Source organism: Neomonachus schauinslandi, chromosome 2 (assembly GCF_002201575.2).
Source record: "Neomonachus schauinslandi chromosome 2, ASM220157v2, whole genome shotgun sequence".
NCBI lineage: Eukaryota > Metazoa > Chordata > Mammalia > Carnivora > Phocidae > Neomonachus > Neomonachus schauinslandi.
This window is the reverse complement of record NC_058404.1, coordinates 51,547,355-51,619,443: the sequence shown is the minus strand read 5'-3', so window position 1 is coordinate 51,619,443 and position 72,089 is coordinate 51,547,355. Positions and strand designations below refer to the sequence as shown.

General features: G+C 40.4%; 1 protein-coding gene across 1 annotated transcript; it reads right to left on the bottom strand.

Annotated features, from left to right (window-relative positions):
* Positions 1-15,456: 15,456 nt before the first annotated feature.
* Positions 15,457-39,171, bottom strand: PRSS55 (serine protease 55). Its single transcript, XM_021698752.1, has 5 exons — positions 39,009-39,171; positions 30,996-31,188; positions 29,402-29,652; positions 27,865-28,007; positions 15,457-15,774 (listed from the first exon to the last, which is right to left on the bottom strand). Exons 1-5 carry the CDS (start codon positions 39,169-39,171, stop codon positions 15,457-15,459), a joined length of 1,068 nt encoding a protein of 355 aa, XP_021554427.1.
* Between the last annotated feature and the right edge of the window lie 32,918 nt (positions 39,172-72,089).

The following is a 72,089-nucleotide window of genomic DNA, read 5'->3' as shown; positions in this document are numbered from 1 at the left end:
TTAAGCTGGCATTATTCTACCACAGATTTGATACAATACCACCAAAAATCTCAGATGCCTTTTCTGCAGAAATTAGCAAACTAATCCTAAAATTCATATGGAATGTAAGGTACTCAGCCAAAACAGTCTTGGAAAGGAAGAACAAAGTTGAAAGACTTACACTTCCTGATTTCAAAATATATTGCAAAGCTATAGTAATCAGTACAGTATAATCCTGGCATAAAGATAGATATATAAATCAATGGAATAAAACTGAGAGCCTAGAGGGACACTGGGTGGCTCAGTTGGCTATGCAATCAACTCTTGACTTCAACTCAGGTCATGATTTTAGGGTTCTGGAATTGAGCCCCACATTGGGCTCCATGCTCAGCAGGGAGTCTGCTTGAGGATTCTCTCTCCTTCTGCCCCTCCCCCAGCTTGTGTGCATGCATGCACACAAGCTCTCTCTCTCTCTAATAAATCTTTAAAACTGAGAGCCTAGAAATAAACCCTTACATTTGTGTTGAATTGATTTTTGACAAGGGTGCCAAGACAATTCAATAGGAAAAGGACAGTGTTTCCAACAGATGGTTCTGGGACAACAGAAAAGAATGGAGTTAGACTCTTTCCTTATACCATACATAAAAAGCAACTCAAACCAGTATATCTACATATAGGAGCTAAACTAACCAAACTCCTAAAAAGAAAATGAGAGTAAATCTTTTTGAATTGGGATTCAGCAATGATTTCTTAGATATAGCACATGGTTTCTTAGACACAAAAGTGACTAAAGAAAAAAAAACAGATAAATTGAACTCCTTTAAAATGAAAAGGTTTTGTGCTGAAAGTGATGCCATCAAGAAAGTGAAAAGACAACTTACAGAATGGTAGAAAATATTTTCAAATCAAGCATCTTATAAGAAACTGGTAGAATATATAAAGAACTCTTACATCTCAGTAAGAGAAAAATACATAGCCCAACTTAAAAATGAGCAAAGGATCTGAAAAGGCATTTCTCCAAATAAATAAACACAATAAACACATGGAAAAATGCTCAACATTATTTAGTTGCCAGGGAAATGAAAATCAAAACCATAGTGAGATACCACTTACACACTAGGATGTAAGATCAAGAAAATGAGCAATAACTGTGTTGATGAAGATGTGTGAGAATTAGAACTCTAATACATTGCTGGTAACAATGCAAAATGGTTCAGTCACTTTGGAAAATAGTTTGGAATTTCCTCAAAAAATTAAACATAGACTTGCTATATGACTCAGCAACTCCTCTCTTGGGTATATACCCAAAAGAAATGAAAACATATTCATACACAAATCTGCCTATGAATGTTCATAGTAGTAGTATTTGCAATAGCCAAAATGTAGAAACAACCCAAATATTCATCAACTGATGAATGGATAAACAAAATGTGGTATATCATACAATGGAATATTATTCCACAATAAAAAGGAATAAAGCTCTGATAGATGCTATAACATCATTAAATCTTGAAAATATTATGCTGAGTGAAAGAAGCCAGTCCCAAAACAACATATATTGTATGATTACATTTAAATGAAATGCCAGAATAGGGAAAACCTGTGGAGACAGAAAGATCCCATTTAATCATTGCCTAGGGCTGAAAAGGGAAGGTGGCTGGGAGAAATGGGGTGTGACTGTGATTGGGCATGTGGGTTCTTTTTAAGGTGACAAAAATGTTCTAAAATTGGATTGTCATGATGGTTGCACAACTGTGTGGTTATATTAAAAATCATTGACTTGTATACTTTAAAAAGGTGAACTGTATGGTATGTAAATATATCTTAATAAAGACACTTAAAAAAATCCCTCTGGTGTGTAGCAAATGAGAGGCAAGAGAGGGGGAAAAAAACAACCGCCTTCCCTCAAACCCAGAATGATCCAGGCAAGAAATAATGGCTTAACAGGTTGGTGGTGGAGGTGGAGAGGAAAGGAAGAATTTATTTTGGAAGAAATACCTAAAAAATATGAAGATGGGTTTCACATGGGGGATGAGACATTCAAGAATGTTTTCCAAGTTTCTGGCTTGAGCAGTTGGGTGAATGATAGTGGTGTCAGTTACTTATCTTGAGGATACTGGAGGAAGAAACACATTTGGTGTGAAGTAATCAAGTGTTCTATTTTAGTGTAGAATTTGAGATACTAGTTAGGCACTTAGGTTTATACACCTGGCCTTCTGAGCCTTGCTGAAAAAACTCACATAGACTCATTGGAATGGAACCACCCTACGCACAGTTTCCTACTTCAGCTGAATGGTCAAATGGTGCCTAGAATTTCTGCCCTCATCTGCCAGTCAGTTTTCTATTCCAATCTCTGCAGTAACTTTTTCAAAACTTCCCATTCTCCTAAAACTTCCTATCCCACTCCCTTTCCCTTCCCTCTTAAAGCTGAATCTTGACTCTTATTTCACCAAAGATTAGCAGCCTGTAGATGAGAATTCTGTCAACTTCTGGACACACTAGCTACCAATTTCTCTCCCCAGGTGCTCTTGAATCCTACCTCTACAAGACCCAGCAGTGTGCTGGGGCCAGCTCTTACTGGCCTGTGAAAGTCATTTGTAAAATACCCAGGGATTTTGAGAGCTGGTTGTCTCCCCAACGATTGCTTGAAAATTAGCCAAGGTGGTAGTATTTACATAACAGAAATCAGCATATGCAACAAATCATGCTTTTTCTTTTGTTCAGAGGGACCATTTATTAGAATGCCACCTGCACTCGTGTTCCACCCATTATACCCATTCTGATACCTTCAACCTCTTTCGTACTGACACATTTACATGAGCATTTAAACATATTCCTCCAAAGGGGAAAATTCTCTTCAGTCTAAAATCTATCTCTGACATTACCCTGTTTCTTTCCTACCTTTTTCAGTCAAGGTTCTTGAGTTGCCCACCAACTTTGTCTCCAGTTGTTCAACTTACAGTCACTCCTCAATATAATCTAGCTCTGCTCCCAAGGTCATGAGTGACCTCCTTATTAAGTCCAAGGGACATTTTCCAGTCCTTATCTTCTGTGACTTCTCAACCACACTGGAAGGAGTTGATGACACCCTCCATCGAGCTGCTGGGACAAGCACATTTTCCTGGCTCTCCTCCCAACTCTCTGGAGGCCACTTCTCAGTCCCCTTTACCAAGTTTTCTGCTGCTCGTCCTTCATATGTTAATTTTTCTTAAGAACTCTGCCCTCGTTTTTATTTCTTTTCATTTATACTCTCCCTTGGCAATATCTTTCACTCTGTTAGATAGAATCTGGAATCCAGTCTTCCCTTTACTGTGGGGATACCCCGGGAAAGAAGAATGCTCATGTCAAATCCCATTGTAAACAGTAATGCCAGACCTCTTGGAAAATATACTAATGATATTTTCTAGTGGGATATTTTCTACTGAATGCATTTGATAGGATGTACCTGGTCTATCTAGTATTACTTATAGTAAATAAACCTAGAATCTATAGGCATGATGCTCTGGAAAATATCATGTCAATCATGTACTTAGCTGAATAGAAAATGGAGAAATTTCTTAATGAAATAGTTCTTTGCTGTAAATGATGTTCCCACAGCCATTATTGAGAGATCTCATATGTTAAATCCAAGCTAGAGCTTATCTCATGGCAGCCAAAAAAGATCTGGCAAGCAGCCTCAGATTGCCATGCTTTGCCTGTGCCCTTCAATTATTTGTATGCTTGAAAATTATTAGTAAAACTTGTAACTTGTTACTGGGTAAAAGATCTGATTCATGAATCTGATTTGACAATCTGCCCCTTGTCATGGTTTCAATTAACATTTTATGTGAGTGACTATAAAATTTATTTTCTCCTGCTCCGTCTTCTCACCTGAACTCCAAACCATATACCCAAATGCCTATTAAACATCTCTACTGGAGGTCCAACTGAGAGTTTAAATTCAACATATCAAAATATGAACTCCACATTTCATCTCCTCCCCCCCTTTCCCCTTCCTGTCCTTCCCACTCACCTTCAGTCAGTGGAAGGGGAACTTCAGTTACCCCAGATGCTCAAACAATAGCCTGACACAGAGCCAGCAAAGGGCCTGGGGCTGAAGATGCCACTGATCAGATTTAAAGTGTTAAAGGCTCTACATCTTGCCAGGCTGGTTTGTCACTATTTCTACACTCAAATGGCCCTGGGACTGTCCTATCTTATCTGACCCTGGAGTTCAGTGTCATGGGAAAATCCTTTGAGTTTAAAGTGCGCAGATTGGAAGAATTAATATTGTTAAAATGTCCATTCTACTCAAAGTGATCTATAGGTTTGATGCAATCTATCAAGATTCCAATGGCACTTTTCACAGAAATAAGAAAACCAACCATAAAATTCATATGGAACCAGGAAAAAAAACCCAGAAAATAGCTAAATCAACCTTGAACAAGAACACAGCTGAAGGTATCACAATTTCTGACTTCAAGCTATATTACAAAGCTATAATAATCAAAACAGTATGGTGTTGACATAAAAATAGACACAGAGACCAATGGAACAGAAGAGAGAGCCCAAAACAAACCCATGCATATATGGCCAACAAATTTTTGACAAAGGTGGCAAAAATATATAATGGGGAAAGGATAGTCTTTTCAATAAATGGTGTTGGGAATACTGGATATCCACATACAAAAGAATAAAATTAGACCCTTATCTTATATCATACACAAAAATCAACTCAAAATGGATTAAAGACTTACTCATAAGACTAATATTATAAAACTTCTAGAACATTTAAGGGGAAAGCAAAAATAAGCCAATAGGACTACATCAAACTAAAAACTTCTGCAAAGCAAAGGAAACAACAAAATGAAAAAGCAACCTACAAAAAGGAAGAGAATATTTCCAAAGCATATATGCAATAAAAGGCTAATATCCAAAAGAAATAAGGAACTCATACAACTCAATAGCAAGAAACCAAAAAAAAAAAAAAATTAAAAATGGGCTAAAGAACTGAATAGACATCTTTCTAAGGAAGACCTACAAATGGCTCACAGATTTATGAAAAGAAGCTTAACTGGTCATTGAATCATCAGGAAAATGCAAATCAAAACCACAATGAGATATCACCTCACACTTGTTAGGAGGGATATTATCAAAAAGTCTAAAGATAACAAGTGTTGGCAAGAATGTTGAGAAAAGGGAACCCTTGTGCACTCTTGGTAAGAATGTAAATTGGTACAATCACTGTGGAAAATAGTATGGAGGCTCCTTAAAAAATTAAAAATGACCCAGCAATCCAATTCTGGGTATGTATCCAAAGGAAATAAAAAACTATTTCAAAGAGATAGTTTCATTCCCATGTTCACTGCAACATTTTTCACAATAGCCAAATTATGGAAACAACCTAAGTGTCTACTGACAGATAAATTAATTAAGAAAATGTGGTATATGCAGTGGAATATTACTCAATCTTTAAAAGGAAGGATATCTTGCTATTTGCAACAACATAGATGAACTTAGAGGACATTATGTTAAGTGAAATAAGCCAGATATAGGAAAATATCACATGATCTCACTTATATGTGAAATCTAAAAAAAAAAAAAATTAAGTCAAACTCTTGGAAACAGAGTAGAATGGTAATTACCAGAGGCTGGGGGGTGGGGGAAAGGAGAGATATTTATCAAAGAACACAGATTTTCAGTTATAAGATGAATAAGTTGTGAGACCTAATATACAGCATGGTAACTATGGTTAATAATTATATATTGTACCCTTGAAATTTGCCAAGAGTGGATCTCAAGTATTCTCAACACACACACACACACACACACACACAAAGGTAACTATGGGAAGTGATGGCTATGTTAATTAGTTTGATTTTGGTGATCATTTCACAATATGCACTATATCAAAATATCACCTTGTACACCTTAAATATATAGAATTTTTATTTATCTAAAATAAATAAATAAATAAATTTTAAAAATAAAGTGTGAAATAGTGAGGCTGGTCCCCTTTGTATCAGTCAGAACTCATCTAGTTGCAAGACACAGAAATCAAACTTTAACAAAAAGAATTTTGTGGGTTCATAATTAAAAATCTGAGCTTCCTTTTAGCATCTTGCAGTGCCAGAAAGTAAGGAAATGCTTAAAACACACACACACACACACACACACACACACATTGATAAAGGTATGTCAAAGGGACACAGAAACCAACAGAGTTCCCAATGACCACAGCTGGAAAATTTGAGCAATAAAATAAAAAAATAGTTTTGGATTAAACCCAAAGTAAAAAGTGAATCCATATTGATACATGTAAATGACTAAATAAAGTAGTAAATGGGGTACAAAAGACAAATTTCCCGTACAGAAAAATTCCAAATAAATATACTCCGCATTAAAGGAGGTGGAATATAACTCCCCACTCCTTCAGAGTGGGCTGTGCATTTTGACTTCCTTCCAAAGAGTACAGGATGGAAAGGAGGGGAAAAAGAGTAACTTTACAGTAGAGAGACCTGACACACATTGCCTTAGCCTGGTGATCAAAGTCAAGATTAACAGTCAAAAATCATGGGGATAGTATGAACTCTTGTTATGATGTGATAAAAATACACTTAACCTCTGTGATCTTCCTCCCCCAAATCCATAGCTCCAGTCTAATCATAAGAAAAAGATAAGATAAATTCCAATAGAGTGGCATTCAACAATATACTTAACTAGCTCTTCTAAAAACTATCAAGTTCATAAAAAAACAAGGAAAGTCTGAGAACCTTGTCACAGCCAACATGCACAATATTCCTAAAACAGCCTACACTTTAAATACAAAATATTAATATAGCACTGCATCAGAGGTTCCCAAACTTCCTTAGTTCATGGGTCCTTGGTGTCTTAGTAGTTTTTTTTCACAGCACTCCTAGGCCAAAAGAAATACCTAATGACTGCATTTATTAAGTAGTTAGGTCCAAATAACTTAAGAGCAGTAGCCCACTCAATGTTTGACAGTTGTTGCTGCTTCCCTCTATGTCAGACAGATGTCTCTGTGCTTCCATTGAATCCCTACAAGTTTGTAGTAGTGCCCTGGGGCACCTCAGAGCAGTTTAGGAATTACAGCTCTAGGTATTAAAATTCTGATGGGACATACATGACAATCATGTCACACAACTAATCTTAAGTCAACTGACTGGATAACATTTAAACTTATAGTTTCCATATGCTTCCGGAAAGCATTACATTGGTTAGTTAAATGTTAAATAGCAACATTGCTTCCACCTCATGATCTTAGCAGCCCCCTTCACTATACTGATGATATTCCTCACTGTATTATTTAGGGTCCTCCAGAGAAACAGAAACAAAAGGAAGTGCATATATATAGAGAGAGAAAGAAAGATTTATTGTAAGGAAATGGTTCCTCTGACTATGGAGACAGGCACGTTCAAATCTACAGTGGGGGTTGGCAGGCTTAAGGCTCAGGACAGCTGATGGTGCCGATGAAGTCCAAAGGCAGTCTGCTGTGAATCTCCTTTTGATCAGAGAGGCCAGTTTTTTTGTTCTATTCAGGCCTTCAACTGATTAGATGAGGCTCACCCACATTATGGAGGGAAATCCACTTACTCAAAGTACATTGATTTAAATGTTAATTTTATCCAAATACCCTCCAAATTGGCACATTAAATTAATCATCACAAGTCCACCCTTTGTCACCCACACACATCTCCTTAAATCATAATCTCCAAATAAAGGCAACAACAAGGTCACACTTTACCTAACATGATACAACAATTCTATATACAATGGAAAATCCACTAACCCTTTCTCCAGAGGAGGATGCAATGTCTTTGTGATGTTTAGTTTTCTCTTGATCTCTTGTAACTTAAGTACTATTTCATATAAAGTTCCATATAAAATTAATAATACTTAAATACTATGATATAAAGTCAACACATCTTATGTTACATAATAAGGAGATAAGAGGGAAGAAAACAAAGATATTTGCTCAATATATACATACACATTCATAACAAAATAAAGGAAAAATATGACAATTACAGTTTTTATTTCTATGACTAGTCACATGGTCATATCTGGTATTTATAACTACCTTCTTCCACTACCCATTCTGTATTTCCTTTGCCCTCAGCAAGCAGTTCAGCTGGTGATGGCTCTTTACACAGTGGGGTGACCTAAATCCTAATCTTGAAAGGTCTGGGCCATTAGTAGCCTTGTCCGGATTGGGTTGTTATAGTTTTCCATTAACCTTAATTTCAGAGATTGCTGGGGTTCCAGACATACTCCTCCTGACAATTATGGAGTAGTAATCCAATTTCCCTGGTAATCAGGATTCATTACCTCAGGAAGCACAGTAAGGCCCTTATTTGCCTGTTGTTGATTCAGAGGCATGAGGAGTCCAAAATGGCCAGGTGGTAGTCTTCCAGTTCAATGAAATCATTGTTATGTCTCCTGGTGGAAACATTCCTCTAGTTAGAACTAAAACCTCTAAGTATAAGTTGTGGGGACAGGAAGCAAAAATTTTACTAGCAGGTGAATAGAGCTACTCCTATTTCTAGCCCTAGATTCCTAGACCTGTGAATCCCAGCTTTAGAAGAAACAGCATCATGTATTGATTGATTCAGAGCATATACAACCTCCTACAAAGCCTTTTCCTAGTCCTACAAAGCATTTCTATCTGCCTGGCACTGAAATTAAATCCTCAAAAGGCTATTCCACTGTTTTATAAAGCCAGATGCTTCAGGATTGTAGGAAACAAGGTAAGACCAGTGAATTCCATAAGCATGAACCCATCAATGCACTTCATTTGCGTTAAGTTAGTTCCTTGATCAGAAACAATGTTTTGTGGGATACTGTCAATAATACATTCTGTAGCGGGGCACCTGGGTGGCTCAGTCGTTAGGCGTCTGCCTTCAGCTCGGGTCATGATCCCGGGGTCCTGGGATCGAGCCCCACATCAGGCTCCCTGCTCTGCGGGAGGCCTGCTTCTCACTCTCCCACTCCCCCTGCTTGTGTTCCCTCTCTCGCTGTCTCTCTCTCTCTCTCAAATAAAATCTTTAAAAAAAAAAAATAATAATACATTCTGTAGGTACATGAATGATAATTTTGGTAGAGGCATTGCATACAGAAAAAGCAAATCTATATCCAGAATAAGTGTCTATTCCAGTAAGAACAAAATTCAGCCCTTTCCATGATAGAAGTGGTCCAATGTAATCAACCTGACACAAGTAGCTGGCTCTCACTTTGGGGAATGGTGCCATATTGGGAATTTATTGTCGGTCTCTGCTGTTGGTAGTTTGGGCACTCAGCAGTGGCCATGGCCAGGTTGGCCTTGGTGACTAAGAGTCCAAGTTGCTGACCCCATGCATAATCTCTATCCCTGCTTCCATGGCTGCTTTGTTCAGGAAGTGATTGGGAGATGACAGGGGTGGCTGGGAAAAGAAGCTGACTGGTAGTCACAGAATAAGTCATCCTATATACTGCATTATTAAAATCCTCCTCTGTTGAGATCTCCTTTTGGTGGGCATTGACATGAAACACAAGTATCTTCACTTTTTCACTCATTCAGAGAAGTTTATCCACATATTTCTTCTCCAGACTTCCTTATCACCAATTTTCCAATCATGTTCCTTCCAAGTCCCTGACCCACCAGCCAAACCATTGCCCACGGCCATGAATCAGTATATAATTGTACATGTGGCCATTTCTCCTTCTAAGCAAAATGAACAAACAGGTGCACTGCTTAAAGTTCTGGGAGAATTTCTCTTCCTCACTCTCCTTCAAGGATACCCCAAGAAGGAACTATAGTGCTACCTCTGTCTACTTTCAGATAATGCCTGCATATGATACAGAAGCACCTATAAATCAGGGCTGAGTTTCCTCTTCCTTGGTCAGCTGATTGTAAAGAACTCCTCATGAGTCCATAGGTGCAAACCGGGAGAGAGAAGGTAGTGTGGCTGGGTTGGAGTGAACCAAGGGCATTGGGACACTTTGTGTAACTTGTTTCTTCAGGGCCTGCTTGAGCCCAATCTCATATATACTAATGTCCATAGGATGATGGAGTGCTGCTGTATGTACATGCCCAACTTTATGGCTTGGAATATCAGATAACACTCAGTTAATGATGGGCAGCTCAGGTCATATGGTAACTTGGTGGCCCACGGTTAAGTGCTCAGTATCTACAAGTTCTAGTATCAGGCCAAAAGCTGCTTCTCAAAAGGAAGGTAGTTCTCTACCAAGGATGGCAGTACTTTTCTCCAAAACCCTAAGGGCCTATGCTATAATTTACCTTTAAGGGCCTGCCACAGTCTCCCAACAGCATCCTATCTGCCACTGATGCTTCAACCACCATTGGACCTGTTGGATCATAGGCCCAAGTGGCAGCGCAGCTTGTATGGCAAGCTGGACCTGTTGCAGAACCTTCTGTTCTGGGCTTCATGTAGCAGCTTTTTGGGTCACTTAGTAAATGGGCCAGAGTAGCACACTTAAATGAGGAATATGTTGCCTCCAAAATCCAATGAGGTCCACTAAGTTATACCTCTTTTTTGGTTGTAAGAAGGGATAGATGCAACAATTCACGCTTTACCTTAGAAGGGATACCTCAACATGTCTGACCCACTGAATCCCTAGAAATTTCACCAAGGTTGGAGGCCCCTGAAATTGGTTAGATTTTTTTCTCACCACCTAGCTTATAAACATCTTACCAATAAGTCTAGAGTAATTGATTTCTCTTGCTCACAAGGTCTAATCAGCACAATGTCATCAATGTAAAGGACTAGTGTGATATCTTGTGGAGGGGAAAGGGATCTTTCCCCTCCACAAGATCAAGATCCCCATGAGTTAAATTATGACATAGGCCTGGAGAGTTGATATACCCCTGAGGTAGGCTAGAGAACAAGCTGCTTCTGGTAGACCTTATGAATAGGGATGGAGAAAAAGGCATTTTCCAGATCAATAGCTGCATAGCAGATACCAGGCAATATGTTAATTTGTTCAAGAAATTAAAGTACATCTGGTAGAGTCACTGCAATTGGAGTCACCATCTTGTTAAGCTTACAATAATCCTCTGTCATTCTCAGAGAACTGTCAGTGTTCTGTCCAGGCCAGATAGAATAGTTGAATGGGGATGTGGTGAGAATCACCACCCTGCATTCTTTGTCTTTGATGGAGACACTAATCTCTGCAGTCCTTCCAGGAATGCAGGATTGTGTTCGGTTTACTATTTTCCTAGGTAAAGGCAGTGCCTCTTGGACTTTTCCACCATAATACATTACCCTTACTCCATAGATCAGGGAACCAGTATGAGATTCTGCCAGTTTCTCAGTATGTCTGTTCCAGTTGTACATTCCAGAACTGGGAAAACAACCACAGGGTGGATTCAGGGACCCATCTCCTGTGAGATGTACTTCAGTTAAAACCCCATTGATCACCGGACCTCCATAAGCCCCTACTCTGACTAGAGGACCATAGTGGTATTTGGGTCTCCTGGAATCAGTGTCCTTCAGAGCCAGTGTCTAGCAGTCCCCCAAAGGGCTGATTATTTCCTTTTCCCCAGTGTACAGTTATCCTGGTAAAAAGCTATAGGTCCCTTTGGGGAAAGCTGGGAAGATTAACAGTAAAAATATTTGGTGTATACTGGGGTCCATCTTCAAGGGTACCAAGCTTCCCTTTTATTTAAGTCATTCTGGGCTTGTAAACAGCTGAAGTCTGAGGAGAAGCCATGACTGTTTTTATAATTCAGATTAGACTTTTGTTCTCTTGACCTAGAACTTCTCTGCTTATCCAGAACAAGTAAGAATTTAGTAGGCTTCCTATCTATTTCACTTCTAAGCACACTATAACCAACTAGCCCACCCCATGGGTCGGTGCATGTCAGCCTATCCCCATCACTGCATTGACTCTGCTATTATGGTATCCATGCTCTCCTTGCCTTAGGCAGTTGAGTGCCACCATTAGGTATCTGCCACCCCAGGACCCAATTACTCTAATTGTGGTTAGGTTTCCCAGTTCAGAGACTGCAGTTCTCCCTGCAAGGTCTGGCCTACAAAGAATGATCATAGAGCTCTTCAAGGATTCTAAGACTCTCCTCACAAATTTATTTCTCACAGTCATGGTGAAAGGCATGTCTTCTGGACCTTCCCAGGGTGGGTGAGTGGGTCTGAGATGACAAACCCACTCCAACATCCCACCTTCCCTGTCTTTGAATCCCTTTCTTTACATGAAATCAAGGCAGATCCAGCACTTCTCTCTCACTCACTGTGGGTCACCTTTTGGCCCATGCCTCAGCCAGCCAACCAAACAAACTGTTAGACCCTTTCTAACTCCTCAAGATGCAACATTACATAGAAAATCTCTGCTTAGTTAGCCCCTATCAATAAATTCTGCATGATCCAACATTATGTTTCTTTCACCATTATCCCACCCTTTTAGTATCCATTACCACAAATACTTCCCAGATTTCTATCTGCAAGAATTAGAAAACTCAGGTAATTCTTTTGGAATAGAGCACACCACCTCATGGGTCATACTTTGTACCTCACCTTTAGGGTCCTGCTGAGAACTGAGTCTAGTTATAGGTCTAGAAGCAAAGAGGGGTGGTGGAGGTGGGTCCTCAGGAGCATCAGCATTGTCTTTCTTGGCAATGGGGGAGGCCACTGCCCTCTCCTCAGGCAGTGCAGGCTTCAGACAGGAGTTAAGTGGTCACTTTTACTGGGGGTAGAGAAACTGCTTCCACTGTCAAAGATGACTCATCAGAATTCAGGGGTCCAGTGTTCCCAGCTCCATCAGGGTCTTCCCACATATCCTCATTCCAACTTTCAGGATTCCATTCCTTCCCAGTTAATGCCTTTAACAGTAGACACCCTGTAAGGTTAGGAGTTCAACTCACATCGTATTTCAGCTAGATTCAGGATGAGATTGTGAGTTTGATTTTTAGCAATCTCAGCCTTGTGGCCATAGGAAAAAGGGTATCCTTCAGGAAAAATTAAGATTTCAAGTCATTTCTGGGACTCTTGAGCTGAGAATTTGAATTGTGAGCTCATCTTTTTCTTTCCCCACTTTATCTAACAACATTAGGAGCAACCAGCCAATCTCATTGTACTTATTGGTTTGACAAAAATGTTTGAACGTATCATATACGTGGTCACCCAGATCTTAGTTTCTTGTAAGTTTAGTGTCTTTAAATCTAATCAGATTAGAGAGCCAATTCCAGAAATCCCAGAATGAATTCAGAAAATTATTCCTTAAAATTTTGTTCTTCTACTCAGTTGGTTAAGCATCTGCGTCGGCCCAGGTCATGATCCCAGAGCCCTGGGACTGAGTCCCGCATCAAGCTCCCTGTTCAGTGGGGAGCCTGCTTCTCCCTTTGCCCCTACCCCCTGCTCATGCGCTCTCTCTTTCATGCTCTCTCTCTCAAATAAATAAAATCTTAAAAAAAAAAAAAAGAATTACAAACACTCTCAGTACCAAAATCTGTACTAGTCAGAATTCCCCAGAGAAAAGTGTATGTGTATGTGCATGTGTGTATGTGTTATAAGAAATTGCCTCACATGATCATGGAGACTGGTAATCCTAATCTGCTGTTTATCTATCAGGCTCAAGTCACAGAAAGGCTGATGGTGATAAACTCTGAAGGCTACCCAGGAAAGGTGATAGTGCAGATGAAATCCAAAAGGGGTGTATTGGAGAAACTCCCTCTTTTTTGTGGAGGCTAGTCTCTTTGTTCTATTCAGACCTTCAACTAATTGGATGAAGCCCACCACCTTATGGAGAGCAATCTGCTTACTCAAAGTTCACTTATTCAAATGCTAATCTCATCCAAAAACCATCATACTCTCCAAGTTGAGATACAAAATTAACTGTTGTAGTCTCCCAGGTGTCTTTCACATGATATTTTGTTTTCTCCATATGTTAGAACTAATAACGTGCCATACTTATCCTTACTTTGAGGACAACTCATTTTTACCTCTTTCTTGAGCAACATTAATTTTTTTCTCAGGACCCCCTACTTAAAAATCATATTTTCATTTTCTACCTTAGAACTCTTCTCTTTGGGGGCAGAAGGTTCTGTTCTCTTTCTCCTTGCTTTCAGCTTGTTACCAATTTTCACTTCCAGTTTATTCTTTAGTCAAACTGATGATGCTCATCTCCAACTAGTCCTTCATTTGCTCTCTTTTCCACACTTGGAAAAACCTCACTTCTACAGCAGTCCTTCAGCAGATTCTCCTCCATGTTTCAGTCTCTCTGAGGAGACTTCTGGGTCCTGCCAGCCCATGAAGATGGCCCCCTCTGTACTCTGCAGGATTCCTGGGTCCCACCCCCTCTAGCGCTCAATTGGAAGGGTCAGGTGTGGGACATATCACTGTTCGCCAAGAAACTTCTTGAGGATGGGATCCTGCCTTCTGCTAAATCCTCCAGCATCTGACACTGTGAGCTGTCAATATAAGACCAAATTACTGAGTGTTGCCATGTACCTCTTTTCTCCAGCTTCAGTCTCCATTGGATTTCCTGGGCCACACTAAAGATGCAGTGGCAATTTAGGAAATGTAAAACTTTAAATGGAAGCTTGGACTTTTCCCATGACCTACAGCATGGCTGATATGTCTTCAGAAAGAGATTGTGAGACAAAATATTTCCTAGGTCTCTTTTCCCTTTGGAGAAGGGAAAGAGACTCTACCCTTGCTCCCCCTGTGGTCCTGAAGCAGCAATTTCTGGACATACTTTCTTCAGAAGTTCCTGGGAGCCTGGGATTTGGCTACCTTGGAGGCCAGCCAACCAGAATGTCCACCATCAAAGGACATCTTCAGTACACAGTCCCCTTTTCCTGTTCACAGCACTTTTATTTCTGTGTGGGGCACTACCTGCACCCACTATCAGTACACATAGTTTTAAATGGCTGGCCCTTTGCTGGCTCCTGGAGTGGACTTGTAATTCGAACCTCACCTAGAAGAATGCCACAGTGATTGGAGCAGCAATGGGCTGTGAGCTTACGAGTCATGAGAATTAGACCACAGACTTTTGTTGGAATTACCAAGAAGAAGGCTCTCTCTTTTTACCAAGGCTATTAAACTGGTAGGATGCAAACTGGAGGTACTGGTAGTCATTATGGCCACCACTTGGAAGCCCTTTTTGAGGGTGATAGCTATATAAAAATAGTCCCTGTCAACATTTGTTGAGCCCCTAGATTCAGCCATGCCCGAAGCCAAATACCACTCCTAGTGTCTTTCTGTTATGTACATCTACATCTATAAATAACTGGTTTGGGCTTTACATGGTTTGAGATAGATAACTCACTTGCAATGGAAAGAGTCCTGACTAATGGAGGGACCCAAAGCCTAGTCCCCAAGCCAGGGCTTCAGCCTGCCTTTCTGGTCCTACTATCTATTGTCACCTTCAGTTCCTGGCCCTTAGATCTGATTTGTAGCCAGTCTCTCTGCTGGCAGTACATTTTCACACACCTTCATTGGTTAAGAAATAGCATCTGCTTTATTATCAGGAGAAAATGGCCCCGAATAGCATGACGGACAGAAGCGAAATCAGTATCCAGAATCTGGGGCTTCCTGGCTCTGGAAATTCTGCAGCATGGGACCTCACTTGTTTCCTATTGGGAGGAGCTCTCATTTCCTCAGCATTAAAGGGCCTTCCCTCTACCTCAGTCACATTCTTAATCCAGAGGCTGTAATTTTCTAACAAGGTGTATATTCCTGGCATGTTCTTCTGTCCACAGCTCTTGCCCCAGCTGATGATGCCCACCTGGTACCAGGTCTTGTCAGATTCTGTGGTGCAGACCAGAGGCCCTCCACTGTCACCCTGTGGGCAGATAACACAGTTCAATAGTGAGTCCTATCCCAGACTGTTCATTTGAGGCAAAGCATAGCTCACTAATTGAGACAAGGCACTGATCTCCCCTGCTCCAGTCTGCCAAAGGAGATGTTGTCATTGCTGAGCAATGCCCACCCCTCTCCTGGGTCTACAGGAGCAGTGTGCCACTGTCAGGCTGGCTCTGGGAGTTATAGACAGTGGAGAAGATGAAACTGAAGAGGGAGGAGAGAGAGAGAGAATTGGTGAGAAAATCACTGCATGTAGCACAGTGAGAGAGGAGCTGGAGGTTGGAGTAAATGCTGCATAGACCAAGAGAAGTGGGAGCTAGTTTTGTGGGCCTTATCAAATCAGAAGCTCTGGGAAGGGCTGTAAAAGAAAAGAATGAAAGCAGGATATGAGAAATATTGTTATAGTTGTGGATATGCTTTGAGTCTCCTTTCATGTTCTTCCAGAGGGATGAAGGAGAATGATATTCCTTTTTAATTCTTTGGTGTGGGTGTCTGCAGGACACAGCGAGCTAAAGCTTTTCTGAATGCATGACCCATCTGGGGTGGAATCACATGGACCTATGACTCACATGGTTCTATATATAGAAAATGTATACCAAGTTCCTACCGTGTACCACACATATATATGACTTCCTTCTACCCATTTTAATACATGTAAAATGAGGCTTAAGGAGGCTTAAAAGTTGATCAGGGCTACACAGTAGCCCAGCCAAAGCTGGAACCAGGACTTTCTGATGCCAAAGCACACATTCTTTCTACCTTGCTACTTGCCTTTCACGGAAGTTGCTGAGTGGCTACAATCATTCAGGAGGCCTTTCTGCAATGGAAAGATAGTCTCTTTTTCCAAGATCATAAATAGGTGGCTGGAATGAATGGAATCTTACAACAAGCTCTAACAGGAGGAGGTGGAGGATTAACATTTCCTGGACATGATACGTGAGGCACATTGCTAGCCCCTGGACTTTTGTTTCTCATCAATCACACTACCTCACATGAGGTAGGTCTTTTTTTTTTTTAATTTTATTATGTTACGTTAGTCACCATACAATACATCATTAGTTTTTGATGTGGTGATCCATGATCCATTGTTTTTGTATAACACCCAGTGCTCCATGCAGTACGTGCCCTCTTTAATACCCAACACTGGGCTAACCAATCCCCCCTCCCCTCTAAAACCCTGTTTGTTTATCAGAGTCCATAGTCTCTCATGGTTCATCTCTCCCTCCGATTTCCCTCCCTTCATTTTTCCCTTCCTTCTCCTAATGTCCTCCATGCTATTCCTTATATTCCACAAATAAGTGAAACCATATGATAATTGACTTTCTCTACTTAACTTATTTCACTTAGCATAATCTCCTCCAGTCCCATCCATGTTGATGTAAAAGTTGAGCATTCATCCTTTCTGATGGCTGAGTAATATTCCATTGTATGTAGGGACCACATCTTCTTTATCCATTCATCTGTTGAAGGGCACCTCGGCTCTTTCCACAGTTTGGCTATGAGGTAGGTCTTTTGATTCCCATTTTATAATTCCAAAATTGAAAGTCAGAGAGGTTTGATCACTCCCATTTAACAAATATTCACTGAGGAAAAACTAATTGTCAGGTCTTTGGGATACAAGACTTTATGCTCTAGTGGAAGAGATAAAAATGTAAACAAAAAGGATCAACTGTGTTTGATCATACTTCTGTATGAACACAATAAGGGAGGAGTACAAAGCAGGGAATAAATTGATTCTATTGAGGGAAAGGTCTGTCAGGGTATACTTCAAAACATTTAGTTTGAAGGGTAAATAGGAATTTGACAGGAAGAGTGTGTGGGGCGGGGGACTGATTGGAGGGGAATCAGACAGGAAGTAGAGGGACTAAGATGAGGACATAAAAATGATGAAGATCTGAACCAGGGATGACTTTGGATATAAATGATGAGGACTAGTTCCAAGGTCATAGGGTGTGGGTAACAGAGATAAAGTGTAAGGGGGAGATAATGAATAAATGTGTTCAAGTGGAGTTTGGGTTGACTGAGGGATGCATCACCAAGCAGAGGGATATACAGAGCAGAATTACAAAGAGGTCACAGCTCAAGGACACCCAGTAAATGTGGGCCAAAAACAAAATTGCCCTTTCCAGTATAAAATGTTGCCTCTAACACTTGTTTGGATTTGTGGGTGTTTTTCTTTTTTTTTTTTTTTTTTAAGATTTATTTATTCATTTGAGAGAGCGAGAATGAGAGAGAGTACATGAGAGGGGGGAGGGTCAGAGGGAGAAGCAGGCTCCTCACCGAGCAGGGAGCCCGATGCGGGACTCGATCCCGGGACTCCAGGATCACGACCTGAGCCGAAGGCAGTCGCCTAACCAACTGAGCCACCCAGGCGCCCTGTGGGTGTTTTTCTTTGTACTAGTTTTGCTTCAGTCATTGCGCAAGAACCAAATCAACAGGATTACCACTTCAATAACTCCTTCCATAATTTTATTTTTATAACTTTCTTCATTTTATGAAGGGATAAATGTTATTAAAAATCTTATTAATCTGTTGCCTTGACTATTTGTTATTTTCTTATACAACAGGGAGAGAACCGTCGTCCCTGGGCAAGTACCGCTTCTAAGCTTCAGTTTCCACATAGTTCAAATGGAAATAATACCAAGTACTTGCCAAGACTGTTGGCAGGTGAAATTTTAAGAGTATATAAATAACTCAGCCCAGAGTAAATGCTATGTAGTAAATGCCCTGGAAATGTATTAATACTGTTATTTAACCCTTATGTATTACAAACATTGTTTGTATATTTAGGAAATAGAGATTCCCCTCATGGACTGCTGGGACCAAGAAGGACATCTGTAAATACATGTCCTTTTATGCATAAACTTAATTTTTTTTTCTTCCTGTTGGAAAGAAAAAGCAAACATTGCCTCAAAGGAGGGTCTAGCCTCAGACAGTTAAGGACCCAGGGCTGATGACAGCATGCCTAAGGGGGACTCTCTTCCAAGGATGAAGCCTGGTAGCCAACTATGTATCTGATTAGAAACATACTGACCACTAGAGCCTCTCAAGTTCACCACTGTGAGATATTTGTACCATGTGATTACTCCTGTCTGTTTTGGGGTAGAAGCAGATGACATGGCTTCCAGCCTGGCCCACTACCACCTGGACTTCAGGCAAATCGCTTAAATTCTAATCCTTGTTTTCTCATCTGTTAAACAGGGTGAGTGAGAGCTGCCCAGCCCATTGTACAGGGTAGTGGAGAAAACGAAATTATTGAATATGTGTAAAAGAGCTATGAAGTTATTACACTGCTTTGGATCCATTCAGATGGTGAAGGGAATGATTGATGATTAAAATAACCATTTTCTCACCTGTGAAACAGAGTCTCAATTAAATATTTCTATATATTTCTTCCCAGCTCTAAAATGTCTGTGATTCTAGGGGCGCCTGGCTGGCTCAGTCTGTAGAGCATGTGACTCTTGATCTCGGGGCTGTAAGTTCGAGCCTCATGCTGGGTGTAGAGATTACTTAAAAATAAAATTAAAAAATAAATAAATAAAAGTAAAAAGTCTGTGATTCTAAAAGTCAAAGATTCTATGGAGTGAAATAAGACTTCTATGAAAGGTCAGGGGTGATGAGCTCAAGTTAACACAGGGCAGTGAAACTACTGTGTTTGATACTATAATGATGGGTATGTGTAATTTATACTTTTGTCCTAACTTATAAGATGCAAAACACCGTAAATGAACACTAAAGTAAACTACGAACTTTGGGTGATAGTGATGTGTCCGTGTAGGTCCATGAATTGTAATAAATGTACCTCTCTGGTGGGGGATGTCGATAGTGCAAGAGGTTAGGCATATGGGAACAGTGGTAAATGGGAAATCCCAATATCTCCCTCTCAATTTTGTTGTGAACCTAAAACTGCTCTAAAAAAAATAAAGTCATTAAAGGTCTAAATCAAGTCAGCTTGGCAGTCCATAACCAGACTTGCCAGCAGCCCAGCGGGATGCCAGTTCTTAACCTGCAGACTCTTAGCTTCTTTGAGGACCTCTCTCAGGTGTCCCCTCCCCTAAGACTTCTTTACGGACAGATAATTGCTGGCTCCCTTGGAAGGTTCATCTATTTGACAAACATTTGTTGAGCATTTTTCATGTGCCAAGCACTGTGCTAGGCAGTGGGAATTTACACACGCATAAGGCAACTTTTGTGCTGGAACTGAGAAGACAGATAAGAAAACAGTCAGTTCAGGGCGCCTGGGTGGCTCAGTTGGTTAAGCGACTGCCTTCGGCTCAGGTCATGATCCTGGAGTCCCTGGATCGAGTCCCGCATCGGGCTCCCTGCTCGGCAGGGAGTCTGCTTCTCCCTCTGACCCTCCTCCCTCTAATGCTCTCTGTCTCTCATTCTCTCTCTCTCAAATAAATAAATAAAATCTTTAAAAAATAAAATAAAAAAAAAATAAAAGAAAACAGTCAGTTCATTGTAATGATTGTTGCTCTGGAAAATTGATAGTCCTTCACAAAAGTGCTACATTACTAGCCGGGAATATGTTTGATTTTATATTTTGTTTGACTATGCCATTTAAAAATTATTTTTTAATAGAACTTTTTATTCTTCATAGTATAACGGTAGTAAGGGTATTACAAGGAGGAAAAGTGTTGGGAAGAGTAAATAAAAAATCCGATTGTTTTCCATTGTTAACTTTTAATTTTAATTTGTACTTTAAGTATAGCATCATCTTATTGCTATTATTTTGAACATATTTAAATGTTTTTGTTATAAAATTGTCGTTTCTCTGAATTATGTCATTGATGACATGGTTTTTAAAAGTTTGCTGAATTTAAAAGTATGATTTTATTTTTAAACCCTAGGGGACTGTCTGCCTAGTTTATCTGTTTTAAAGTGATGATAATATTGTATAATTTCAGAAAAATTTCCTTGACTGCATCACTGTCGACTTATTGTTAACAACAAAAAGCTGTCTAAGCAGAGGGCAAAGCTTTTCACTTCACAATTATAAAAACAAGGCCTAAAATGATAGACACACATTCATTTATAATACTCTTAAGTAATAGATGATTAATTTTAGAAGCCTTCACTAAAGTACATTTTGATGGGAGAGGTATTAAAGCAAAACTCCTAGACTCTAGATGGTAGATCCAGCCACTGAAGCAAGGGGTACAGAAAATGTCATCAAAGATGACACTTGATTATTTTGTATTTTGCCATAGTTGGCTTTGGCCATTTGAATCTGGGATGGTGTTAAATCAAAGAGACTGAAATGGTCCAGTGGGAGTGCCCATGGGGCCTGATTCTTATGTTGGGTGAGCGGTAGGAGTGGCAGCCTGGGATGACAGCAAGTCTTCCATGCCTGGCACACAACCTCCCTAGGTGATCTTGCTCTGTCCACCTCTCCAGCCTCATTTCTTATTACTTCTGGCTTCTGAGATACTGGAAATTCCCTGAGCCCATGATGCAGTTTCAAGCCTTCGTGATTTTTCTCACATTCTCTCCAACTGCCCTCTTTTCCCAATCTTATCTATTAAATGTTGTTTCCCCTTTTCTATTGATATTGGAGGCCTTTGCCTCCTGCTTCAGTATGAAATGGTTGCTCCCTGAGTCTGTGGTATGGCTAGGATCTGAGATCTTTCTGTAACTGCTATTATTGGGAAGCTCATCTTCTCTTCCTTATTTCATTTTGATATAACTGTAGTTGTACAATGCAGTTACTATAATGTAGTTGTATAATGCAGTTGTAAGAAGTATATGTTATAATGTTATAAGGCAGTTGTAAGAAGTAATACAAAGAGATCCCATGTTTCTTCCAATAATAACATCTTGCAAAACTATCGTACAATAGCACAACCAGGATGTTGGCATGGATACAGGGATCCCTCATGTTGCCCTTTTTGTCCTGCCTCTACTTCCCTCCTCCCTGCAACCCTTCCTTAATCCCTGGCAACCACGAATCTATTCTCCATGTCTATAATTTTGTCATTTCTAGAATGTTATGTAAATGGAATCGTTCAGTGTGGGACCACTGGGGATCGGCTTGTTTCACACAGTGTAAGTCTCAGGAGAGCCATCCACATTGGTGCATGTATCAGTTTGTTTTTGTCACAGCTGAGTGGTATTGCATGGCCTTGATGTACCATAGTTTAACCATCCACATCTTCAAAGACATTTATTTTCAATTTTTGGCTATTATGAATGATATAAACACTCCTGGACAGATTTTAATGTGAACACGAGCCTTCATTTATCTCGGCTAAGTGCCTAAGAATGGCATTTGCTGGGTTGTATGGCAGGAGTGCATTCCGTTTTTTAAGAAACTGCCAAACTGTTTTCCAGAGTGGTTGGATTATTTTATTTTATTTTATTATTATTTTTTAACTTCAAATGATATTTCAGTCTTCATTTTCATTTCACTTTTTAAAAAAAATTTTATTGTTATGTTAATCACCATACATTATATCATTAGTTTTTGATGTAGTGTTCCATGATTCATTGTTTGTGCATAACACCCAGTGCTCCATGCAGAACGTGCCCTCTTTAACCCATCACCAGGCTAACCCATCCCCCCACCCCCCTCCCCTCTAGAACCCTCAGTTTGTTTTTCAGAGTCCATAGTCTCTCATGGTTTGTCTCCCCCTCCGATTCCCCCCCTTCATTCTTCCCCTCCTGCTATCTTCTTCTTCTTTTTTTTTCTTAACATATATTGCATTATTTGTTTCAGAGGTACAGATCTGTGATTCAACAGTCTTACACAATTCACAGAGCTCACCATAGCACATACCCTCCCCAATGTCTATCACCCAGCCACTCCATCCCTCCCACCCCCGCCCCGACTCCAGCAACCCTCAGTTTGTTTCCTGAGATTAAGAATTCCTCATATCAGTGAGGTCATATGATATATGTCTTTCTCTGATTGACTTATTTCGCTCAGCATAACACCCTCCAGTTCCATCCACATTGTTGCAAATGGCGAGATTTCATTCCTTTTGATGGCTGCATAATATTCCATTGTATATATATACCACTTCTTCTTTATCCATTCATCTGTCGATGGACATTTTGGCTCTTTCCACAGTTTGGCTATTGTGGACATTGCTGCTATAAACATCGGGGTGCACGTACCCCTTCGGATCACTACATTTGTATCTTTGGGGTAAATACCCAGTAGTGCAATTGATGGATCATATGGTAGCTCTATTTTCAACTTTTTGAGGAACCTCCATACTGTTTTCCAGAGTGGTTGCACCAGCTTGCATTCCCACCAACAGTGTAGGAGGGTTTCCCTTTCTCCATATCCCCGCCAACATCTGTCTTTTCCTGACTTGTTAATTTTAGCCATTCTGACTGGTGTGAGGTGGTATCTCATTGAGGTTTTGATTTGGATTTCCCTGATGCCGAGCAATGTTGAGCACTTTTTCATGTGTCTGTTGGCCATTTGGATGTCTTCTTTGCAGAAATGTCTGTTCATGTCTTCTGCCCATTTCTTGATTGGATCATTTGTTCTTTGAGTGTTGAGTTTAGTAAGTTCTTTATAGATTTTGGATACTAGCCCTTTATCTGATATGTCATTTGCAAATATCTTCTCCCATTCTGTCAGTTGTCTTTTGGTTTTGTTGACTGTTTCTTTGGCTGGGCAAAAGCTTTTTATCTTGATGAAGTCCCAATAGTTCATTTTTGCCCTTGCTTCCCTTGCCTTTGGTGATGTTTCTAGAAAGAAGTTGCTGTGGCTGAGGTCAAAGAGGTTGCTGCCTGTGTTCTCCTTTAGGATTTTGATAGACTCCTGTCTCACATTTAGGTCTTTCAACCCTTTTGAGTCTATTTTTGTGTGTGGTGTAAGGAAATGGTCCAGTTTCATTCTTCTGCATGTGGCTGTCCAATTTTCCCAACACCGGAGTGGTTGGATTATTTTAAATTTACACCAGCAATGCATGAGGGCTCCAGTTCCTCTGCATTTTTGTCAGCATTTAGTGGTGTCACTATTTTTTCTTTTTCTTTTTTTTTTTTTTTAGCCATTCTGAGAGGTATGGAGTGATAGCTCATTGTAGTTTTAATTTGCATTTGCTTAATGGCCAATGATGTTGAACTTCTTTTCATGTTATTTGCCATCTGTATATCTTGTTTAGTGAAATGTCTGTCCATGTCTTTTGCCCATTTTCTAACTGGATAGTTTTTTTCTACTGTTGAGTTTGAGAGTTCTCTATATATTCTAAGTAATTCCTTTGTTGGATATCATCTCCCAATCTGTAGCTTTGTTTTCATCCTCTTGTAACAACACTCCCACCAGCCTTAAGGGCTGACTTGCTCCAAGTTAACACACTCCTTGCTTGCTGACCTAAGTCCCCTGATCTATAACAGAATAAATTTACTTTCTTTGAGATTTGCAGACCATGCACCTTGAGGAGTGAAGGACCAGAAATTTCCTAGGCCACAGAAGCCAGCAAATCTCTCTGAAACCTCTTCAGCTTTCTGATTAGCTAACAATTTTTTTAGCAAAATGGTTATTTTGTTTAGTTTTTTTTTTAGGACACACAAATGATTTTGCTGTCCTCCCTCCCTTCAGGCATATGTAGACTTGGCCCTCCTTTGCAGAAAGAACAGCATACTCCCAGTACCAGATCCCTTTGCATTAGAATAATGCTTATAGCCAGCATCATCAAATCTGCATGTAATCAAGAAACGTGGCTGCCACTGCACTTCCTTTGCTGATTAACCACCCTAAACCCCTTAAAAAACCCCTGGGCCAGGAAGAAAACTCAGAGTTGGCTTTTGGTCAAAAGTCCATCTTCTCCCTGGGTTGCTGGCCTCCTGACTAGAGCTCAAATTTCTTTCCAATCAAAAACTCATCTCTTTTTTTCTTTTTTCTTTATGTGGTATATATCTATACATATATATATATATATATATATATATGTATGTATGTATACAATGGAATATTATGCAGCCATCAAAAGGAATGAAATCTCGCCATTTGCAACAACGTGGATAGAACTGGAGGGTATTATGCTGAACGAAATAAGTCAATCAGAGAAAGACATGTATCATATGACCTCACTGATATGAGGAATTCTTAATCTTAGGAAACAAACTTAGGGTTGATGGAGTGGTGGGGGGTGGGAGGGATGGGGTGGCTGGGTGATGGACACTGGGGAGGGTATGTGCTATGGTGAGCTCTGTGAATTGTGTAAGACTGTTGAATCACAGACCTGTACCCCTGAAACAAATAACACATTATATGTCAAAAAAAAAAGAAGAAGAAGATAGCAGGAAGGGAAGAATGAAGGGGGGGCAATTGGAGGGGGAGACGAACCATGAGAGACTATGGACTCTGAAAAACAAACTGAGGGTTCTAGAGGGGAGGAGGGTGGAGGGATGGGTTAGCCTGGTGATGGGTATTAAAGAGGGACATACTGAATGGAGCACTGGGTGTTACACGCAAACAATGAATCATGGAACACTACATCAAAAACTAATGATATAATGTATGGTGATTAACATAACATAATAAAAAAATAAGAAAAAATAAAGTGCTAAAATAGAAAAAAAAGTAAAAATTTGAAAAATAAAATAAAATCTTTTATTAAAAAAAACCTCATCTCTTGAGTGATGGCCTTTCAAGTGACTGGGCAGCTGAACTTGGATTTGGTAACACTCTTAATGGGGTCTTTCACAAGGCAAAAGTGTTTAATTTTGATGAGGTCCAGTTTATCAATTTTTCCTTTTATGAATTGTGTCTTTGATGTTACTCTATGTGTCAAGGATTTCCTGTGTTTTTTACTAAAATTTCTATGGTTTTTCATTTAAGTTCATGATACATTTTGCGTTGTTTTTTCTTTAAAGATTTTATTTATTTGAGAGAGAGAAAGCATGAGCAGGGGGGAGGGACAGAGGGAGAAGGAGAAGCAGACTCCCCACTGAGTGGGGAGCCCATTGCAGTGCTCCATCCCAGGACCCTGAGATCATGACCTGAGCCAAAGTCAGATGCTTAACCGACTGAGCCACCCAGGCACCACTTAAGTTTTAATTGAACTTATTCTAGGAATTAATGGTTCTCAATTTAAAAAAAAAAGATTCCTTACTCTGATTTTTGGCTTTATTTTTCCTTATTTTCCTTATCCTATGTTTATCAATAAATTAAATCCAACTCTCTATTCTAGCTATGACAGATCCTGCCTGGAGTATTGCCTTGAGTATTAGGTTGCAAGACTGGTTCTCATTTAAATCTTCAATTTTAACAGGTTTCTTTGAAATTGGAGTGGGGGGTGGGAGATAGCAACTCTTTACCTTTGGACTGGGGTGGAAGCCCTGATTCTCCACTCAGGCCAGTGATGACTAGGGGAAGAGCAGGCGTGCTCAGTTATACCTGGGTGGCATACCTGGGTGGGGTGGAAGCCCAAGTTCCTCAAGTGGCTTCCAGTGACATAAAGGGGGGCAGAGGATGGCTGGTTACTACTAGACTGTAGTTAAAGTCCTGGTTCTCCATATAACTTCTTCTGTAACCACTATGGCGGGCAGTGGAAGGAAGTCGAGGTTGTCCACTTGACCTTGATTGATGGGGTAGGAGGGCCATCAATTTTTTTAGAGGGCCAACAATGTTTAATGTTTATTGTCAAAAAGTTTCTTCCTTCCTAGGTTGCTCCTTTCCTAGTCCAAAGAGAGGGAAGTGTTTCTTGTTTTGTTAGTTTTCGTCTGTGCTCATTGGCATTCTGGGTTGCAGGCTTGTCTAGCAACCAGTCTGGGATATAAAAAACAACAACAACAACAACCCAAGGAACTCACTGCTGGGTCCTTTCTTTGCATTGGAATATCCAGTCAGTCCATCTCTACCTTTCAGAACCTTTATTTTTGTTTTACAATATAATGTATAGTACTTTTAGCTGTACTTAGTGGGAGGGATTGGGGGAACTATGTTTACTCCATCCTGTCTAGAACCAGAAGTTCAAATTCTCTTTTTTGTTTTGTAATGTTTTAAATGGTCCAAAATGTGAAGAAAACACAAGGTTAATGTGACACTTGATATTATCTCTCTTTTTCACCTCACAATATTCACCACATGAGAGACTACTTCTAGACAGTGTCATTGCTACAAGAGTCCATTCTTTCTTACCTCAGAACCCTTTCTCCATTCTCTTCTCCCTCATTCCCTCAACCCCTATCCCAACAACTCTCTTCTAAGACCTTATCTCACAGCCTAGCAGGGAAAACTACCATCTCCTAACATTAAACAATAATAGATAATTCTGTAGATAGATACTTTCCCCTTCCATGAGACAGCTTTTTCATTACTCTACAGGATATTTAACATCTGCATCCGTAGTTTTATACCAGTGACCAGATCCATTGCCCAGCAAATGAGTAGGACTAAGTGGACTCATCAAGGTGATGATGAACAGAGCATCTCCCAAGACAAAGAGAGCATTCTTAGGCTTTAAAGACAACAGCCATCATTCATCCTTAGAGCCACAGGAAGCTAATTTCTGAGGGTTTTTTTTCCTATTTTTTTCTAGCATCAATCAAAAATGTTTTTCTTTTTAAATTGTTGTGTTCATTTTATTAAAAACTAAGATTCCAGTCTTTAGTTCAGTGAAATCCACATGTATTTTCCAAAATAGTAAGTCTTTATTCAGCTGTCTGCCCAGGAGATTGTGGACTCCTTTAGGTGAGAAACTATGTTTCATTCATGGTTGGATTCCCCAGGGCTTAATGTGCTCACAGTAAATTAATGAAATAAAATGATTCCTTGTATGAATCTCAAATCCTGCTTGGCTTTTTGTTTTTTAAGAAGTCCGAGAAATGGAAAAGACTTGGAGCCCTATTTATGTAGTATATCTAGAGAAGAGTAGAAATATTTATGCCGAATTGCTGCATACTGACTCATGGGCATGCACTGACATTCCAAGGACCTGACAATGAGTAGTCCCCAATTCATGTCCCCATTCCCATGGTGGAGCCCTGAATCCCACACATTTTCCAGACTCTTACTGTCTATTCTCAGTGAAGAGAAGATACCCTTGCATTTGGCAGCCCTGAGGTGATAGGAGCTTATAGGGTGAGGGTGGGGATACCCCTCAGTTACCTGGCAAGCATCAAAACTCTCATTCTCATATCCAGCACACAGCATATTCTTGGTAAGTTTTGGAAATGCCTTTGAACATTTCTCCCAATCCATGATGATCATTGGCACTTTCATCAGATCAGTTTTCATAGAGTTTTTGTCATCTAGTCCACAGAGAAAGCACATTAGAAAAGTCACTAGATAGCAGTCTCAGTGCTGATAATGCAACTAGATCACACTGTGTATCCCTGCGTCCCACCAGCCATTTGTCTACCTTTCTTCATATCCTCCACTTTCCCCTTCCTTCCAGTAATCCCATGCTATTCACTCATTCTACCATCCCAGTCTTTTCTAAGCAATTCCCCACCTACTTGAATTATTCCTCTTATTCAAAATCATAATCCTGCTTCCAAGTAGGCTTCCTGTTTAACTCCAACCAACCCTACAGAATTGACTTCTTGGAACTGGCTATTGATCACTCATTTCTCAACATAAGCTTGCCTCTTCAGCATGTATACCTATTGCTACTTTTTAGTGAGTATGACTCTTCCCCAACACAGGGCTGCCGAGAGTAGGTTGGTGCTCCTAGGGAAAAAGCTTTCAGGTCCTCCAGGCAAGGGTAGGTTGGCTAAAAGTCTTTATAGGGGATTTGCCAAGGCCCTTCTGGACTGCCAGCTTCCAGGAATTTGTCTGGACTTCTTTTTATCTCATTAACTCAGACCACACAGATTTCCAAATTCTTCTCCTTATTGAGTAGTTTTAATCTTATAAGTACCCATCTGCCTCTTCCTCACTTCTAACTATCCAGTAGTAGCCCAGAAAGTGTTACTCTAGTTGTCCTCTAGTTACTAAACTCCTGAAATACCTACCATCTTCCAGACCCCAGCTGGTTGCAAAGATCCCCATGGACCCAGAGTCTTGTTCAGGCCTGAGACAGTGCTGTGCTGTTCCCATCCCTTCCCCTACCTATTTTCTTTGGGGATAGTCCAATGGGCCTTTCATAATCCCTTTTTGCCCTAGTACAGCTCCTCCTTTCTTGGCCAAGTAGCAATGTAGCAACAAGTAATAACATATTCATTTCTAAGAGTGGCTGGGCAACATTCCAGGACCATCAAAATTCTAGGCTGGGACAGGCATTTTGAATGCCTGTAGGAACCAGGTGGGAAACATCAATGTGTGAATCAAAGGAGACGCAAGAGAATAAAGAGTATGGGGGCCCCTGGCAAACTGGAGAGTTTAAATTCAGTTAAACAAACAAGACTGCTCTGTGCTGGCTGAATATGACCACACCTGGCAACTGGCTTGGTGACTGGCATCTCAACTTGGGGCCTTGAGGAGATGCTTCCTTGGCACTGGGAAGGGACTGAGATTTGGCCTCTGTGAGCCTCAGGAATGCAGGGATTTGTTCCAATGCAAGTCTTTTTCTCCTTCCTCCTTCCTTTGCCCTCTCTCCTTTCATGCTCCTGCCCACATCTTAAGATTTACTGGCCCATCCTCAGATGCCTGTGATGTGGCTCCTCCCCCAGTAGCTCTCAGGAGATGCTGAGCAGTCACGTACCACTGCTGGTCTGACCCCATCCTGCCACCCAGCAGTTGTGCCACACGGAGGGGCTGGGCTTTCTGGGCATGCAGATGGGCTCTGTCAGTCCGTTGAATGTGATGGGTGAGTCCAACAGCAGCAAGGCGATATCATTGTCCATGTTGTGTCTTTGAAAGTCCTTGTGAAGAACTATGCTAGTAACACCCTTTATCTCCACAGCTGAGCTTCTTAAGTCATTGCTTCCCAGCACAACACTCAAGTCCGTTGGACTGGTGGCATAGAAACAGAGAGGGGGAAGTGGGAGGGGAAGAGGAGTCATGAAGCACACAGAATTTAATTTGCCCAAAAAACAAATCCCATAGAGTTCTCGGGGCCTTTAGGACTTGTCCTACTGGGGCTGTTGCTCAGGAGATGTAAGAATTTGAAAAAGGTAGAGGGAAGTGAAACAATAGGTGTGGCAGACTACAGCCACATTGCTGCTCCAGCACAGCCCTAGAGATATGAGATACTCCTGTCTAATGTTACAGAGAAAGTACTTAGCTTTGGGGACTCCAAAGAATACACAGGAGACCACCTGGCATAGATCAAACTTGCTTCAGATAATAAGGTGTTATCCCATTGATTTGTCTACAAACAACTTAGAGACCCAGGCTCAGTATTTAATCTAAACCTACCACTGATTAAGCAGAAAGAATCTTTAGTAATAATTTAGGCATTCTCTCTAGGCTGAATGGCCAGAAACTTCCCAATAGCCAATCCTTAAGTATATCATGGAAGCATATGCAACAAGTTTCCTTCGTTATGCCATGGTGAAACTTCCCCTGTTTTTTATTAACTTTTAAAAATCAGCCTTTCTGTGTATCTTCAAACTTTCTTGCAGTGGTGTAGCAGGTATAGCAGGAAGCATAAGCACTGGAGCCAGGATTTAAATCCTGTTTCTGTTTACTATGTGTGCACTGTGGGTGAGTCACCCAGCCTTACTGGGCCTGTTTCCCTTTCTATAAAAATAAGGTTGTTCATTCTACCTGTCTCAGGGGGTTATTGTAAGATAGAATGAGTTAAAACGGGGTTATGCATCTACCTTCTTCAGGGTTGATGTCTGAATGAATAAGTTAATGCAGGTAATTTCTTAGCAGGTAACCAATTCATGATTAGTAACCAGTAAATTCTAGATTTACAACCAGTCTCCTGGCGTGCAGACAAAACTCTCCAAGGAGCAAGTAAATAGGGTGTCAGAAAGCCCAGGATCCCAGACTTCCAGAATTAGCAGAATTTCCTTCTAGAAGGACTTACATGTCCTAGAAGAGGTGCGTGGACCAAGGCTTTTGCTCCACCAAACCATGAATATTCCTGAAAAGGACAGTGTGTAACCTCAGGGAAACCACAGTTATTGGTCCTGGGTAACAATGAGGAGGGTACAGCAGATGCCATCTTCAGGTTCACTGCCTCCTCCTCCCTGGGGCTGGAAGGGTTGTGTGGTAGTCATTCCTGTCTGACTCAGGACTGACCAGGTCTAGGATTTCCCTTAGCAATCAAGTTTTGCTGAGTGTGGGGCGGTGCCCTGGGGATGAACACTGTCAGAAGCAACAGGGATGGGCTCTTGGATACTTACAGTAGCTCTTCAAAAACTACACAGTGAAGAGCAGTGACAATCCACCACTTGTTGATGATTGAGCCGCCACAGAAATGTTCATTTCTTGCCTGAATACTCACCTGCCATGGGAACTCACCCACCTCAGCCTCCATCCCCCCTATGATTCTGGAATACTGAGCTCTTCCATCAAAAATTGGTCTTTTACCACATTCTGGTAGAATGAAAGAGAAAAAAATGGGAAAAGATGCAACACTTAGTCAATATCCATGGAGGCTTATAAGTAGTTATCATTATACCCATTCTAGAGATGAGGAAATTGAGGCTGGTCCAGTGAAGCCCCTCTAGGAATATGATTAAGGCAACAGTTGCTTTATTTTGTTGCACAGAGTCTGGGACATGGGTCAGAAGTGTTGGCTCTGTCCCCTCTCCAGCGTTGTGATCTCAAACAAGTCACTTCACTGAGCTTGTTTCCTGCTCTACTCTAAGAGAAATCAGAGGAAAATATGTGTCCAGAGCCATCTCTGGAGTGTTAGGCAGAATAATGCCCCCTCCCCCAATAGATGTCCATGTCCTAATGGACCATGCCCTGGAACTTATAACTATGTTACCTTTCAGGGAAAGGGGGACTTGAGAGATGGAATTAAATTTGCTAATCTGCTGACTTTAAAATGGGGAGATTATCCTGAATAATGTGAGTGGGCCCAATGTAGTTACAAGGGTCCTTAACATGGTGAAAGGAAGCAGGAGAGAGATATGACTATGGAAGAAAGGTATGCAGAGGTGCATCCTGCTGGCTTTGAAGATGGTGGGGCTAGCAGCCAAGCAATACAGATGACCTGTAGAAGCTAGAAAAGGCAAGGCAAAAGATTCTCCCCTAAAGCCTCAGATCAGGAACAAAGTCCTGCTGATAGCTTGATCTTTGCTCAGTGAGACCTGTGCTGATTTTATCCTACAGAAATGTAAGATGAGAAATGGGTGTTGTTTAAGCTTGTGGTGGTTTGTTACAGCAGCTATAGGAAACACACATGCAGGGAACCAAAAAGGTGGCCCAGAAAGGGCATGGACCTCCTGCAAGCCCTGAGCCTGAGCCCTTCTAGGTTAGAACATTCTGTTCCAGGCAGAGCCGCTCCATGCCCTGAGACACTGAGAGCAAAGGTTGTGGCTGCTCGTGCAGAGAAGAGAAATTCGCCTCTGGATAGAGTACAGGTCCAGCGCCTTGCCTCCGGGAGGAGGAGCCACTCCATTTATGGTGGTTGACTTGACTGTCGCCTTGTGTTCCCGAACAAGGAATGAGTGTGACTCTAAAGAACCTAAGGTCTTCTCTCGTCTCTTTTCTTGATGCCACTTGTCCAACTTTTCACTTAATAAAGGTTTTGAGTATTTTGTAGTGTAGGTTGGAGTGACCCAGTAGTGGACATGTTTTGCTTAAAAAAAAAATACAACTATAGTGAAAATTTAGCAATTTGTGTCAAAGGCCTTCAGCTGTCAGTAATCTATAAAGACTCTTTTCAGAACTTTCGGATCTGCACTTCCTCTTTTATTTACCAAACACAGAGTGCTTACTATGTGTCATGCATTGTTACAAACATTCTACAAAGACCAATTTACTTAATTTTCATAATAATGCTATGAGGTCAGGATAAAAAATCATATATGAATGTATGGTTTCAATCATGTTAACAAGCTGGCCTGATGCGTGTGGGAGGAAATGTGTCATGATACTAAGAGTGATAATGAGCTTGAAGCTTGATCAAATGATGGATGACTGCTATGGGTACCAATAGTGTGACATCTCTGAGAAGCAGAATATGGCATTTGCTAAGAGGGTGGGCTCTGGGGTCCCACAGCCCAAATCCGAATCCTGGCTCTGTTGCTTACTGACTGAATGATTTCAGTAAGCATTGGGGAAAACCACTTATCCTTGCTTACCCTCCCTTTCTTCATTCCTAAAATGGACCTACCCTAAAAAACAGATGTTTTACAGGGCGCCTGGGTGGCTCAGTTGGTTAAGCAACTGCCTTCGGCTCAGGTCATGATCCTGGAGTCCCTGGATCGAGTCCCGCATCGGGCTCCCTGCTCGGCAGGGAGCCTGCTTCTGCCTCTGACCCTCCCCCCTCTCATGTGTTCTCTCTCTTTCATTCTCTCTGTCTCAAATAAATAAATAAAATAAAAAAAAAATCTTAAAAAAAAAACAGATGTTTTACAGATTAAATGAGATAATGGGCATTGAGGTGTCCAACACAGTGCTTGGCACAGAGTAAATCCTCAAGCCACATTAGCTGTCAGAATTTCTCATATCATCTTGCACCAAAGGCTTCATGGGGCTGTCAGCTGGGCACCATTCTCCTTTGTCCTGAGAACACCAGTGTAGAATCGTGTGGACTTGTCAATTAATACTAGAGCACAAAACCCCTGAGCAGTGATGGAGGCAATGCTGAAATGGGTGAGAATCTACAGCAATTGTAAACACTGGAGAGGGGCACATTCTGCTGATTCTCTCCTGACACCACACACCACCCCTGACTCACATTTCAGCCAACGCCCAGGCCAGAGGGAGGGAGGCCAGGTGAATAGGCTGTGTTCTTTTCATGGGGTAGTGTGTGGAAAGGGAAATGCAGGCCCTGGAGTCAGATGGATGCAAAATCCCAGCTCTTCCGCTTCCCTGCTGTGTGACTTGGGACAAATCTTCGACCTTCATAAGGCTCAGAGCTCCTCACGCATGCATGGGGCTGAGAGCGGAGACCCCACTGTGGTAGGATGGAAATTAAATGTGGGGAATTACCTGACCCATGAGAGCAGCTAAGTAACCCAGCTTCCCTGTAACCTCAGCCACCCCTTAGAGAGAGAACCCATCAGGGAACCAACCTTGAGGAGCTGCCCATTGAGAACAGAAGGCCCTGGACTTCCGCCTCTGTGCACACATGTGCTTGTGCCCAGCTAGGCTTCTGCTCTGCACCTGCAGTTCCCCGGAGCTCTGTCATGCTCCTGACCCCCACGCTTTTCTTCCCCTGATTTGGAGGTCTGATGTTCAGCTCATTCTGGGCACTTGCTTCTAGGCACTCCATTACTCATTCAGAGATAAAGTTTAGGATTTCAAAACTGAAACTTAAGGTCAGACTGGTTGAACTTTAGACTGGGGAAGACAGGAGAAGAAAGGGAAGTATTTTTGAGGGGGGTATGTGGGGAAACCTGAAGCTACTGCTCTTGTGTTCTTGTGAGCCAGCCTCTTACTGACCACTTAGCTAATTAATGAGCTCAGTAACCACATCTCTCCCTTAGCCCTTAATGCTAACCACCGACTGGATGAAAGTGATGTGAGCAGGGCCATTGTCATGCCCAGCCCCACCTGGGAGAGCTGCTCTGGCCACTGGGAGAGGAGCCTACATACCAACATGTACGCCCTTGGCTTGGGACGTGAGCAGCAGAATTGATAACAGGAGCATGGCCCTTGGCTTTGCTGTTGGCCTAGGAGGTGATGGAGGCCAAGGCTGAGGGAAATGATGCTGACTGAGCCTCCCTTCTTATAGCCAGTCCCTGGCTGATGATGTCACAATGGGCTGTGGGTTTGAAAACTTAGGTCATACAGGCTTCTCTTCTTGCCATTTTGTTTCTAAGATGGTTGCTCAGAGGGATCGCATCCTTGAAGGTATCTGGTCTTAACTTCCCCTCCCACTGATCTGGGCAGGACGCATCCCTCACCGAGTCCTTGATGGGCACCTTGCTTTTGGCCCCTGTCACTCCCACGTATTTTAAGGCTCAAATGCCTCCTCTTTCACAAGGCCTGTCATGTCAGGGGTTCTCTGTGAATTTGTGCATAAGGCCTAAGGGAAGGGTTGCCAGGCTGGACCTATAGACTGGGGAGGAGATCCAGGAGGCCCAGAGGCCTCTCCTAGCACTACCACCCTACCCAGTACATTTGCCCTCATAGTTTTATGCTCAGGCCTCTGATCTTGGGCTGCTGCATGAACCTCCCAGGCTGGATTCAGAGACCCTGGTTTCCCCTCATGCACAGCCCAGCAGGTGACAATCCTTGCAGCCACCACTTTCTGGGTTGATTATACATGGCCCCCAAATCTCCAGATAGGCCCCTGTCCATTCATAGATGGGAAGATCAGACTCAAAGGTGGAAATGCCTGTCCATGGCTTCTCCTTATGTCAGCAGCTCAGTCATGAGATTTGGACCTTACTATTTTTTCCCATACTTTAAGCACACTGACTTGGGTGGACTTTACCCAAGCATCCTCAGTACTGCCTTCGTGGCCACTGGCCAGGCCCAGTGGTTGGAAGTGAATCACACTCTTTTCAGTTCCCAAAGTGACCACAGTTAATTTTCCAGACCAGAGTGTCTATTCTGCCCAGCCTAGCTCCCAGGGTTTTCTTACTTGCAGAAAAGGAATAATAAGGTCCACCAGTAAAATCGTTGTGAAGCTCAAAACAAGATTATGTTACTCAGGTGATGGCCCCTCTTTACTATACCAATGGTGTGGCTCCAGCTACTTCTTGAGAGGAGAAATTCCAGGACAGGTGACTTACTCCTTCTCTTATCCCATGGACCCCTGCAAATAGCTGCTCCTCAGCACCCTGGGGTCCACTATGAAGGTTGGGCCAGGGCCTGTTATGTGGTCATGGGACGGCGCGATCCCCACCTCTTCTGAATAATATGTAATCTGCCTCCTCCAGAGGAGGACTGATGAAGGGCTAACCCTTTTTTTCTTTACTGGAATATGGGTAAAAATACCAAAGCATACTGGGTCACCGAGCGCTAGTCTTACCACCAGAGAGCTCCGGGCTTTCCTTCTGCTCTTCCTTTAGACTCAGCTCTCTCCTCCCCTGGACCTGCTACTCTCACCGCTGCTGAATGCTGGTCGCTTTGCCCTTTGCTCAGGTTCTGGGGGGGTGGGGTGTGGCGGGGAGGAGGAGCCTGGGCCCTAGGTCTGATTGGGAGAAAGGAGGATGCCCGCTAATCTCACTTGTGGGGAGGCAGAGATAATGGGCAAACCCCCACACTAAACTGCTGCTCATTTTCTACAGAAGTATCTGGACAAAAGCACAGCTCTCCTCTAGGAAGATCCATTTCCTTCTGGGTCTATTATCCCTTCTGTTAACACAACTGGGCCCTATGTCCTGTGAAATACTCATTCACTGCCCAGCATTATTATTTTTTTTATTTTTATTTATTTATTTATTTTGTGTGCCAAGCTTCTTTACAATAACGGCAGATTGCAAAATGCCTGAACCAATGGAGGGGAGAGATGGATAGGGACAGAGCTACTGTGCACAGCCACATCTCCAGAGGGCACCAGTCCCATAGACTACAGCAGGACTCCCTCCCCCTGGAATTGGGCAAACATGGGGGCTCAGGTGTGAAGAGAAACTTCAGTGCTCTATAAGGAATCTAGAGAAATCCAAAAAGGAAAGAAGGCACATGATTACATAGGTTGCCCAGGGACTGCTGCCTGACTGATGCTTCAGAGGCCCCCAGGGTGGCATTATTATGGTGACTTTATTTACCACAGTCCTGACCAATAGATCTCTAACTTTGCTGTGCAGCCTGGGGAGCTTGTTCAGTGCAGATTAAGGTTGCCAGATTTATCAAAGAAAAATACAGGATGCCCACTTAATTTTGAATTTCAGGTAAAGAACCACTATATTTCTAATATGTGTGTACCCCTTGCAATGTTTGGAACATACATACACCAAAAATATATATATATATTCATTTTTTATCTGAATCCTAATGTATCTGGAGGTCTGTATTTTCTCTGGTAACCAGGGGGTGATTTCCAGGCTTCTCCCTTCAGATGCTGATCCAGTGGATTGGAGGGGAGGAGAGCCAGATCTAAGCATTTTAACAGCTGCTTCCAGATGATTCCAGTGGAGAGCATCCTGGACCACTTTGAGAAATGTCAGTCAGGCTTAGGATAGAGAGCTTCCTGGGGTCCCTGGGAAGCTGGGGCTGGAGTCTGACTCTATCTGGGAAATCTGGAGAGCAAGAGAGTGTCTGGCCAACCACTTAGGGTCTGGGACAGTACTGTGGAGGGACTGCTGACCCCCCAGTTTCTGCAGTGTGGGCTGCACAGAGGAGAGAACCAGTCAGGGGTGTCTGAGGATCCATCCATAGGGCTTCCCAGAGCGGGCAAGAGGACCCAAGAGGAAAGAGGCTGGGGATGTGCTACCAGGCTTGGGAGCTGCAGGAGAAAGGAGGCCAGCAGGGAACCACAGAAGAGTCCATGAAAACAGCACCCTAAAAGTCAGCAGAAAATGACTTCTAGGCCCAGAGGTCAGGAAGCTGATGTTTGGGCTACCTCACTTTTATCTGCACCCTCTCCCCAACTTTGATCTCTGCCAGGAGTGAAAGGGCAGCTCAAGGTGGGGGAAGATGAACAGAACCAGAGGTGAGAAAAGGCCCCTGTCCCTGAATAGACCCAGACTGGGAAAGGGAGATTTAACAGAGTCAGATTTCAGCCTCTGGAGTATGACAAGAGTTTAGATATTCTAATGCCTACATGGAAACTGGGTTTGGGACTCAAGTGCCTGTAGGACTATTATCTCTGAACAACCAAAAGGTGTACCTGGAGCTTTTTTATCTGGGCAGGACAAATCATCCCTAGTGAATGGAGTTTAAAAAAATAGTGGGGGACACAAATAAAGCTGTGTTTTGATCGCAGTCCATGCATTGCACTTGTTCAAACACAGCAGTTGTATTACCCATTGCATTCTTCAGTGCCTTTACAGTTGGGAAAGGTCTGGCTAGAACTTCATGATTTCCCCATTTACAGCAGTTTGCTGAACAGCAACTGTGGGGAACGTACTCATCCATACAAGCATGGGCAAGTCACCTAGCTCAGGGAGGCAAATGTCTGGTAGGACTGCCATGCTCCACCCACCGCCACCCCCAGGCCCCAGCTCTCATGACAGATGCGGCCAATTGATCATAACTCTTTTCTGCTGAGCCAAGAAGTGGCCACAATATGGCCATTTAGGCAGCTGTTACCAGACGATCAGACAAAACCCGTTGTTATTGCTGGACTATGACCTTATGGTTACAAGCCCCTCACCAAGTAATGACGTAGTCAGAGTTCAGAGGATGCATCTGGTCTCCTCTTTGACTTTCCTGCAGAGACTTGCTGCCCCTAAAACTTGTGTATCCATTTATATTGTACTGTATTATTTAGTAGGTGGTTTGCATGTTGTACTAGAGATGATTTCTGAAGTCGGACATATTTAGCTTCAAATCCTGCTTCCACTACTTCTATAAAGGATCATGGGCATGTTATTTCACCTCTCAGAGTTTTTTTATTTCTACACAGAGTATAATAGGAGCTACCTTTTAGGGTTGACATGAGGATCAGGCTGTGGTCACAATGCATCTTAGTCACTTCTGACAGCTGTAACAAATTCAGTTGACCCTTGAACAACATGGGGGTTAGAGACACCGACCCCACTCCTTGCAGCTAAAATCCACATATAACTTTGACTCTCCAAAAACTTAACTACTAATAACCTACTGTTCACTGAAAGCCTTACCAGTAACATAAACAGTTGATTAATACATATTTTGTATGCTATATGTGTTATACACTGTATTCTTACAATAAAATAAGCTAGAGAAAGAAAATGTTACTAAGAAAATCATAAGGAAGAGAAAATATGTTTACAGTACTGTACTGTATTTATTAATACCATAAGTTTACATCATCTGTTTACAGGATGAATTGTCTGTCAGTACTTACATCAACAGTCTTATATGATAGAAAAACACTGTAGGTATTATACATATTACTAACACTAGATGGAAAAAATGAAAAGAGAAAGTGAAAAAGAAATTCATGTTTTTTACAGGTATAATGATCTATGAATTAAAGCAGCAATATGATTGCTTTGTGGTAGCCTAGTGTAATTGATATGACTGCTTCATGGTATCCTCACTTATACACTAATGAGTGAATTGTAAAATTTTTATGGCATGTAGTATTACATATTCACAATACAGTATTACTAACATTGTTACAGTTTTTTTTAACCACTTACCTGTGATAATAGGCTGATATGCAGTTTCTCCAATTATGAGGAATTTGTTTATTGTTTCAGGCTTGATGGCTTTCATGGCTTTTCTTACAACAACGGTGGCATCTTTGATGGTGTAATCGTCCCAGACTTTCATGATGTTCTCTCTGTCAGGGTTCTCTTCCATTGCATTGGCAAAGCTTTACATAGACTGTCATGTATAATGAGCCTTAAAAGCCCTTATGATTGCCTGATCTAGAGGCTGAATTAGAGACATTGTGTTTGGGGGCAATACCTTTGGTGTTGAACTCATGGGGCTCTGTGTGGCCAGGAACATTTCCAGTATCAAATGGCATTTCTTTAAAAGGCAGCCCCTGGGGCACCTGGGTGGCTCAGTTGGTTAAGTGGCTGCCTTCGGCTTAGCTCATGATCCCAGGGTCCTGGGATCGAGCCCCACATCGGGCTCCCTGCTCAGTGGGGAGCCTGCTTCTCCCTCTCCTTCTGCTTGCCACTCCCCCCGCTTGTACTCTCTCTCTCGTCAAATAAATAAAATCTTTAAAAATAAATAAATAAATACATAAATAAAAGGCAGCCCCTTACCGACAAGTACTTCCTGACTTCAGGGACAAAGCATCAATGGAACCAATCCAGAAAAAGGGTTCTTATTGTCTAAGCCTTCTTGTTGTACAACCAAAAGACTGGCAGCTAGTGTTTATCTTTCCCCTTTAAGACTCCGGGGTTAGTAGCTTTATAGATAAGGGAAGTCCTCATTATAAACCCAACACTGGCATAAAACAGTAGAGCTAGCCTATCCCTCCCTGTCTTAAATACTGGTGCTCGCTCTTCTTCCTTACTAATGTCCTCCATGGCTCCACCCCCCAAATTTTTTTCATTTGCATGAAAAAAATCTGATCAGGTAGGTATCTTTTCTCATCAGTGATTTTCTCAATGGCATTTGGGAACTCATCTGCTGCCTCTTGGTCACCAAAAGCTGCTTCTCCTGTTATCTTGACATTTTTTAAACCAAACCTCTTTATAAAATCATCAAGCCATCCTTTGTTGGTATTAAATTCTCCAGCTTTAGATCTTTCACCTTCCTTTTGCTTGAAGTTGTTATATAATGACTTTGCTTTTTCTCAAGTCATATTAGAGTCTAGAGGTATGCCTTTTTTATAGCAATCCTGCACCCATATAAAAGCTGCATTTTCAATATGAGATAAAAAGGCATTTTGCAAAAAGTCCAAGGTTTTTGTACCTGCTGGCATAGCTGCAGTGATGACTTCACGGATTTCCTTTTTTTTTTTTAACAATGATCCTATGCTGGATTCATTTACCTTGAAATGGTGGGCAACCACAGCGGCAGACCTCAGTCTATAGTACATATGAAGGAATTAAACTTTTTCTTGTAATGTCATGACTTTTTTCTGCTTCTTGGAAGCACTTTCAGCATCACTAGTAGCACTTTGTATGGGCCCATAGTGTTATTCAAGGTTTACAGTATTGCACTAAACACAATGAAAAATACACAAGAACTTGAGAGATTACTTTTTAATTGCAATACACAATTTACTGGAAAGACCAGCTGCTTACATGGAAATGATTGTCATCACAGCATTTGAAGTGGATATTCGCAACACTGGAGTTCACTGCAATAGCAACAGAAGATGGCTATGAAAGTATTACAGTAATACAGTATACACTACAGTTAATTTTTTACAGTCATGATTTAATACTGCATCTTTACATTTGCTTATATTTCTCCTGACCATGAATGACTTCATGTACAGTAATAGATTTGTGTGTATTTTATGGCAGTAAATGATATAATAGTCTAGTATATACATATATTATATGCATTTATGGCACACCAAATGTTTTTTTTCTTCTAAAGATTCATTTATTTATTTTAGAGAGAGAGAGCGCACACACACATGTGTGAGTGCACATGTGTGTGGGGAGGGACAGAGGGAGAGAATCTTGAAGCAGACCCCACGCCAAGAGCAAAGCCTGACACAAGGCTGGATCCCATGACCCATGAGATCACTACCTGAGCCAAAACCAAGAGTGGGACGCTCAACCAACTGAGCCATTCAGGCACTCCACCAAATTTTTTCTTAATTTTTTTCGTATCCCTAGGCTATGCAATTTGTCTGTTTTTCCAATTGTTGCATATCTCCAAACAATTTTCCAATATATTTATTGAAAAAAATCTGTGTATAAGTGGATTGTGCAGTCAAAACCTGTGGTGTTCAAGGGCCAACTGTGCCCTAGACCGGGTGACTTAAAAAACAGACATTTATTTCTCATAGTTCTGGAAGTTGGATATCCAAACTCTCCAAACTCAGGGTGCCAGGATGGTTGGTTCTTGGACAGGGCTCTCTTCCTGGTTTTCAAACAGCTGCTTTCTTAGTGGGTCTTCACATGGATGAGAGATCTCTTCCTATCTCTTATTATAAGGGCACAAATCCTATTTGTGAGGGCTCCACTCTCATGATCAATTACTTTTCAAAGGCCTACCTCCAAATCCTATCACACTGAAATTATGTTTCAACAAATGAATTTTTTTAAAAGATTTTATTTATTTTTTGACAGAGAGAGACACAGTGAGAGAGGGAACACAAGCAAGGCGAGTGGGAGAGGGAGAAGCAGGCTCCCCATGAGGCAAGGAGCCCGATGTGGGGCTCGATCCCAGGACCCTGGAATCATGACCTGAGCCGAAGGCAGACACTTAACGACTGAGCCACCTGGGTGCCCCTCAACAAATGAATTTTGAGGGAGATACAAACATGCAGTCCACAATACAGGGACTGCTACATAGTAATGCATCCAAAACATACTTGCTATGATAATGCAATAATGTTCTGGAGTCCATTTTACAAGTTTAATCACCAAATATGCAGTCAGTCAGTGGCAGATCATGATCATTGTCTCAGGTATACACAGGCTCTGAGATCATCTTCATGTCTAACCCTCTTGGATTCTGAGTGAGGCGCCTAGTGCACCAGAAGGACAGGGCACTGGCTTGTTCTGATGGCTTCCTGCATGCCAAGGTTTTGCGTTTGCCATCACATTTAATCTGCAGAACAACCCTACAAAACTAGACCAAGTTATCTTCTTTCCTCATTTCATGGTGAAGAAAGCAGCCTAGGACAAGTTAAGGAACCAGACCAGAATCACAGGTTACTGAGTGAGGAGGTTAATTTTATGTCAACTTGACTGGATTATGGAGTGCCCAGATATTAAACATTATTTCTGAGTGTGTCTGTAAGGGTGTTTCCAGATGAGATTAGCATTTGAATTTGTAGAGAGAGTAAAGCAGATGGCCCGTCCCAACGTGGGTGGACATTCTCCAATCCGTTGAAGGCCTAAATAAAACAAAAAGTTGGGGGAAGAGAACATTTGCTCTCCCTGCCTGACTACTTGACCTGGGACATCAGTCTTCTGCCCTCCGACTTCACCATTAGCCTTCTGGATCTTAGGCCTTTAGACTTGGACTAGAACTTCTATCACTGGTTCTCTTGTTTTTCAGGTATTTGGACTTAGACTGGAATTACACCATTGGCTTTCTGGCATTCAGGCCTTCAAACTACATGACTGGCTTTCTTGGGTCTCCAGTTTGCAGATGGCAGATAATGGGACTTGTCAGCCTCCACAATTGTATAAGCCAATTCCTTATAATAATAAGTCATTACATATATGATATATAATAGCCTATTGGTTCTGTTTCCCTGAAGAACCCTGACTAATACTGTGAATATCATGCCAGGATCCAAACCCAGGTCTGCCCAGCTCCGAAGACCATACTACTCTACATTAGGCTTTTAGACATATAACCACAGTTAATTCTCAAATTACTTTGGCTTATCCTTTTGAAAAACTCATGAGGGGAGAAGAAACATAAACTTTGACTTTCTCAAGATAGCACAACTCATCAGGGCAGAGCATACCTCACCAACATTCACAGGTCAATCTCCACCTTGAGGGGGAGGCCAGCCTTTTCTTCTCAAGACATTCATTCATTCATTCCAACTATTTATTAAGTGCCTAATATGTACCAGGAAATTTTCTAAAAACTAGGGATATAGGAATAAATAATAAAAAGTTCTTGCCCTCACAAAGATTATTATTAGTAGAAGAGACAGAAGTTAAATAAATCCTGAGGATATGGACTTTATTAGATGATAGTAAATGCTATGGAAAAATAAAGTAGAGAAAGAGTATAGTGAGTGCAGTTTAAAGAAGGTAGCAGGTGCTGTTTTTAATAGAGTGATTGGGAGGTCCAACTGACAAGGGGACAGAAGAGACCTGAAGGAAGAAGGGAGCAAGCCTTGCAGGTAACTGGGAAGCCTTACAGGTAGCTAGCGAGACTTGTAGGTAACTGGGGAATATTATTGTAATCTTGTGATATAATAAGAAACATATATTGTAGTCTTCATCCGGATTCCTGGCCAGAGCCCTTAAAATCTTTGTAATTTCTTATGTGTTAATATATGGTTCTTGTCCTGAGCCCTAAAATAGCTCTGAGGTGATAAAGATGAAAGGAGTGTCTCCTATTATCAGTAACAAGCCTTTTTCAACCACATCTGAGTTTATGTTAATGAGGTGACTTTTGAAAAATCCCTTGGGCTAGGGGGCTGGTTGCCTGGGGAACCAATTTTGTGACTAGAGGGTTGGAATTTCCAGCCCCAGACCTGATGTCTAAGGAGAGAAGGGCTGGAGGCTGAATTAACCACCAGTGGCCAGTGGTTTAGTCAATCAAACCTACATAATGAAGCCAACATAAAAACCCTAACTGAAGGGGTTCAGAGAGTATATGGGTTGGTGCACACATGAAGGTGCTGGAAGGGTGGTGCACCTAGAGAGGGCAAGAGAACTCCATGTCCCTTGTCCCTTCCCTATACCTTATTCTATGTATCTTTTCCATTTGGTTGTCCCTGAGTTGTATTCTTTATAATAAATCAGAAATAGTGAGTAAAGCTCACTGAGTTCTATGACCTCTTCTAGCAAATCATGGAAACTGAGGAGGGGTTGTGGGAACTCCTGATTTATAGCAGTCAGGCAGAAGTGTAAGTGACAACCTGGATTTGTGATTGGCATCTGAAGTGGGTGCAATTTTGTGGGACTGAACCCTTAACCTGTGGGGTCTGCACTTACTCCATGTAGTTAGTGTCAGAATTGAGTTAAACTATAGGACTACCATTCAATGTCCACTAAGAGTTGGAGAAGTGCTTGGTGTGGAAAAACCCACACATCTGATGTCAGAACTGTTGCGAGAACAGAGGAGAAAACAGGAGTCTTTACTTACAGATAATAGCTATTGTCGGCGGTTAGCACTTCATTCAGTCTTCTATACAGTCATTCTTTGAATTCTTTACAAAGAGTTATAAATGAGAGGAGATAGGGTGGTGGCTAAAGAGTAAGTCAGAGTAGGGGGAGAGCCTTTTGAGACTTGTTTATTTAGAAGATTTGATGACTTAAGCACATTTAAATGCTGATGAGAAAGATGTGGAAGAGAAAAAGAGCATGAGGACTAGGGAGGGAGCAAGTAATTGATAGTATTATGTTGCCGAGGCTGTGGGAGGATTGAGAGGTTCAGAGGACACGGGGAGGGATTAGAAGACATTTAATTAGAAGACATTGCTCTTCTTTGGAACATTCTAGTCCCATTTTACACACCAACACCCTCTTATTTTCCTACAGCACTTCTGGCAATTGCTAGCTTCCATTTCCAGCTCTGCTTCCTCTGTAGGACCATAAATGTTGGCAGTTATTCTGGGCTCAGTCCTAGGCCTTCTTTGCTTCTCTCTCCAAACCTTCTCAATGAACAATCTTATCCATTCCCATGACTTAAATAGGCTGATAACTTTCCAATTTATACTTCCGCCCCAAGCTTTCAGATCTGTACTTGTATCTGACTGCTCATCCTATATAGCTCATCAATCACATTACTTTTATATTCAACCTCTTTGGTTATCTCTCAGTTACATCTGTTTCTTGGTAACTCCACTATTATGGGATGAATCGTGTCCCTCTTAAAATTCATATGTTCATATCCCAGCCCGCAGTACCTCAGAATGTAATCATATTTGAAGATAAGGCCTTTAAAGAGATGATTAAGTTAAAATAAGGCCCTAATCCAATATAACTGGTGTTCTTATAAAAAGAAGAAGGTGGTTACCAGAGGGGAGGTGGGCGGGGGGATAAGTGAAGTAAGTGATGGAGATTAAGGAGTGCTCTTGAGATGAGCACTGGGTGATGTATGGAATCGTTGAGTCACTATGTTGTACACCTGAAACTAATATAACACTGTATGTTAACTATACTGCAACTAAAATTAAATTAAATTTAAAAAACAGAGGAAGAGACACCAGGAGTGCATGTGCACAGAGAGAAGACCGTAGTGAAGCAGCAACAAGAGGATGACCATCTGCACACCAGCCAGAGAGGCCTGGAACAGATCCTTCCATTAGGGCCCTCAGAAGGAAACCAACCCCGTTGACACCTTGATCTTGGACTTCCCAGCCTCCAGAACTGAGAAATTTCTGTTGTTTAAGCCACCCAGTATGTGGTACATTGTTATGGTAGCCTTGGCAAACTAATATACCCATCTCTTTACTACTTAGGCCACCATCATCTTTCATCTGCATTTCTGGAGCAACTTCCTAAATTATATTCTCTTTTCTAGTTAATCCTCTCTAAAATAATCCCTGTGTAACACTCAGAGTAATCTTTTCATGCATATGTGACTATATGACCCATTTTCATTTTACCATTCTCCCCATTAACCTCACAATAAAGTTCAATCTTCTAAAAAGTCATAGCAGGCTTTGAGATAAAAAATATGAAAACTCACCCAAAGACCCATAGCTTTTTGATGCCAAAGCACATGATAGAATACATGGCTTCACAAGAGGCTCAGAGTCAAAAGTGGGAAGGGAATGTGCAGACAAAAGTTTGTTTAAGACGGTGTCCCTTTATTCCCCACTGTGGAGGGAATACAGGGAAGGATTAGGCACACAGACTCATTAAGCCAGGCTGCCTTGCATCCCTGTATCCTCCCTAACCCTGGGCTTACTGTGATGTCACCTAAGACCAGCTCTGCCATGCATTTGTGATGGCCCCAACTGAAGCAGTGGCAGTTGGCACTTTGTCAGCTTTGGCTAGAGGCATAGGTTGGGCAATTCTGGACTGGAATGAAAAGAAGATGCTCCAGCTTCTAATTCCACTGCTTATGGTGCCCAAGGGACATGCCCTGGAAGATCCAGGTCTGTGCCAGGCTAACCCAGAGCAGAGGATGGAGAGAGGCTTTCAACCTCTTTACTGGTTCCTGTAGATTTGATTTAGAGTCCTGAGGGGGTGCTGAGTTAGAGCAAATGGCCCAGGAAATGAAGAGATTACAACTGATTAATCAAAGTAGATGTTTTGGGCTAGTGAACATGCCTTTTAAAATGATCCTCCAGGGTCTGGACCCGAGTTCTGGAAATACAGGGACTTGGAACAACAGTTTAGCAATTGCCTCTGCTTCTCCAGTCTCACTCCCTTCTTTATAAATGTATTAAGGATCTTTCTGGGCCCAACACTCTGGGACAAGTAGCAGAGTTGTGGTGGAATAAGGGCCTTATTAATTCAGACTACGTGTATTAGATTATGCAATCTCATAAAGTGGGAAAAGTTATAGGACTATTATAGGAGCAAATGAATTAATGCAGTATTTTCAAGTATGTTCCGTAAAATCCTTGTCCTGTTAGAAGCTGCACAGAAAAAGAAAAAGTCCTCATGGTTAGATAAGATTTTAGAAATGCTCTATTTCATACTTTTTCTGTAGAGTCACAGTGAATATTCACATATTAAAGGTTTGGAGAAATCTCACTGTAAAGAAAATAGTTTAATTTCATTTAATCTGGTATTTCTGAAATGTTTCTGGCCACAAGACCAATCTTCACCCCCTTATTTGTAGCATTTTCCTTAGTTGTAACATTTTCCATTTATCCTTTTGAGAGTTACCTGTTCTTATAACTTTCTTATTTTTCCTATTTGAATGGGTGTGGTAAACTGGTTTGCAGGACCTTTTTTAATTTTAATGACATTAGCCCTTTGTGTCTTATGTGTGCTGCTAAATCTTTTCTCCTAATTCTTTAACACTCTTAAAACTCTATTTTGGACCAAATGTAAAAATTTTAAATTTATGTAAAAAATTCATCAATATTTTTATTTGATGTGCTAGAAGGACCTTTTCATCCCAGATTATAAACACAATCAGACCTGTAGCATAATGAGCTCTGAAGTTAGACTGACAGCAACTAATTACATTTCCTTCACATATTTGTTATGTGGTCTCAGAATAAGTTACTAAATATCTCTGTATTTGTTTCCTTATCTGTAAAATGGCAATATTAGGGTGGAACTTTTATAGGCAAATGAAGATTAGATGCTATCAGCATAAAAAGGACTATTTTATATATGAGATGTTTTATGTAAGCCACATGGTAACCACAAACTAAAAACCTAGAGTAGAGCCACAAAACATAAAAGGGGAGACTGAGTAAATCACCATGGAAAATGACCACTTTATAAAGGTAGACAGAAAAAGAGGGAAAAAGAAACAATGGAGATACAAAACAACTAGAAGACAAATGATATGATGGCAGAACTATGTCTTTACATATCAATAGTCACTCTAAATATAAATGAATTGAATTCACCAATAGAAAGGCACAGAATATTCTGGAGGGTTAAAAAAAAAAAAAAAGACCCAACTACATGCTGCCTACAGGAAACTCATTTTAGCTCTAAAGACCCACCTAGGCTCAATGTAAAGGGATGGAAAAAGATATTTCATGCAAGTGGAAAACAAAAGGAAAGTGAATGTAGCCATACTTACATCAGACAAAGTAGACTTTATGCTAAAAACGATAACAAGAGATTCAGGTCATTATATAATGATTAAAAAGTCAATACATCAAGAATATATAACAATAGTAAATATATATGCACCCAACATTACAGCACTGGAATATATTAAACAAAACCTAATGGATATGAAGAGAGAAATAGAAAAAATATAATAATAGTAGGAGATTTCACTACCCCACTGTCAACAATGGGTAGAACATCCAGACAAAATCAAAAGAAATATTGGAATTGAATCATAATCCAGAACAAATGAACTTAATAAACATGTACAGACCATTCTATCAAATCAGCAGAATATTCTTCGGGAGTACACAGGTAACATTCTCGAGGATAGATTGTACAATATGGCACAAAACAAATCTTAGAAGTTTGAAGAACATTGAAATCATATCAATTACCTTTTCTGACCACAATGGAATGAAGTTAGAAATGAAGAAGAGGAAAGCTGGAAAATCTACAAGTATGTGGAAACTAAACAACACACTTCTGAACAACCAATGGGTCAAAGAAGAAATCAAAAGAGACATTTTACAAATATCTCAAAACAAATGAAAATGGAAATGCAATATATCAAAAATTATGTGATGGAGCAAAAGCAATTGAGAAGAAAGTTTATAGTGATAAATGCATATATTAAGAAATTAGAATGATCTCAAATAAACAACCTATATTTACACTTTAGGGAACTTGAAAAAGAAAAAATTAAGCCCACGGTTAGCAGAAGGAAGGAAATAATAAAGATCAGAGTGGAGGGGCGCCTGGGTGGCTCGGTCGTTAAGCGTCTCCCTTCGGCTCAGGTCATGATCTCAGGGTCCTGGGATCGAGCCCCGCATCGGGCTCCCTGCTCCGCGGGAAGCCTGCTTCTCCCTCTCCCACTCCCCCTGCTTGTGTTCCCTCTCTCACTGCCTCTCTCTGTCAAATAAATAAATAAAATCTTTAAAAAAAAAAAAGATCAGAGTGGAGATAAATAAAATATAAATCAGAAAAACAATACAAAGTGTCAACAAAACTAAATGTCAGTTTTTTAAAAAGATAAACAAAATTTACAAATCTTTAGCTAAACTAAGAAGAAAAAAGAATGAAAACTCAAATAAATAAAATTGGAAATGAAAAAAGACATTACAACTTATGCTACAAAGATACACAGGCTCATAAAAATTGTGTGGCAACAGATTAGATAACCTAGAAGAAATGGATATATTCCTAGGACATACAACCTACCAAACTGAATCATGAAGAAATAGAAAATCTGAGCAGACCAATAATGAGTAAGAAGATTGAATCAGTAATCAAAAGCCAACCAATACAGAGAAGGATAAAACCTGACAGTTTCAATGGCTCATTCTACCAAACATTTAAGGAATTAATGTCAAGTCTTTCAAACTCTTCCAAAAAATAGAAGAGGAAGGAACATTTCCAAACTCATTTCACAAGGCCAGCATACTCTGATACCAAAGCCAGATAAGGATGCTATAACAGAAAAAAACTACTGACCAATATTCCTGGTGAATATAGATATACAAATTCTCAACAAAGTATTAGCAAACCAAATTCAACAGCACATTAAAAGGATCATAAACCATGATCAAGTGGTATTCACCCCTAGGATTAAAGGATGGTTCACAGATCAATACATGTGGCACACCACATTAACTGAATGAAAGATAAAAATCACGTGATCATTTCAATAGATGCAGAAATAGCATTTGACAAAATACATTAGCTTTTCATGATAAAAATGCTCAACATATTGGGTATAGAAGGAACATACTTCAACATAATAAAAGCCATATATGACAAACCCACAGCCAACATTATACTCAATGGAAAAAAATTGAAAGCTTTTCCTCTAAGGCCAGGAACAAGACAAAGGTGCCCATTCTCACTTATTCAACAAAGCACTGGAAGTCCTAGCCAGAGCAATTGATCAAGAAAATAAAATAAAAGGCATCCAAATGAAAAAGGAAAAAGGAAAATTGTCTTGTATGCAGATGATGTAATTTTTTATATGGAAAATAAATTTACTACACCAAAAAACTAATCAATGAATTCAGTAAAGTTGCAGGATACAAGATCAACATACAGAAATCAGTTGCATTTCTGTACACTAACAACATTATATCTGAGAATGAAATAAAGAAAATAATCCCATTCACAAGAGCATCAAAAAATAGGAATAAATTTAACCCAAAAGACGAAAGATCTCTACACTGAAAACTATGACTTTGATTAAAAAAAAATCAACACAAACAAATGGAAAAATATCCCATGTTTATGGATCAGAATTAATATCGTTAAATTGTAAATACTACTCAAAACCATCTACGGCATCAACACAAACTCTATCAAAATTCCAACAACACCTTTCTCAGAAATAGAAGAAAAAAAACTTAAAATTTGCATGGAATCACCAAATTCTCTGAATAGCCATAGTAATTCTGAGGAAGAACAAACCTGGAGGCATCACACAAAGCTATAGGGAATAAAATCAGACACAAAGACCAATGGAAACAAATTGACAGCCCAGAAATAAACCCTCACATACATGGCCAACTAATATTTGACAGGGATCCAAGGATACTCAATGGGGAAAAAAAGTCTCTTCAATAAGTGGTTCTGGAAAACTGGTTAGTCACATGAATGAAATGGGACCCCTATCCTACACCACACATCAAAATTAACTTGAAATGGATAAAAGACTTAAACATAAAAACTAAAACCATAAAACTCCTAGGAGAGGGTGCCTGGGTGGCTCAGTTGGTTAAGCGACTGCCTTCGGCTCAGGTCATGATCCTGGAGTCCCAGGATCGAGTCCCGCATCGGGCTCCCTGCTCGGCAGGGAATCTGCTTCTCTCTCTGAACCTCCCTCCTCTCATGCTCTCTATCTCATTCTCTCTCTCAAATAAATAAATAAATAAAATCTTAAAAAAAAAAAAAACTCCTAGGAGAAACAAAGGAAAAAATTTCTTGACATTGTTATTGGCAACAATTTTTTGGCTGTGACACCAAAAACACAAGCAATGAAAGGAAAAATTAATAAGGGGAACTATATCAAACTAAAAAGTTCTGCACAACAAAAGAAAAAGTCAACAAACTAAAAGGCAACCTCCTGAATGGGAGAAAGTATTTGCCAATCATATATCTGATAAAGGTTTAATATCCAAAATATATAAAGAACTCACATAATTTAATAGCCAAAACTTTCTTTTGATTAAAAAATGGACAGAGGAACTGAATAGATATTTTCCCAAAGAAGACATACAAATGACCAACAGATAGGTGAAACATGAACAGATACACTGACATCACTAATCATCAGGAAAATGCAAATCAAAACCACAAGGAGATATCACCTCACACCTGCTAGAATAGCTTTTATCAAAAAGACAAGAGATAACAAGTATTGGCAAGGATGTAGAAAAAGGGGAACTCTTGTGCACTGTTGGTGGGAATGTAAATTGGTGCAACCAATTTGGAAAACAGAATGAGGTTTCGTTAAAAAATTGAGAATAGAATTATTATATGATCCTGCAGTCCCACTTCTGGGTGTATATTCAAAGGAAAGGAAAACAGGATCTCAAAGAGTTGTCTGTATTCTCACATTCATTTCAGCATTATTCACAATAGCCAAGATATGGAAACGACCTAAGTGTCTGTCAATGGATGAATGAATAAAGATGTGATAAATACATGAATATTATTCAGTCATAGCAAAGAAGGAAATCCTGCCATTTGCAACAACATGAATGGACCTTGAGAGCATTACGCTGAGTGAAATAAGTCAGACAGAGAATGACAAATACTGTGTGATCTCACTCATATTTGGAATCTGAAAACAACAACAACAACAACAAACTCATAGAAACAGAGAGTAGAGTGGTGGTTATCTATGGGTGGGAGAAATGGGGAGAGGTTGGTCAAAGGATACAAATTTTCAGTTAGAAGATGAATAAATTCTGGGAACCTAATGTAATATATGGTGATTATAGTTAATAGTACTGTAGTATATACTTGAATGTTGCTAAGAGAGTAGATCTTAAATGTTCTCACTACAAAAAAGAAAAGGTAATAATGGGATGTGGTGGAGATGTCAGTTAATGCTATGTGTGGTAATCATTTTGCAATATATAAGTGTATCAAATCAACAAGTTGTCCATCTTAAACTTTCACACTGTTCTATGTCAGTTATATCTTAATCTGAAAAACAAAATTATCCTCAGTAGAAGATACTACACAGATACTGCAGAAGGAAAGGGCTTTTTTCCTGGTTCTGTCTGGCATGCTTCTGTTTGCTCCTCTTTGTTCCTTCAGTATGATTGTTGCAGGAAGAGGACATCCAGAAGTGCTTGGCTCCAGCCATGGGTCATAAGCTTGAGTCTAGTCCCCTGTTTAGTGACCTCCTGGTATATAAATGGCCCCAAAATGGCTTTTGTCTATTAGACCATAGATTGTTTATTTCTTCATAGCAGGCCAATACCCATCAGCTGAAAGCCTGCCGGTGTCAAACTTAATTTTTTTTTAAAGATTTTATTTATATGCCAGAGAGAGAGATAGCAAGAAAGGGAACACAAGCATGTGGAGTGGGAGAGGGAGAAGCAGGCTTCCCATCGAGCAGGGAGCCCAATGAGGGGCTCGATCCCAGGATCTTGGGATCATGACCTGAGCTGAAGGCAGATGCTTAACAACTAAGCCACCCAGGTGCCCCGCCAAACTTAATTTTTTACACATTCATTTGTTTTCTTTTTCTTTTTAAAGATTTTATTTATTTTTTGAGATAGAGAGAAAGAGAGCACGAACAGAGGAGGGGCAGAGAGAGAGGGAGAAGAAGAGGGAGAAGCACACTCCCCGCTGAGCAGGGAGCCCCATACGGGGCTCAATCCTAGGACCCTGGGACCATGACCTGAGCCAAAGGCAGCCATTTAAACTACTGAGCCACGCAGGAGCCCCAACCATTTGTTTTCAACAAGGCCAACTTAGCAGTTTTTAGATGTTGAGAGCCTGCCTGTTTTGCATACCCTGTGAAACTGCACCCAGTATCTGCTAGTCATAGATAAGATAAAGCCTGTTGATTATCAACACCCACACCACTGCTGCCCTTAATTGTTTTCTGACTCAGAGACTCCCATTTCTGCCACTGAGCAACATTACCTAGATGTTAAGCACCTTCTCTGATCTCTTTCCCCCTGGGAGTTCCCTTGTCCTCCTTCCCTTTTGGATGGTGACCCTTATACCTTAGTTTCTGAATGGTCTCCTGCTGTAAAGGGCTTCTATTGCATGCCGACCTATTAAAATAAGGCTTGTGTGTGCTACTGCCACCTTGTGGTCATATCTTTTTCTTCGATCGGTCCCCCAAAACCTTCCAATTTCCTTACACCTCCTCACTGCAGCTGTCCCAACACAGACATGGACATCCCAGGCCTTGTGCACTCTGGCTAATGAGCAGGCTCTTGATACCTAAGCTCCCTCCTGCCCACCTCCCTTGCTTACCAGGAGGGGTGTTAAGTTTCAATCCAGCTGTACTTTAAAGGGATGTGTCCTGCTTGTGTAGCATTAGGAACTAGCAAACTTCTGTTTTCCCTTGGGCTGCAAACACACATTATCCAGTGATTTCTGAACCCGAACCTTGGGGAGGGGCTCCCCCGCCAAATTCAGTCCTTCCACTCTCCCCTAACCTTATGGTATTCTTGGAGTCCTCTTGACCCTTTGTAGTTATTCCTCTGTTATAGTTTATAATTCTTGATATTAACTTTCCCTATTCAAATTCTGCATGGTTGCTGTCTCCTGAATGGATCCTACATAACTTTGGCCCTTTTGCATTGACACCCCAACCCTTTTATAGTGTCTGATGGATCTCTGCCCTGACTTCTCCAGGTCTCACAGTAGTTTTTGAATGTGAGGGACGGACATTAAAGGAGGTGTGTTTTGCTGGTGTTTTCTGAGACCTGCCCATATGTGCCTGCTCATTTATTTCATTCAGCTTCATTACCAGTCTAAACTTGGAAGATGTTGGGAATACCAGATAAGAAGGATTTCTCAGTGCTCCTCATGTACAAATGGCTCTTTCATTTCTCTTTCAGACAAAGTTCAATGTGGCCACCGACCTGCCTTTTCAAATTCATCATCATTATCATTTCATGAACTGTTTGAAGTCCAGGAAGGTGAGTTCCCATGGCAAGTGAGTATCCAGATCTCACGGAAACATCTCTGTGGAGGCTCAATCATACATCGGTGGTGGGTTTTGACAGCTGCACATTGCTTCCCAAGAACCCTGTAAGTTTCTGAAGCATTGTCTTAATTTACATCAAATTTCCTCAACATTTTGTCTGGGCTGAGTAGCTTAATGGATTAGTGCACAAGGCTTATGAAGCCATGGACTCTATACCCAGTTTGTTCCCATTGGCTTTGTACCAAAAAGTCTCTTTTCTACACCCACTTTCTTCTTTTAAGTGAACCATATCCTAAGGTTGGCTGCTAGTTGTGACTATGTACCCAGTACTGGAAAATCAGTACAAATCTTCCCTTCTCCTACCTGGCACATGTCTGTGTTTGTTCATTGTACACATACTCATTAAACACCTACCATGTGCTGTTCTAAGTGCGGTGATATAGCAGTAAACAAGATATTCAAAATCTCTATTGTCAAGGAATTCACATTCTATTCTCTTGGATGGATTCATTCCTCTTCCTTTGGGTCAGGGAAAACTTCCTGGGCTGATGATTCATTAGCTTGGACATTTGCCTGAGTCTGGATCCCTGATTCTTGCCACTCTGATCTCTAGCCAGTCTCTAGGGCACCACACATCCACTTTTTTGGATTTCTCAGTATCAGTTGTAAACTCTTTTGTTTACAAATGTGTCTATAAATGTGAAATGCAGTGTAACTATTATTATAGTTTGGAGTTATTATATTCATATTTTAGGTTAAAAATGGCATTGGGAAATGTTACTGTGGTCATGGGAACCAAAAGATTCAGCGATATTCACTTGGAGAGAAAGCAAGTGCAGAAGATAATTATTCACAAAGATTATAAACCATCCCACCTTGACAGTGACCTCTCCCTGCTCCTGCTTGCCACACCAGTACAATTCACTAACTTCAAAATGCCCATCTGTCTGCAGAAGAAGGAAAGGATCTGGGACCGGTGTTGGATGGCAGAGTGGGTGACAGCTTATGAATATGGTATGTGTCTTCCCTTCAAAAGCCACAGAAAGTTCACATTTATGCTTCCTTGGGCTAGACAGCATGATGCTTTGGAAGACTCAGGTCTGAATTTTGGCTTCACTACTCTAGCTTTGTGATCTTGAGCTAGTTCCTTCCCCTTAGTCACTCTCACTTTTTTCTCACCTGTAGAATGACAGCAATGTCTCCCTCGAATCAGTTATGTGGATTAAATTAAATGCAATTATACTTGTAAAGTCCCTAGTGAAAGTCTGGAATATAGAAGAATCTCAAAATATGACATTGATAATTTTTGGGGGGCCCAGAAGCACTGGGCACTAGAAAGCTAGTTTGGATTCTTCCTTCATGGGTTGTTTTATAATGTGCATTTCCCCATCTGTTTATCATTTGATGAAAATCAATGATCAAAATAAGTGAACCAGTGATTCTCCAACCAAGCTTTGTCATCAATGACTCTACTCCTTTCCCAGGGCACAAGGCTGGCCAGACAGGGAGAACCTCTGGGAGGTTGGGAATGGGATGGGGAAGCCAGAAGTTCCTCTAGAATTATAATCTTTTCCTTTCCACAAACTGACAATAATAGGTGGGTCATTTTCCTGGTTTCTCCACTGGCCTAGCAGAGACACTGGACAATAGTGATTCAGAAGTTGGGTTGTTCTGAACCTCTGTACAGGGACCAAGCATAGCTGTGGAGAGATAGTAGAACCATGGAGAAAGCTTATTCTAGGTTTACCTGGCAGGGGCTGGGGCTGGGGGTTTAGTACGCTGCTTCCAGAAGGAATGAGTTTCCCAAAGGGAATACATAGAAGTAGAAATGAAGGAACCACTTATTGGAGATCCTGAAGGGGATATTGAGGTAGGGAATTACATTAGGTCACCTCTAAGACCTTTCTACCCTGTGAGTCTATGATTTGTGAATTGTTTGCACCATTCCATGGCTTCCACCCTGATCATTTGTGGGCCAGTCACTTTCAGTGGTTGATGTAGCACTCATTCTCACACTAGCTTCCTCATTTCCCAGACCAACATGACAACTTAAACATGTACCTGCAGAAGCTGAGAGTGATGCAGATTAGCTGGAGACAATGCAGCAAGAGGGTAGACCAGCTCTCTAAGAACATGGTTTGTGCTTGGAAGGAACCAGGCACCAAAGGCAATTGCCAGGTACTCAGTCCCTGCCTTGGCCCCATCCTCCACATGCCCCACCACTTTCTAGGTTCTCAGGAGAGAGCCCAGGAGTGAGGCCCCTAGCCTATGCCACTGGGACCCTCTCATCTTGCCCTCTTTTTAGAGCTACTGTTGATTCTGTGCAGACTGTATCTTCTTCATTATCTCATTCTCAGGGAGACAGTGGGGCACCTATGGTCTGTACTATCCATGGAACCCAGAGGCTCTTCCAAGTGGGTGTCTTCAGTTGGGGCATAAGATCTGGCTTCAGGGGGAGGCCTGGTATGTTTGTGTCTGTGGCTCAATTTATCCCATGGATCCAGGAGGAGATGGAAAAGGAGGGAAAAGCCTACACCACCTCAGGAGCCTGGAGAAGCTCCCTGCTTCATGTTCCAACGTACCCACTATTGTTGGGCTTGGGTTCTCAAATGTGGCTTGCCACCATGTTTACTAGGGATAAATCAAATCACTAAGCTTTAAACCCATCCTTACTTCTTCTCCTCCTCCTCCTTTCTTCCCTCCCATCTTTACACAAGCATCTATGAAGCATTGACTATGAGTTTAGCTTCTATGCTAAACCCTGGAAGTTAGACATTGATTCAATCTCCCAAATACTGCAAACCTAAAGAAGGAAGACCAAATACAGCACTAAAAAGAGGTACAAGCAGTACATGGGGGATCCCAGAGGAATAAAGATGACCTCCAAAAAGGTCAAAGAAGGTTTCAGGATAGTGTTGGAAACCCAATCTTGAGAAGTCACTTCATGTTTCTGGACCTTGGTTTCTTTATCTATGAGTAAGATTTGATCAGATGAATCTCAAGGTGTTTCATCACTCTGACATTTGTGTTATTGTGTAACTTCTTTTACTTCTCTCATGGAACATAGTATTGCCAAGCTTGTGATCAGCTTTAATTCCATCAGCTCAGTGAGACAATGTTTAAAGATCAGTGCTATAGGGCGCCTGGGTGGCTCAGTCGTTAAGCGTCTGCCTTCGGCTCAGGTCATGATCCCGGGGTCCTGGGATGGAGTCCCACATCAGGCTCCTTGCTCAGCACAGAGCCTGCCTCTCCCTCTGCCTGCCTGCCACTCCCCCTGCTTATGCTCTCTCACTCTCTCTGTGTCAAATAAATAAATAAAATCTTTAAAAAAAAAAAAAAAGATCAGTGCTATAGGGGCGCCTGGGTGGCTCAGTTGTTAAGTGTCGCCTTCGGCTTAGATCTTGATCCCAGGGTCCTGGGATCGAGCCCCGCATCAGGCAACCTGCTCTGCGGGAAGCCTGCTTCTCCCTCTCCCACTGCCCCTGCTTGTGTTCCCTCTCTTGTTGTGTCACTCTCTGTCAAATAAATAAATAAAATCTTAAAAAAAAAAAAAAGATCAGTGCTATAAAGTGCAGTCAGGGACTAGTGGTAGAGTCTTCCCAAGATTCTTTCTTGATTAAGTCAAACTGGCATGGACATGACCAGAATTAGAAGATGCAAAGAAGATAATCAACCATATGCAGCCCCACAGGAGTCCATAAAGAGAAAAACATTCATTCATTCAGATACCCTGTGAATACTGAATATGTATCAGGTGTTGTAAAAATATAAGGATGTAAATATGTAAGGTTCCAGTCTTAAATGTGTATGAACCACATTTATGTAGCCACATCCAAATTTATGAATCTTTTCAAGGAGTCTCATAGTGATTATTTTTGTGGGATATTATTATTTTACTGACCCTATTAGAGTTTTCCAGAGAAACAGAAAAAATTGCATATGGAGGGGGAGGGAGAGAATTAGAGTTTTATTTAAGAAATTGACTCATGCAATTATGGAGGCTGGTAAGTCTGAAATCTGCCTGGGAGACCAGCAGACTGGAGACCCAGGAAAGGATTGATGTTGCAGTCTGGATTCTGAGGACAGTCTGGAGGAATATTTCCTTCCTCCCTAGGACTAGAATTACCTGGATGCCTGGTAAAAATGCAGATTTCTAGACTTTATCTCAGGCTTACAAAATTAGGAGTTCTAGGGGTGAGGCCCAAGACATCTGCATTAGAAGCTCTCTGGGTCATTCTTTTAAATTTTAAAAGTTTTAACAGCTTTGTGTATACACACTGAAGTACAGAATTAGGTAAGTTTTGACATATGTATACACTCATGAAATGATCACCACAATCAAGAGAATGAATGTACCTATTAACCCAAAGCTTTCCTCATGACTTTTGAAGCACAGAAGTTTTTAATTTTCATGAATCCCAATTTACCAATGTTTTCTTCTATGGTTCATGCTTTTGGTGTTGTAACTAAGAAATCTTTGCCTAACTCAAAGTCACAAAGACTGTTTTTTGTTTTTTCTCCTTTTTTTACTTTTACATTTTAAAAAACTGATAGACTTTTTGGTATTCAAAAAATTTATTGAAGTATAATTAACATACAGTGTGATATTAGTTTCAAATATACAATATAATGATTCAACAATCCTATACGTCATTCAGTGCTCATCAAGATAAGTGTACCCTGGGGCGCCTGAGTGGCTCAGTCGGTTAAGCGGCTGCCTTCAGCTCGGGTCATGATCCCAGGGTCCTGGGATCGAGCCCCGCATCAGGCTCCCTGCTCGGCGGAGAGCCTGCTTCTCCTTCTCCCTCTGTCTGCCGCTCTGCCTACTTGTGTTCTCTCTCTATCTCTGTTAAATAAATAAATAAAAATCTTTAAAAAAAAAAAAGATAAGTGTACCCTTGGTCTCCTTTATCAATTTCACTCCTCACCCATCCACTTTCCCTCTGGCAACCATCAGTTAATACACTTTTTTGAGTAGATACAGGTTTACAGAAAAATTGAGCAGAAAGTACAGACAGTTCCCAAATACTCCTACCCCTCCCAATTTCCCCTATTTTTAACATTTTGCATTAGTATGGTACATTTATTACAATTAATAATTCAATATTGGTAGATTATTAACTGAAGTTTATAGTTTAGAGTTCATTCTTTATGTGGCACATTCTATGGGTTTTAACAAATGTATGACATGTCCACCATTACAATATCATACAGAATAGTTTCACTGCTTTAAAAATCACCAGTGCTCCTCCTATTCATCCTTCTACCCCTAAATTCCTGGCAACTACTGATCTTTTTACTGCCTACATAGTTTTTGTGTTTTCTGAAATGTCATGTAGTTGGAATCATATGGTGTGTGGACTTTTCAGATTGGCTTATTTTTAGATTGGCTTGTTTTAACGTGCATTTAAGTTTCCTCCATGTCTTTTCTTTCCTTGATAGCTCATGTCTTTTTATTGCTGAAAACTACTCCGTTATCTGGATGTACTGCAGTTTAGTTATCCATTCACTTACCAAGGGACATCTTGGTTGCTTCCATGTTTTGGCAATTATATGTAAAGCTGCTATAAAACATTCATGCACAGGTTTTTCTGTGGTCATAAGTTTTCGACTCATTTGGGTAAATACCCAATGGTAAAGTAAATACCATGGAGCATAATTGACAGCAAATTTAAGTTTGTAAGAAACTGCCAAGTTTTTCCAAAGTGATTGTATCATTTTGCATTCCCACCAGCAATAAATGAGTTTCTGTGGCTCCACATCCTCACCAACATTTGGTATTATCAGTATTCTGGATTTTAACTATTTTAATAGGCCTGTAATGGTATCTTTTTTTTTTTTAAAGATTTTTAAATTTATTTATTTGTCAGATTGAGAGAGAGCACAAGCAGGGGGAGTGGCAGGCAGAGGGAGAAGCAGGCTCCCTGCTGAGCAAGGAGCCTGATGCAGGACTCGATGCCAGGACCCTGGGATCTGACCTGAGCTGAAGGCAGATGCTTAACCAACTGAGCCACCCAGGTGCCCCATGCTTTGGTGTATCTAAGAAGTCATCACGGAACCCAAGGTCACCTAGGATTTCTCCTATATTATCTGCTAGGAATGTTAAAATTTTACATTTTACATTGATGTTTATGATCCATTTTGAGTTATTTTTGTGAAAGGTATAAAGTTTGTGTCTAAATTCATTTTTTTGTATTTTTTTCGTATTTTTGTATTTTTTGAATGTCCAGTGTTTCCAGCACCGTTTGTTGAAAAGACTCTTTTTTCTACATTGACTTGTCTTTGCTCCTTTGTCATACTCCAGTTGACTATATTTGTGTGGATTTATTTCTGTGGCATTGGTCTATTTGTCTACTCTTTTGACAATACTACACTGTCCTGATTACTGTAGCTTTGTAGTAAGTCTTGAAGTCTGGTAGTCTCCATCTTTCAACTTCAATTTTGCCTTTCCATATAAGTATTAGGAACAGATTGTCAATATTTACAAAGTAACTTGATTTGAATTGTGTTTAATCTATAGATTAAGTTGGGAAGAACTGAAATTTTGACAATATTGAGTCTTCCTATCCACGTACATGGGATACGTCTCCATTTTATATATTTTATGTTCCCTGATTTATTTCTTTGATCAGATTTGTATGGTTTCAAAGGTTGATTTTTGATCTTTTTATTCAAATCTTCGAATTGATCTTTGAATCTTTTTAAACTAACTTTGCATTCCTATGCTAAACTCTAATTGATTGTGGTTTATTTTCCTTTTTATATATTGTTGGATTCAATTTACTAAAATTTTTACATCTATGTTTCTGAGGGATATTGATCTGAAGTTTTTTTGTACTGTCTTTATCTAATTTTGATAACAAGGCAGTGCGGAACCTCATATAGAACCTCATATAGAATATAGAAATAATCCCTCCTTTTCAGTTTTCTAGTAGAGCTTGTATAGAATTGGTATTATTTCTTCCTTAAATGTTTGGTAGAATTCACCAGTGGGTTCATCTGGACTTGGAATTTTCTTTGCTGTAAGATTTTTAAGCATAAATTCAATTTCTTTAGTAGGTAGAGAGCTACTCAGATTATCTATTTATTCTCGAGTGAGTTTTGGCAGTTTGGTAATTTGTGTCTTTGAAAGAATTTGTCTATTTCCATCTAAGTTGTCAACTTTTTTTGGCATAAGGTGTTTTCATAATGTTATTCTTTAAATATTTGTATAACCTCTAATTGTCCTTTTAAAATATGTCCTTTTAGCATAAGATATTGGTAATTTGTGCTCTCTTTTTTTTTTCCTGATCAGTCTGTCTATAGGTATATATATATATTTTTAATATCAGAAAATCAGCTTTTGGTTTACTGATTGTCTCTATTATTCTTCTATTTCATTAATTTTTATTTTATATTTATTGTTTCCTATTTTTTGCTTATTTGGATTTTCACTTGCTCTTTTCTTTCTTAATTTTTTTAACGATTTTATTTATTTATTTGACAGAGAGAGAGATAGCAAGAGCAGGAACACAAGCAGGGGGAGTGGGAGAGGGAGAAGTAGACCTCCCACCGAGCAGGGAGCCCAATGTGGGGCTCGATCCCAGGACCCTGGGATCATGACCTGAGCCAAAGGCAGATGCTTAATGACTGAGCCACCCAGGCACCCACTCTTTTCTTTCTTATTTCATAAGTTGGAAGCTGAGTTCACTTGTTTAAGACTTTTGTTGTTTTCTAATATAGAGATTTAGTACTATAAATTTTCATTTTCATTCAGTTCAAAAAGCATTCTATTTTCCCTTTTGGTTTCTTCTTTGACCCATGGGTTATGCAGAAGTATGTTATACAGTTTCTAAGTACAGGGGTATTTTCCAGATATTATTGTGTTATTGATTTTAATTTAATTCCACTGTGGTCCTAGCACATACATTGTATAACTTGAATTGTTTAAAATTTATTGAGACTATTTTTATGACCCAGAATATAGTCTATCTTGATAAATGCTCTGAAGTGTGTACTTCAGAGGGAGGAAAATGTGTACTCTGTTGTCAATGGATGGAGTGTTTGATAAATCTAAATTAGATCAAGTTGGTTGATCATATTGTCAATGACTTCTATATACGAACTGGTATGTCTACTTATTTTACCAATTGTTGAGACAGGAGTATTGACATCTGCAACTAAAATTGTCTATTATTTCTTGGAAGTCTACCAGTTTTTGTCTTAGGTCTCTTGAAGTTGTTAGGTGCACAAGGTTTTGGATTGTTATTCCCTCTTGATTAATTGGCCACTTTACAATTATGAAATAACCTTTATTCTTGCTATATTCTTTGCTCTAAAATCTACTTTCTCTAATAATATAGGCACTCTAGCTTTATTTTGACTAGTTTTATCATGATATAACTTTTCCCATTCTTTTACTTTTAAACAATTTTTGTCTTTATATTTAAAGTGATTTAATTATAAGCAGTATATAATTGGATATTGCTGTTTTATCCAATTTGGCAACATCTGCATTTTAATTGGCATATTTAAAACATTTATAGTTAATGTAACTCATGACATGATTGGGTTTAAGTTTAGCATCTTGCAATTTCTTTCCTACTTGTCCTTTTTAAAATGCTTCTTTTGAGTTATTATTTTTTATGATCCCATTGTATCATCTTTCTTGGCTTACTAGCTAGAACTCTTTTTAAAATTTTTATTGGGGTGCCTGGATGTTTCAGTCAGTTAAGCATCTGCCTCTGGCTCAGGTCATGATCCCAGAATCCTGGTATCTAGTTCTGCATTGGGCTCCTTGCTCATCAGGGAATCTGCTTCTCCCTCTCCTTCTGCCTCTCCCCCACGGCTGGCTTGTGCTCTCTCTCCTTCTCACTCACTCTCTCAAATAAATAAATAAAATCTTAAAACAAATAAAAAAATAAAATTTTTATTTTAGTAACTGATTTAAGGTTTATAGTAGGAGTTGGAAAATTGGGCCTGTTTCTGTAAATTAGATATTGGAAGGCAGCCATACCCATTCATTTACATTGTTTATAGCTGCTTTCAAGCTAAAACAGCAGAGGTGAGGAAATTGTGACAAATACTCTATGGCACACAAGTCTAAAACATTTACTACCTGTTCCTTTAAGAAAAAGTTTGCTACCCTTGCTTACAGTATACATCTTTAACTTATGACAGACTACCTTCACATGATATACAATGCATGTTTAGTATAAAAACCTTGTAAAAGTACACTTCTTCCCCTCACCTTTAACCTTTATTCTATTGTTGTCATACAATTTGCTTATTTACATTATAAACCAAAAGAGAGAGAGAGAGAGAGAGAGAGAATGGTTTCCAATTTTGTTTAGTTATTTTTTAAAGAGACAAATAAAAAATTATGAGCTATCATTTGGCAGTACTCATAGTAGCTGATATTTGAGAACTACCAGTTTATTGCTTTAATGGAGGCAAAATGTAGAGATGAACATACTTTCTTAGTTTCTTCTGTACTTCAGTCTTTCCTTATCTATGACATTTTATGGGATGGGGTGGAGGTTCAAACTTTAGACTATTCTCAGGGGTTACTCATGGGTAACCTTAAATCCTCTTTTGTAGTGAGGTATAAGTAGACAGTTTTAAATCCTATGTAAGAATAGTTGTGCTATATGTTTATGCACATATTAAAGATTCAGGGGTCTGATACATTAGTAACATTTTTAGGGGTCCAATGATCTGGACATCTCAGGTATCCACTCTAAGAGAGAGGACAACTTTTTGCATTGTACACCTACTGTCACTAAGAAAAGGGCACAGCAATTGGTGGGTCCTCCTTGGATCTTATAGATAGCATATACTATCATTGGAAATAATACTCCAACCCATTTATCAGTGCCTCAGAATTTTTCAGTTGATTGTGGGGCTCAAAGCAAGATAAGATTTTGCATGGATTTCAAGATACAGTACAAACTGACCTGCCACTTTGGCCAGATGACCAATCGATCCAATGACACCAAATCTGCGTGAGAAAAAAAACTTTGAATGATCCTGAAGGTTCATTTTCTTCCTATTTTCGATAGCTCAACAGAGGCTTGGTTCAGTAGGCCTGAGTTAGCTCAATGAAGAAGAGGCTAACACTCTTTACTGCTGAGCTCCTGAAACTCCTCTTTTCAAACAAGATCACTTTCTCAATCCATGAAGCATCCAATGTTACATAGTCCCAGAGATGTTCCCTATTTTCCCCCATCCAGTAAAAATGTAGAGAATTATGACCATGGAGCTCCTCTCTCCTGGAACACTAACTATGGTATTTACAGACTATCTGTGCTCAGTCTAAAGTAATGAGAGTTCAGGGGATTGTGTGTGTTCTAATACTTCTCCACTATAACTTGCCTACCCCAATCAACCCTAGTATCTGTTTGTGTCCATATTACTATGGTAGGTATGGACATTGTATGGAGTCTCTGGCAAGCCAGAATAAGAGAATTGTAGACTGTTATGGATCTGAAGCAATCTGCCTTCTGCAGCTGAGAATTTGTAAAACAATTCCTGATGAGCTAGAGTTATAGTAGAGTGAGCCCCTAGCCATGAGACACCAAGTAACTATGGGACAAGAACTACCTATCATAACCCACCAATTCACATGGTTTGGCAGGCCAGAAACACTCCATCCTCTAATGAAAATCTAGGATTGAGCACAAGCAAGTCTAAGTAATTAACATGAAAGGTTACTTAGGTCCCTATGTCCGCTATCTCTGTTGCAATAAAGCTTCTCTCTCACCTTATATATTGACTTAATAAGAGGCCCTAAGCCAGCTGACGACAAAGGAAAAGCTCTCAGTCGTGGTTCCACAGAGGCCATGAAGATGGACTTCTGCCACAATATAGACCTACTCAGGGCTGGCCTTGAATGATGTGATGAGGAGGAGCAATAGCCCTGTGGGCAGAGCTCTGAACAGTGCATTTGGTCATATCCTTTGTATGGAGAAATAGGTAGTATGAAGTCAGGCCTCATGGGCAGTGGTGAACAGCTTGGCTGGCTGGTCACGGTCTTGGAAAAGCAAGACTGAAATATCCAAAGTCAAAAGGTCTAGAAAAAGAGGCATGTGGATAGAACTGAGGAGAAACCTCTGTGTTTCGCATCAATGTCCACTAGAGAGTGCTCACTGCAAGGGAGGTTCTGATCAATGAGGGGGACCAATGCCTATAATGATAGCCTGTGTAACCACAGTAAAGAGTAGATCCTACATCATGACCTGGAACACACACACACACACACACACACACCTGAAGCTAAATTTTCATGAAACAATGCATATTCTTCCATATGCTAGTTACTATCCACTAAATTGCATGACTCAATAATAGGATGTAAAATGTGAATCACCATTTGAAAAACACTGATGGAGGGGCGCCTGGGTGGCTCAGTCGTTAAGCGTCTGCCTTCGGCTCAGGTCATGGTCCCAGGGTCCTGGGATCGAGCCCCGCATCAGGCTCCCTCCTCGGTGGGAAGCCTGCTTCTCCCTCTCCTTCTCCCCCTGCTTGTGTTCCCTTTCTCGCTGTATCTCTCTCTGTCAAATAAATAAAATCTTTAAAAAAAAAAAAAAAAAAGAAAAACACTGATGGAAATTAATCCTAACCTTCCTTTTACTTTTAAGGAAACTGAGCTCTAAAGAAGACAAGGTTTTGCTAAAAGTTATGAACAGATTCAGGACTAAAATTCATATTTCTTGACTCTCAGATCAATTTAGTTTTTAGCCATCTTTCTCACATTTGTTAAAGTAAATAAAAAGGGAATATTTCTGAGCCAATATGGGCTACAAAATAATTTGAAAAACTTTCTTTTTAGTAAACATCTACGAATGAAGGCTAAAATTCAACAAACATCCTTCAAAATGCACAGCTGATCCCATAAGAAAGTAAGGAAAAGTTTAGGGAGTCAAACACAAAACAGAAGTAGGAGTCCAGAGTTGTTATCCAGAATGAAAAGCCAACAAGAGGTCTAGAGCATTAAGTTATATGAACAGGTTACATAAACCTAGACTCTTGGATTTTAATGGTCATGTGGGGGATTAGAGCTTGAGCTTTTGTAAGGTAGGTGGTACAAACTGAGAACAATTCACAAAGGATGGACACTTAAAGGATTATAAGCTAGGGAAAAAAACAAACAAACCCATCCTCTGGCAAAAGGAGATATTCTTTGTTTTAGCCCTTTAGATAGGGAAAGAGTTCTCAGAAAGGGTAAACATGACCCTATCCTTATAAGTGTGTTAAATCTCAAAGTGAACCTTGTACATAACCCAGAAAACACCAAACTGAAAAAGTGATCCCAGTTGGATGTATCCCAGGAAATCTCTCAGAAACAAGAACAACAAAAACTAATGATGTACTGTATGGTGACTAACATAAATAACAATATATATGAAACAAGAACAAATCTTCTCTAGAAACATGTATCTTCAGCATAGGTAGAGCTGCCAGATAAAATACATGTCACAAAGTTAAACTTGAATTTCAGATAAATAATGAAAAAAAGTTTTAGTATGAATATGCAGCATGACATGTCTGAGGAATACTTAAAGTATTAATTGTTTATCTGAAATTCAAATTTAACTAGGTGTCTTGTTTTTTCCCCTAAACCAGCAACTCTAATCGTAGTTCCCTACAGATGCCCACAGTTTAAGTTCAGCAAATCATGAGTTCAAAATATAAATTTGCTAAATTCATATAGGAAATAAGCCACCATGAAAGAAAGCAGGAAGAACAGATTATACACCCAAAGAATTCAGATATTTAAGTTATTAGACAATGAATGTAAGCAATTACATAATAAGAAGGAAAGAACTGAAAACTTAAGACTACAAACAAGACTACAACTATAAAAATGGCCAGACAAAAATCAAAAAAGAATCAAATAGAATTTATGGCAATAAGAAACATGATCTGTAAACCAGTAGATAGACCTGAACAAATTACTGAGAATGCTAAAAACAAAACAACAAAACATGAGAAATATGAGAAAGAAGTTACAAAATAAGGAGGACAAATTGAAAGGCTCTAACATATGGCTACTGGAATTTCAGAAAGAGAGAATGGAAATGATGGAAGAAAGAAAATGTTCAATGAATCAATGACCAAGAATTTTCCATAATTGATGAAAAAAACGAATCCTCCAATTCAGGAAAGCACAAATCTGCAGCAGAATTTATAGACGAACACATTTTAGTGAAATTGCAAAACAGCAGAGACAGAGAAAATGTCAAAATCAACACAGGCAAGAGAAACTGTAGTTATAAAAGTACATTGAATTGATAGACTTCTAGGCAGCAACAATGGAAGACAAAAGATATTGGAATTACCAATGCTGAGAGAAAATAACCACCATATTTTTAAATTGTTAACACCAAAACTATCATTAATGTAAAACAGATTTTGAAAATAGTTTATCATTGACAGATCTTCACTAATATTTTTTTCATATTTAAAAACATTTGAGACTGAGAAAGTGATGTACATATCTATATGTATATCTATATATGTACATATATGTACATATCTATAGCATCACAGCGTGTAATAAAAAATTAACAAAAAACATTAATGCTCATCATCAGAGACATGAATAAGTTTTAGTATAGCCATACAACAGAGTACCATTTAGAGGTGAATACATACAGGAACTAGAGTTAAACTGATCAGTGTAGATCACAATCACAGACGAAAACAAGTTGCAGAAAAATGTGCTAACTATGATAACACTTTCTACACATTTTTAAAAATATGTAAGACATTACAATTAGTATATATTCAGATACAGAAAAATTATAAATTCAAGGGATTATACCATAAGAGACTCTTAATCATAGGAAACAAACTGAGGGTTGCTGGGGGGAGGTGGAGCGATGGGGTAACGGGGTGATTGATGGACATTAAGGAGGGCACGTGATGTAACGAGCACTGGGTATTATGGAAGACTGATGTATCACTGGCTTCCACCTCTGAAACCAATAATACATTATATGCTAATTAACTGAATTTAAATTAAAAAATAAATTTTAAAAAATTCAAGGAAAAGATAAACACACAGCTCAGGCTATTTATTATGACTGGAGGAGGTGGATAGACCCACAGAGACCTTCAAGTGGGTTCCTGGTGTTTTATTTCTTGAAGTGTGAAGTATACATGGTGTTTATTATATTATTTGTACCACTTTTGTCTTAAATATTTTACCATAACTTACAAAAAGAAACGAAAAGGAAAAAAGAACACTCAAAACGTTTATGATCTCTTCTCATTTTGCAAAGTAGAATGCATAAGGAATGGTAAAACTAGTACTTATGAAAGATAATTAAAGGGAAAATAAGGATAAGAGAATAAAGCAGATCTGGGTGAAGTTAGCAGATAGAAACTCACTACAAGAGTAGGTTTAGTTACAGGATTGTTTCTCCAGTTTGCCCAGGGTTTTATAAGCAGAAGTCATGGGTCTCTGCTAATTTTCAGGCCACATCTTTGTGGCTCTAACCTGAGGCCAGGAGGCTGGTGCTGCAGCCAGTAATTGGGAAGAAGCAGAAAGCATAGCTTCCTCTCTCCCATGCCCAGCTGTCTTGCAGCCCTGAGGCTGATGACATGGAGGGAATGAGGAGTTAGGTCACTATAAAAACTCAACTCTACTGGAACCCATTTTCAGCTGCTACTGCTACCGCCTCCCTTCTGCATCTCAAATATTAGCAAGGTGCATCTCATTGGACCCCGAATCACATCTCAAATGTCAGTGCAAGGGAGCTGGGAACTGTAATTCATTGGCTTTCAGACCTCATGATACAGAAAAACGGGGATTTAGGTTTTAGGGAACTGGATTTTGAGTGCTACTAGACACTAGCTAGCCAATCCATACCCCTTTGGCTTCTCAGCTTATATACACAAATTTATACTATGTTAAAAATTCTAGAAAACAGGGGCGCCTGGGTGGCTCAGTCATTAAGCGTCTGCCTTTGGCTCAGGTCATGATCCCAGGGTCCTGGGATGGAGCCCTGCATTGGGCTCCCTGCTCAGAGGGAAGCTGCTTCTCCCTCTCCCACTCCCCCTGCTTGTGTTCCCTCTCTCGCTGTGTATCTCTCTATCAAATAAATAAAATCTTTAAAAAAAAATTCTAGAAAACAAGAATAGCAACAATAGCATGCATCTGCCCAACACAATATAAATATTCTTCATACAAACACAAGCACTCTGATCCTCTTCCCCAAAGCAGGAACCGAAAGTCTCATAAATCACAATATCCATCTCTGGGTGATAATCATTCCTCTTTCAGGAATTCCCACTTGTGTCTTTGTGTCACTTTGGGTCCGCCAAGAAGCAGATGCTAAGAATTATATGTGAAAGGGATTTATTGGGGGGAAATGCCTAGGAAGAATAAAAGGCAGGGAAGTGGCAGTAGGCAGGGCATCTTCAAACCCCAGGGCAGGTCTGAGAAAGTCTTGATCAAATTGATGGGAGCTCCTGAGCAAAGATTGCCATGTTTGGTAATAATGGACCTGCTCTAGTACCCCTTGCTGCTACTCTCAATCATTGCCTGGGTGCAGCCCAAGAAAAGGGTGTTCTTGGCCTGACTGCCTGATGGATCCAAAGGAGTAGCAGCTGAAAGCTGTTACCAACTACACTCCTGCAGCAGTTTCTCTCGAAGCAGATTTGAATAGTGCACCTCCTTGGCTATCCCAATCTTGTATCTAAGGACTAAATAATAGGGGTGCCTGGGTGGTTCAGTCAGTTAAATGTCTGCCTACAGCTCAGGTCATGATCCCAGGGTCCTGGGATGGAGTCCCGCATCGGGCTCCTTGCTCAGCGAGGGGTCTGCTTGTCCCTCTCCCTCTGCTCCTCCCGCTGACTTGTGCTCTCTCTCCCTTTCTCAAATAAATAAAATCTTAAAAAAAAGACTAAATAATAAATTTAATGACCACCAACACCGGAGAAAGGAAGGAAAAAAAGGGAAATCGGTATACACAAACATGAAAATCTGGGCAGCTACTACAGTTCTTGAGTATACAACTGGAGCCATGGCTGCTATATGTGAATTCTTGAATGAAGCTCAGCTCATTTCTGAGCTCTTGGTGGTTTTGCCTACATTGGGTTGTATAGTTTTCTATTTCTCCTTTTGGATAATGAAATACTAAGAGTATCCCTGGAGGATTTCATGGACTCCTTGTCTAAAATCTACTTGCAGTAAAATTCTTCTCTTGATGAGCAGGGTCAACCATTTCGGTCAGCACATTAACTCCTTCTTTGTCTCTTGGTTCAGTGGCATGGGGAGCTCTAAATGGCCAGGTAGCAGTCTCAACTCACAAATCAATAGATCCATTGTATTCCCTGGAAGAAGCACTCCTCCTTTGGGAACTCAGGCTTCTAGACCTTCAAAGCTCAAAGTTGTAGTGAAATGGAGTAAAACATTTTTTGAATGGATCATTGGGTAAATAGTAATTGGAACCAGTCTCATTTCTATTATTTGATTTATACACCCATGTTTTCTAGCCATGGGAGAATTGGCACCACCTATTGAATACAGGTTCTTAATATATACCATACTTTGTAAAAGAGCACTCCAACATCATATATTGTTAGATCTCAACAGGCTTGGTTATGGAACCTTCAGTAGGCCATTCTACTGTTCTAGTAGGCATGCTTATCCTGGGTGGTGAGATGCATGGTAAGATCAGTGAATCTCAAGGGCATCAGCTTATTGCCTCATTTCTGTTGCATTATAACCAGTTGGTCAGAAGTTATGCCAAATGGAAAACCATATGATGAATAACAGTATTTAGTAAGTTACGTGTGATGGGGTGGCAGAAGCATGTGGGCAAAGCGGTCACATCCATATACAAAATAAATGTCTATTACTATGATAAAAAATTGCTGCCTATTCCACAAAAGAAGGGGACAAGTGTAGTCAATCTTCCACCAGATGGTTTGTGTGTCACATCGTCCTCAGCCTGCAGATGATGGTCACAACAGGGTATTACAAGAATGCTGATGCCCCCCTTGGAAATCATTTTTCAATGCCTAATTTAACACAGTGTCCTTGGGACTCATATGAGAGATAGAGTTAGAGGATGGGTGAGCAGGTCACACAATAAATCCATTCTGACATTCCTATCCAAAGCTTTGGATTCCTTCTTTTATATTCCACAAAGGAATTCCATTTCATGTAGGCCATTATTTGTCAGAGCCATTTCCAGCTGCTTCAGCTAACTCATTTGAATACAGAATTTCTCTTAAGTATAACTAGATTGATAAATTTGGCCTAATCACATTTTACTTTATCCCTCATCTAACTCCATCAGAATTCATTCTCACTCATAACCCTTGGGTTTCTGCAAATACACATTAGCAGAATGCCACAGTTCTTTTAATGCATATTATCTTCTGGGTCAGATTTGAACTGATCCCCTATGAAGTCTATTGGGATGACTCTCCTTTTGGTTTTGACTCCTATGGGGTGGTAGGAGTATGTTGTGGAGAGAATCAGCATCGCCTGGAAAAGTAATTATTTCAGCTAAGTCATTAAAGACTTCAAGCAAGGGAAGATGGGCCTTCCCAGAAAGAGGTAGAGGGCTGCCTCTGACAGGAAGGCAAGCTCAGTGGGACTTGGGGTTTTAAAGTACACTGATTTATCTTAATCCATCCAAATATGCCATTGTGAATTTCTTGGTCACCTTCTTTCCCAATTAATCACTTTTATGTGAGCATCTGAAGAGGTTGTGAATTCAAGTTATGTTGTAATTCTGCCACCTACAGGACCTACTCTGGGTTGGATTTTTGATACAATAGATATGAGATTCTTTTAGTGCAATTGTGGAAGCTTCTCTGCCCACCTTTGAGTTGAAAAGCCCCAAGATTGTTGGGTTTGTTTGTTTTCTGTAAGCTGCCCATTGCAATAGCCCTAGTACTTGTCTCTTTCACCAGAGTATTCTATTGCAAAAGCCACCTGGTCTCTCTTAATAGGTAACTGATTCCAGGAATGACAAGTAATAACTTGAGAAGCTGTTTTGACATTGTGTACCATGGACTCCCAGAAT

Coding starts and splice junctions, on each gene's coding strand:
- PRSS55 (XM_021698752.1), bottom strand. CDS start 39,171: ATGGAAGAGAACCCTGACAGAGAGAACATCATGAAAGTCTGGGACGAT. Junction 31,189..39,008: donor ATATCAGCCTATTATCACAG/GTAAGTGGTTAA, acceptor TCATTCTACCAG/AATGTGGTAAAAGACCAATT. Junction 28,008..29,401: donor ATGGGGTCAGACCAGCAGTG/GTACGTGACTGC, acceptor TCTGTGGACTAG/ATGACAAAAACTCTATGAAA.